Below are 72089 nucleotides of genomic sequence, written 5' to 3'. Positions count from 1 at the left end.
AGTGCGCAGTTATAAACCCAGGAGAATCCTCCTTCCTCTATCTGGCTGTTGTCTGATACATTTTTTGTGTTGTGCTGTTTTTCTTTCAACTTGAATAATTCTAATGATTGACAGCACAAAAGAGCTAGAAATTTTATTTATATTACTTTATAAGGGTTGCTATATTCATTTTTGTTACTGATGTCACTGGAGGTGAATCATGAATACAAGTAATATTCACCAAAATATTAACAAAGAAAAACTATGCAGAAAGTTTGTATAATATTATTACCTAAGCAAATTCAAACAGCAAAAGTCTCTGTGTCTGGAAGCTGGAACAAAGATGCATGATAAATGAGGAAATGTGGTGGGGTTTTTTTTAGCATTCCAGATAGTAAATGTCTGGAGGAAATTGTCAGGAACAGTGATACAATCAAATGAAATTRTGTACCCTGACAGTTCCCTGACTCAGTTTCCTTGCAGTAAGACAGGAATACTCGTCATGGACTTTCACATCCTATGTGACCCACTAGATCTTCCTGGCTCCTGACTGGGATGGCACAAGGGCAGCCTCTGCCCTGCTGTCAGTCTAGAGGCATGAGGGCAGCTGGTGATGCTGTATTTATAGGACAGKGCCACAAACTTGGCAAAGGATTCACCCAACTTGCTTGAAGCTACAGAATTTCTCATGTGTGTAAGAGACAGAATCAGATGGCAAATGGTAGAGGAGATGGGTGCCCTGGGGGGTTCTCAAAAGGAGCCACAGGCAGGGTTTAGAGCTGCTCAGGTGGCTGGACTGTGGCTGGGACATGGCCAGGCTGTGCTGGACTGCACAGGGTGTGCGACTGGACATGCCACATCCCCAGCATCASCCCATCCCGGGGCTTGCTTCTTTCCAAATCCAGGGAGAGCAGCATGGCCCCACAAACGGGCATTCAACTGAGCCCTGGCTGGGAATACCAAGGGAACTGCTTGAGAGCTGCCAGCAGCTTGGGAGACAGCTTGTGGTGGTTTGGCTAGATTCAGTATTTTAGTGATGGGGGAAAACCAGGGAAAACCACAAAAATCCTGGCCAGGGTACAAACCCCGACACAGCTCTAGCCCTTTCTGGTTGCAGCAGAAGGGCTTCTGGTCTTACCTGCTCAGTGGCAGAAATAGAGATAAATCTATCAGACATCAGCAATAGCAGATGCTGGGTTCATTGGGTCATAAATAGAGCAAAACTAAGAAGGATGCACAGGTTAATGTACCATGTGAACCAGATTTCCTTTCAGATTATATCTTCTTTGCATCGTCTGGGTTTTCAAGGTCTTTTCCATCTGGGACATGGGATAATTCAATTAGAAGATTCACTTCCACTCAAGACCCCATTTGTCTTTTGGAGGTAGCACAATAAATGACAGCCCCATGAGCCCAGCACAAGACACTGGCTCTGCCTTGCACCTTGCTCATTGATCAGACTGACAAGAGCACATCTGCCTCTGAAAKCTGGAGTCGGTTTTGTTCCCCTGGCAGCCTGGCTCCAGGAATGAGAGCAAGAGCCAAGCAACTGAAGCAGAAAGAACACCAAGCAGGAAAAAATTAATTTCCATGCCACTGGAAATGCATATGCAGAGAGCAATCATGTGCAGCATGCAACTGTGTTTGCGAATAAATATTTCAGCTCTCGTTCTTAATATGAGTTTATTGCTGGCAGAGGCCTYGTGCTGAACAGTTGTGTCACTGGAACTGAGCTTAGTGTTCAAGCTCAGCYGAAAAATGACAGCAAGGCATGTTTTCTGCCAATTTTAATACGAGCTCAGCAACTGAGCAAAGCATTCTTTACAGATACTGCATTTGGGTAGCAGAGACGTTGTTTTGCAGAGCAAGCCAGATAATTGGGATTAGCCAGCAGGCATCTCTATCAGCAAACACATTTTCTTTTATAGGGACTCCCCAAGGGAAAAACCACTTGAATTTATGTGTTTGTGATGTGTTTTCACTGTCTAGCCATTACAAGAATTACTTTCTTTGAGGGTGGCACACCCTCTAAATGCATTCAACATGCATTTAGACAAACAGTGCTATCCTATAAATAAGACCTTAACTATACTCAGATGGCTGAAAATACAGAAGAACTATATAGAGGGGGACTGGAAAGTGGCAAATGAGGAAAGATATGAAAAGCATTGATAAGATCATGRATGCTATGAAGAGACAGGATTATACTCTCTTCTTTTTCATTATCTCAGCAAAGTATTAGATTATTTAGTCATGCACTATAGGAACTTGCTTATGAAAAAAGTCACATATGTTTAAGGATCAACTAAACAAAATTGCAGCAGAGAAAACCACCATAGATATTAGGAGCACACTACCAAATATTATGTAYGCATCCTCTCTTGATTTACGTTTTGGGCAGGTATCCATCATTGTTCACTGGTGGACGCAGCACAATGGGGTAGATGGACCTTTGCACCAGTATGGTTCTTTAATTGCCACTGGAATTATCCCWGTCTTCATAGGTTTGTAAATCATGTGTGGATTTGGCACAGGACATCTTGAGAAATTGGTGATAACAGGGAAGAAACGGCGCTATTTTTTAAACTATCCGTGGGAACTACACCTCCAAATGTCCTAAAACTCTTACCCAAGTGAGAAATTTTTAAAACACGCTATGTCTCTGTCAYGTACAGCACATTTTTCTATAAATTAATCTGTTTACTCAGAAGTAAAGGCCTTGYGCTCTTTTATAAGAAAGGCCTTCTGAATCTTAGAAATAACCCGAGTTCAGGGGAAGATTAATGTTCAAATGGCACCTTCTGCTTCGTCAATTTGTGTAATGCTTGTAAGTCGATATGTCACTTTGTCTTGATAAAGGCTAAGTGCAGGTAATGGATTMATTGGATTATTGGGTGTAATGGAAATATCCCAGGAGAGCACAGATGTAAAGAGACACAAGCGAGATTGTGGACTGCCCAGCAACAGCTGAAAATACTTTTATTTCAGACACACAGATCATGACCTGACTTTTAACTGCAGTGATCCAGCATATGGTTTGCAGTGCAGGCTTGGAGGAATAATCACTATTGGTGGTGATTTTTTGGAATGTCAAGGAAGAGACACATTCAGGGTATGAATATTTCAGTCTTCCTGGACTAGCACCGTAGCTTTTCTGGGGACAAGCACTCTTTTACTCATTTTAAGTAACGCAGATATTAWATCCTACTGATGAAATGACAGAAGTAATTTTAAAGCATTTTACATTGCTCTGTCCTGGTTTGTCATTTTTAATTTATGATCTATGGACCATTTCTGTGAGGTTCACAAGCAGCAACAAAAAGGCAAGCCAATTGTCASCAGGCTTAAATTCCCTCTAAATGARCTGTATTTTTCCATGCAGYGGAAAATACYGGTGACATCTGCAGATGACAAAAATAAAATAGAAACAATTTGTGCTATTTCAGATAGAACTTTTTAAACACCTAATTTTCTCTGAAAGCAGCCCCAGTTTTTTAAAAGGCACCAAGGAAGCGATTTATCAATTAATTCAGTACTACCACACTTCTCTGCAGAGAAGCAGAAAAGGTTGCACTGTGCCTTTGTTAAACATTGCTCAATGTAGGCAACTGCACACGGAAATTGATGCCTTCCCTATGTTTTAACTGTTAATGCATAAACCAGCACAAACTCTCATGACCTAACGTCTGTATGAGGAACTTTCATGGTCTCTCACTTCTTTCTTTCACTTTGGAACTCACGGAGTATTTTTTGTTCGTGTAACCTTAAAATATCATCATATAAAAAAGGAAGAAAAATCAGTTGAGGCCATCAGTGTAATATAAAAGATTTTTTTTTTCATACCTTTTGAAATGCTGGATTCTAAGCCTTTTCAAAAGTGAAGACAGGATGAATAGTAATAATAATAATAATAATAATAATAATAACAACAACAACAACTATTTTTTAAATTATATATTATGTATATGCAGAGAAAGTTCTGTATCAGTCAGATTAATTATTCATAATCAATAATTCATTCGGCACCATTAAATAACTTAAAATCATTGAMGCCTCTACCTCAGGCTGTCCAGACACCTCTCCTAAGATCCCAGTCACATTWAAATGATGGGATTATCTGCAACACTAGTTCTGAATATTTAAAACATGTTTTTAAAATTCCTCCCCCATTTAAGGACTGAGTAGCCAGTACGGGATCAGGAATTGAATGTATATAATTCARCTTCCTTCCACCAAGGTGAAATAATCTGAATTCCCCAGAAGTGAAGGAYTGTCTGAGGTTCTTCATTTTTAATTGTGGGTCCTCATTTGTACAAGCAGAAGTACTAGATCATAGTACAGACATACTTGGTTATTCAGTTCAGTTGTGTGTGACTAAAAGATCAGCCTTTCCTTGTTTCTTCCAGGAGTCACCCTATTTATTCTCTTCTACCTGAGCAAAACTATCCCCCAAAAAAACCCAACGTTTTTAATGCTCAGTTTGGCAGATTAAAATTCACTTTCCTGAGAAACTGAATTTACTGTAGGCAGTCTCAGCAGCACTTGGGATGTGTGGTAATCATACAACCTTTCACAAGACAAACCCCAAGAATTTTGACGTTTCTTTAAATGTATCAGCTAAGCTGGTAGTTTAGTTAASGGTTCCTGTTTGCTGGCAAAGAAATCTTTTCAAACTTACTCAGCACTTTGTGTCAGATGCTGTATGTCTGTGGTCATGATCTCAAACTCCTCTTTGTTCTCAGTCAGCTGTTTTTTTCTTTTTTTCATTAAAAAAAAAACCCCAAAGTTTCACAGGAGTAAGTTTCCCCAGATGTCATAATTTTCACAAAGAGGGTGAAAGCCACTTCTTGTCTTCTTCAGTGCTGAGGTCATGAAAATCACTATGATCACTCGTTTCTCTCCTGTTTCCTTCACATACAACGTCCTTCTAAGTAGGCCTGCCTATTAAGGTCTTGCTTTGTAAACATAAAACGTGCAAAAGCCRTTCCCTTCATGTCCTGCAGAATGGTTCAGTGCAAAGAGAATTAGGAAACCAAACAATACAGGTGGGGCTGTTAGTCACATCAGTGCCAGAGCAGTGGAATACACAGCTGCAAGMCACAGGGCACTGCTGCACCTGTGCTGTCACTTCCCCCAGCTGAATCTTCCAGTGCACAAAGGAAAAATCTCTTTCCAAAGAGGCTAAGATTTTGGAACTCATGAATTTATTTCAACATCAGATCCAGCATCTGAACCATTGCCCAAAAAAGTGGTGTAAAGTGGAGCTACCCCAAGGTGCAGCACTGGGTACTGAGGATCAGCGCTGTCCTGGAGCACAGGGAATGCAGTTGAGCCAGGTAGGGCCGTGGTCAGGAATTGACAACGCTGTGGGATGTGCCCAGGCAGTGACACTGGATGGTGTCAGATCATTAGGATCACCCTCAGTAACGTTTTGGTCCAACAAAACAAATGGACCCCAGAACTTCCTTGACATTGTAATTTCCAGTTGTGGCCATCATGYTTAGAAATGTAAGTGGAATTAACAAACTGTGAGTTTAGAATTCCGAGAGGACTGGCCTCTCCGCCATTAAAAATCTCTGTTATGCTTGATTTACAAGCGCAGATGAAATCAACAAACAGAACTTGTTTCAGTGGTTCACTAATTGTGATCTCTGGATTTTATTATTACAATAGCTGGTATCTACAAAACATGCTACAGCCCCTAAATCTGCCCCAGARCATGACCAGCACAGCAGGGTAGAGTGCACAACTGCAATGCCTATCTATCTGCAGATCTCTTGATTTAATCTTGGGTTAAATCAAACTTTTCCACCTTTTATTTGAGGCTGACACAAATGATCTGAGACTTTGTYTCTCCATGAGCACCTTCCAGTGGAACTGATAACTGCACAGGCAGGACTGGGTAGCCCCACTACACATCTTTTTGGACAGCTAGCATGGGAAAATAGAACTTCTCTTTGGAAAAAAACACTAAGCACTGAAAAGTTCTTGTGCTTTTGGAATGAAATTCAAAAGTACTTTTTCCTGGATGGGAAGAGAGAACAAATACTGGCAATAGCMGCTCAATCCAAAGGAGCCAATGGAAGTGTTATTGTTGGTATTTTTATGAACAGACTACATATATGAAAATAACCACTCTTACAAAAATTGGATGCTTTTTTCTCAATTTTGCTTTTCAGATATAATTGCAACAACAGCTCTGCAACTGTTTGTAATCAACTTGTATCAGAATAAAGTGAGAGTGCAAGTTTCAGTAAAACTATTATCAAATAAATGGTCATCTTTAGTCAGTGCATTATCCACCTAAATCAGCAAGAGTCCTACAGAAATAAATACATCAGTAATAGAGCAGTGATGCCATGCTGATTTTTTTTCCTTTTTCTTTTGTACGTTCTCTGTATTCTTTACACGTGTTTGTAGCCTGTTATTATATCAGTGGCTCGTTTCCCTAGTAGCTCTCCCTACCCTTTACTCTAGGCAGAAACATAAAGCATGTTCCAGAGCCCCAGYCCTATYTTGGTTCTCTCTGGGAACTGAAGCTGAAAAACAGCTCYTCAAGACACATTTTCATAACAAKGTCTAGATTCCATCTGARGGGAGAGGGTTGAACCAGGGGCAAATTACCTCACYACCTATGTCTCTAATTGGTGTCTTTTTGTCAATTATGCTAACCTTATAAAACTGTCTTCATCCTGTGTGGAGGGTGGGCTTTTGTGGACATTTTGCCCCTGGAGGCCTCCAGTAAAGACCAGCTTTTGTATTACCTCCTATATGAATATTATCTGTAAAGTGTGTTGTCTCATTTCTAGGCTGTGTGAGGCATCATAAGGAGTACCTTATCCTTTGTGCCTTGTTATTTAAGTGCTTGGACAATTGCTTTTTCCACTATCGTTTTTTTTCTCCCTGTGTTTCCATTTTATTTGTCTCTTCATCAGACCGGTCAGAAATAAAGTTGGAAAGCAGKTGCCCATGGAACAAAGTGAAAACAAAGCACCATGGGAGTGGAGGACAGGGGGAGTCTGCAATGGTGGATTTAGTGTAGTTTGTACATCATCTTTCCAGACTGCCCAGCAAGAGGCCAATTGCTCAACTCATYACGTTTCAATAAAAGAGAAACCCATGACTATTGCAACCAGGAAATGTTGACATAACAGTATTACTAAGAAAACCTGCATCTTYGTCATTCTCCTTGTTAGACACGTTGCAAGTGGAGTCATGCAAGTTTTATGGACACTAGTACCACCACTTTTTTTTTTTTGTTTGTTTTGTCTTGGAAGGGCTTATGATAATCAGGCAAAATGCCCTTTTATCTCAGCACACAAAATTAGTGTTTTCACAAATACATGAAAAATAACACGTTGTATCTGTAGCATGGCTGTGTCCTGTGAATGGATTCATTGCAAGGAAGAAGCACTGCAGAGCTGCTAGTAGGACAGATTCAGACACATGTGGGTGCTCCTCCTCCAGTTGCTATCATTACTGCATTGTAATGCTCTTGAAGATATGTTTATCCTGTGTTCAAGAATTCTCTCTCAGGAGTGAAAATTCTGGACAATGAGCTGCCGGTGTGATTACACCAATACTCCACCACACTTTGAAAAGGTCACCACTGGAAGCAGCAGTAGCAGGATATAAGGAAGACTGAGCCAGTTAAATTCAGCTAAAAGGAGTTACTATTGTAGGCAAGGCCCTTGTGGCACAAAGCAAGAAGGAGAAAGGAGAGTCAGCTGTGTGATTTGAGCAGGACGGGCAAGGCAAGGAGAGGGATGGAAAATGACATGAGCGAGTGTGGGATCTTGTGCCCTTATGGTATTGCAGGTGGGTTATTCCCACTGTGATGGGAAAGGAGGGCATGGATGTCACTCCTGGGCACAGGACCATCTGCCTGCTGCCCACTGGGGCAATTTGCATGAGAGGAGCAGCAAARGGCAGAACAGCTGAGCTGTGCCTCTGTCTTGGCACCCAGACTGYTCCAAAGCCCTTGCAGGGACCTTTGCTTTCAGATCAGTTTCAGATCTCCCACTTCTATATTCTATCAGCAGCAATCCGCTTTCCATGCTTTCTCCCTTTTCTGAGACTGTAGTATGGGAATTCCATTGATTTAATCAAAATAAACATTAAAAATCCTTTTAAAAAAAACATTAATAGGTAAACTTCAGTGTCAAATCAGTGAAGATGATGATTATCACTCAAAATCAGGAAATATTTTTGGGACAAACAAATGATAAGGTGTAGGTTGTATTTAGCCATTGTTTTTTGATGATCTTCATTTTTAGGGCCTGGAGATGTGTGCCAGTGGTCTCCATACTAAAGAGCTTTGGCCAAAGACATTGACTAAAACAGTACCAGTTAGGATTAGAAGATAGGATTTCTAAACTCTTGACAGGCATTTTTAGCTATCTCTTATTACCTACTTCCTTCTACTCAGAGCAAGTGATCACAGATGAGTCACAGATCTACGCATTTTAAAAATTATGTAAAAAGTTGAATTAAAATATGAGTAGGGTATGGACAAAATTTGAATTGCTTGTCTTAATGCTCCTGCCTGCTGCTGTGTTTCAATCCTGGAATCCTCTGCTCTTCTAATAAATACAAGAATACAAAATGTGCCTTTTGTTTAAGAAGTCACTAGTATATCAACTTCAAAGGAAGTAAGCAGAAATGAAACAAAAGCTTATATTTTCCTGCAAAAGCAGGTGACCAGCAGTAAATTCTGGGTAACGAAAGAGGTATGTTTCATGACAGAGAGATCTCAGGCAGAACTAACCAGAAGTATGTGTCATTCTTTATTTACTGTGAAGTTRAGAGGGGAAAAGTTAGTTGACCTTTAACATTTGAAAGACAAAATTCACACATCAAATATTTCCAAGTTATTAGTAAAATTAAAGTTCTTACCTGCTATAATTCTCCAAATATATAAATACTCKGCTTTGAATATGCGCTTCATATAAGTTCTTGCCATTACCAGGATAACACTAATAATTTGGTACATTTTAAAACAACAACAAGGTGTCTTTCTAACTGATTGGCAAACAGGTTTCTGCTGGGATGGTATTGTCATCTAATGGCTCTAAAAATCATAAAACTATTGAATCATTGAATCTAATTTAAATTCCACTCACAGGTAGAAAAACCACAACAAATCTCTCCTTGTTCAAAATAATTTTTGCTGTTTGTTAGTGATTTAAATGTTTAAACAATTTTCTAACACCTGATTTTATTTATTTGGTTGACGTAYCATGCTTATAAGATACTCCATATTTTTCTACTGAGAAAGCTTCACATCATTTTCTTCTTGAGCTGCAATTAATAGTATCCTTGTTATTTCCCAATAATAAACAATAATTGTTGCTGTTTTCACCCTAACAGTTTAACTACTATAATTCAAAATAGCAGTGTTGAAAGAMATGTCAGGCTTTTGTTTAATAAATCCTCTTGCTTTATTTGTATTTTCCCTCATTTAATTTGACATGAATATTTATTTCCTGATTTAAATTGACATGAATATTTAGTTCCTGATTAAGAAGCTCAGGACAGGCATACAGCACCCATCACATGGGRCTCTGAGCAACTGGGTCCAGTGAAAGTTGTCCCAGCCCATGGCAGAGGCACTGGAACTAGGAAATCATTTAAGCCCCAGCCCAAGCCATTCTATGATTCTGTGATTAAAAACACAGCAATACCAAAAACTTGGCATCAAGGGGTTTCACAACATTTTTGTCTGAGAAAAAACAAAACCAAAAAAMCACAACTCCAACCAGAAACCTTATCTAGTTGAACAGTTTTAAAAAGTGCATCCATTACCCTGCATTTCTCCAGAGATTCTGGCCCTTTTATCAATAACTTTGGTAATTTCCACTGATATGGACCCTTGATTTTAATGCCTGATTTCATTGAGGACACTAAACAGCAGCTGGATGTTATATAATGAAAATGCCTTTTAGGAATTTAAACACAGAGTGAGAAACATATTTTCTTCATTTTTCCAAGAGTGTGAGCTGTACAGTTAGTGTGAAAATGCAGGACAAARCATGTAGAATATTTTCCTCCGGTGTTGTAGACATTTCCTTGCCTCGCTAATTGAGGCAGATAGGTTCATTTAGGAAAACATGCTGATGTAATTTCCTTTCAAAAAGGAGTAGTGATWTCTTCTCTTTAAACAGGGGAAGGACCTAAATGTGTCTGCATTGGTCAGCAGGAGAGGGAACACAGCACTGTGGGAACTGTCTTTGCTGGGCTTTGCACAGGCACCCAGCTGCAGCCAGATGGTTATCTGATTCTTAAAAAAAAAAAACCTATTAGTTAACAAATCCCTGAGGAAGTGCAAGTCAACCCTTACAGCTTTGCTCTTTCTTCCCAAGTGCTTAACTTCCCTCCCAAACCAAAACTTCACCAGTCTTTGAGAAAAACATATGCAATGACAGAGACTGAGTGCACTGGGGCTAACATTTAAATGTAAGGTGTCTTTGAATAGRCTCCAAAATGCCAAGCAGAATACTTACATTGTAGACTGATTCAAAGAGGTAAAGAGCATACTATGGCTCTGTCATTTCAGAAGATCTTTACATGCCAGCCTATTTGTCAGAGCAAAATGTGGAATAGTCAAGCCCCGAACGATCACCCCACCACTTCAGAAGTCCRTATGTTCATGCAGGCAGGATCCTCCTCCATGGGACCCAGAGACTGGAGATTGTTGGGATGGGACAAAGTAGAGGCCAGGAAGGGAGAATTCATATGCAGTGCCCATGAGGATGTACTCAGGCATCAGGATGGGCCAGCCATTCACTACTCCTTTCCTCAAGGAAATGAGGTGAGTGGATCCCTTTGCKTGGCTGCTAGCTTTCCTTTTATACCTCACTCTTTCTGCAGGGCATTTCCGCTTGTCAAGGCTTTGCTCTGTCCTTGAGTTTATAATTTTTCAGACTTTAAGTCCAGTTAAGCCTATGAAGGACTTCAGGTCTTCATATTTAAGACAGGCTTAATATAAAGGCTTAATTTGAAKACTGCAAATAAACAAAAGTATAATGATGTTCCCATATATGTTTTTTGAATACTTATGCTGCACACTAGAAATGTTTTCTATTCAATCTGCCTTTTTTGTTACCTCTGTTACTGGTTAACTTCCCACGGGCCATTATCAGGACATATCTTGGTCATTTTCTTGTAAAGCAAAACATTTGTGGTTTAGTCTCCTTACAAGAAGGAGAAATTTGATTTGCTCTGATTTTTCCCTCATCARTATAACACTGGTTTAGGTTCCTTTCCTACTTCCTACCTTTCCAAACATGGACATCAGCATGGAAAAATCTGTTTCATTTTGCTCCCATCAGTGCTGCACAAAGATAATCTTTCTTAAACTACTAAAACCAAGGATTATCCTCTTTGATCTAAAACACTGCAGATTAGGTTAAACTGGTAAGGTTTTCTATTGTCATCTGTGTTCTTGTGCAGCTCCTGTTTGGTGTCAATGATTTCTACGAAGAGGAAAAACTCTATTTTCTCTATTTTTTATTTTCCTCAGATATGGTTATGAGTGAATGTGGTTGGAGGTTTTTCAAAAGTCCAGTCTCCTCTTGCAACTGAAGCACAGAAAAGAAAAAATGGAGTCCGAAATGGGGGAAAAAATAATAACCCAATAACTAAGAGTACCACAGGAAGAAGAAAGGGAACGGGAACTGCATATTAATAACATTTATAACATTTATCTTTGACAATCACAGTTTTAAAATATTATTCCTCATCCTTCAATTATCTACAAAATGTCATTTTACTAGGTTCCTTCTCTATAGCTGTTTTACATTTCAGTCTTTCAATGTATGCAACACTGTAAAATTCGTTGAACTCTGAATTGTTTTTCATCSTTTCTAGCTTGTTTTCCCATAGGAACTACCCCTGAACAGCCATGCCATCTGCCTGTCTGCYCCCCAGCTTCAGTGCAACAGCCAACCTGTGCCAAGTTCAAGAGAGGGGCAACATTCTCAAAGATGCTGAGTTYTTACAAGTTCATTGGAAAATTAGCAGCCTAAAGGAAGAAAGAAGCTCAATTTAGTATCTCATGGTGAGTCAAAGWCAGATCCAATTCAATGTCTCTATTTGAAGAGGCAGCAGCCATCTGGCCAGTRTGTGGGCACATTTTGGCTGGTTTGTCAAGGCACAGAATCACAAAATCACTGAATTATTAAGGCTGGAAAAGATCTCCAAGAGCACCTTTGATCATGCCTTGGCAACTAAACCGTTGTGCTAAGTGCTGTGTTCTGTCGTTTCTTGAACACCTCCGGAGACAGTGATTCCATCACCTTCCTGTACAGTCCATTCCAGTGTTTAACAACTCTTTCCATGAAGGATTTTTCCATTATCAACCTAAACCTCTCCTGGCATAGATTGATGCTGTGTCCTCTCACCCTGTCACTGCTTCCCTGGAAGAAGAGGCCAATCCCGAGCTGGCCATGGCCTCCTCTTGGGCAGTTCAGAGAGCCATGAGGTCACTCTGAGCCTCCTTTTCTCCAGGCTGAACACCCCCAGCTCCCTCAGCTGCTCCTCACAGGATTTGTGCTCCAGACCCTTCCCCAGCTCCTTTGCCCTTCTCTGGACTCGCTGCAGCCCCTCAGTTCCTTCCTGCAGGGAGGGGCCCAGAACTGGACACAGCCCTSGAGGTGTGGCCTCAGCAGTGCCCAGGACAGGGGGACAATCCCTGCCCTGCTCCTGCTGGCCACACCATTGCTGATCCAGGCCWGGATGCCATTGGCCTTCTTGGCCACCTGGGCACACCCTGGCTCATGTTCAGCTGCTGTCACAGCACCCCCAGGTCCTTTCCAGCCCCTCTGTCCCAGCCTGTGGCACTGCCTGGGGTTGTTGTGAGCCAAGGGCAGGACCCGGCCCTTGGCCTTGTTGAACCTCACCCCATTGGCCTCAGCCCATGGATCCAGCCTGTCCAGAKCCCTCTGCAGAGCCTACACATGTTGCTCTCAATCAGCGACAGGAAGCACCGAACTTTTTCTGTGCAAGGCTTGGGGCAAGCAGCTGAAGGTATGGCTCACAGGTTTGGACTCTTCCAGAAGCACAAAGGGACATTTTCTAAGTCAGAAGCAGAAAGTTTAAATCTGGATTTCTCCAACACACTATATCAATGCCCATATCACCACCCTTATCTAACCCCACCAAGACATGCCCAGAGTATTTGGGATTTGCAAACCTAGTGGCAAGTTGTAGGCTAGAGCTGGATCATTTGATACCCTGAACTGCCAGCCTGGGCTCTCTATGCCATCACTCAGCAGAGTGTAAATCCAAGGCAAGCCCAGTGAAAGGTCACTCTGAGTTCAGCATCTCCCAGTGAAACCAGGCACTGCCAGAGCTCCTACTGGAGTGTTGAAGGTTTGGTGAATGCTGGTGTATGTCATCCACTATGAAGGTGATTCCAGGTCCTTGTTGTGCTCATATGTCAGAGGGAAAGGGCTCACYCGGTGTTCTTCCTCTTATCAGTGGCTATGGTCAACACATGAGATTTCACAGGCTGAGCAACACCCTCGTGCCAAAAATGCTTTCTCCCATGAGAGATTACACCATTACACTCCCATGACAGATCCCTTAGAGTTCAAGTTCGAAGGAGAAAATTGATATACAGAAGTCCAACCAGAGAGGCTATAGATTTGCTGAGTTAACTACCTGTGTTTCCAGCACCCATTTTATTTTCAAAGGGTGTAGGAGTCCTGTTTGTCTGCCCTAAAAGCAAAAGGCTGTGCCATTTCCTGTGCCTGTGGAATCTTACAAGGCAKTTTGCAGAGACTTTGAGTCAGGCATCTCCCTCTCTCCAAATCACATGCTTGTGCGGAAGCTATTAGTCACTTGTGTCATCTATTCTAGCATGAGACAAAAAGTTGAGCTCAGTGAAATACTTGGTAAATATAAATATCTCCTAACAGGAAAACAAYAACTTCCATTCCTCTATGGAAACTGCAAGCAAGAAAATAAAATACCTTCTTGAGGTACTTGCTGGATGCACCTTCAGTATTTCCCAAGCACATGCTGTCATTTTTATCAGTTGGATGATTTACCCACACAGCATCCAAAACGCATTTCCAGTTACAGCTGCTCTGCACTTACTAAAGAAAGGCAGTCAGTCTCAGTGGACTCTGCACTGGCTGCACAAACAACTGACTTAATCACTTTTGCTTTCTTTTATTGTATCAATAGCTAAGAAAGAAACAGGTCCATGTCTTGCATACCACAAAAGAGTATAGAGACAAAAYGCATTTTACAATTTATTTCAAACTATTCTACAGTTAGCTGTGTGTAGAAGGGCTGGTGTTCCCAAAGCAGAGTTGGACAAGTTGCCAACGGCAGCCATGTTATTCCTTGAAATACACTTACCAGATCCAAGAGGTTTGGAATTACAAAGACTTTTAATCATTTGGAGCACTAGAAACTTTGTGTTCCAAAATCTATGCACAGGAACATCTTTTCATTGAACTTTCCCATAAAATAGACACGTATTGGTGACTTGTGGTTRATGAACAATTAAGCCACATAACAGTTCTGTAAAGAGAAAAGTGCATTCCCAGGCAGTCAGACTTGCTAAAGAAAATTATAGCACCCACAATGGAGAATGACTTAAACTGTCAGAGGTAATGGGCAAAGCTGCATTTAGCTGTATACATCCATCCTATACAGATTCTAATTCTAGTGCCCGGGAGGAGATGCACTGTTTACAACCATTACAATTTCTGGCAAAGGGTGTGATTTATATATGTGTTTATATAYTCTTCCCTGTCTGTGTTTCTTTAAAAAGAAGGGTTTTTTTTCTAAAGGAAGTCAAAACTCTAAAGCAGAATATGTGCATATTAGTTTCTCAGCAAAGTACTGCCCTCTGCTCACACCTGCCAGCCTGAGAATTCCCCAGCATGGTGGCAKCAGGGAATCTGTGAAACTGGATCAGGGCTCCACTGTCTGACAGGCCCTGAAAGCAACTCCTTCTTTCTCCAGCTGCACCAAAAATGCAGGAGAGGACCGCTTTCTGATGGTAGCAGCAGTGCAGAGAGGCCAGGTAGTGAAGTTCTCGTCCTCTGCCTGTGCAGCAGCCCAGTGTGACATGGAATAGGCTGCTAAATGTCCCAGGTCTGCCAAGCACAGCACGAGCTGCAGCTGAGGTCAGTGTTGAAGGAACCAGATGCTGCTTCCTGAGCTGTGGAATCACCGAGGGACACTGTGAACCCACCATTTTACAATCTTTCAGGCTTTCTGAAGAACCAGCGAAATGGAAATGGGTTTAATGTGTCTTTAAGTGTAAACTGTGGGTTGAGATTAGGGTAGGCYGTTACAGAGATCAGGGGTGACCAACCAGTACCTTCCTCCTTGCTCTTGGATGGCACACACAGAAGAATTGGTCTTGTGAGGGCAGATCCCACACACTCAGAACCAAGGAGATTTCTCTGAATCCCAGAAATTAGCACCACAGGGAAGGCTGAATGAACATAAGTGCTGCCACCAGGAACAAGGCGATTTAGGGAAGGAAAATGGGCACTCACTGATGATAAGATTGTAGCATTCCTAGAAGCATATAGGACCTTAAATGGCTAATACAGATTGAGTGAGACAGCTTGTTTCATCCTACTGCTGTTTACTTCCACACCTGGTCTGATCTTATCCTAGTGCTACTTTCCAACAGTATTTTGTGCAGCCATGTGTAAATGAGATCAGCTCTCCAGCTACTTTCATTACTTTCAAAGACTAAGCTCAGCTCCATCTTTGCCTATGTTAGCTCAGTGCACAAAATCAAGACCTCTGTTGTCTTACTTATAAATACCTTTCAGTGTCAGCAGATAGCTAGATTTATCATTAATCATTAATTGCAATTACAATCTGTCAAAATCCAAAGCAAGTTCATCCTGTTCCTTTCTGCACTTTGACCAAGACACTGGGAACACTGGAGCTTTATTTTTAAGGTAATATTCCATGCCAGCAGAATTAACATCTGAGTTACACCYTAGGCAATTAAACTCAGCCAGTCTGGCTGATGGTTATATAAAGAAGGATTTTATTGTTCTGATCTTATGAATCCCACACGTGGATTCCTTGAAAGAACCTTCTTAAGTCAACATTCAAAWTGTTCATGCCATAGAAGATTTACATCTATTAGAGCTCTTGCCAGCTGCAGAGGGAAAGAAAAGGCAAACTGAGCCTCTAAGTCTTGACACCTCTCTCTAAGCAGGACCTTTCCCTCTAGTGGGAACAAAATTCAACTTGACACTTTTCCCAAGCAGTGTGGTGGATCACAGTCCGCTTGCCTAGGCACAGCCCAGCACATCACCTCTGCCTTTCATACAAACTCATGGGTATGCTTCCAAATTACCTTCTCATTTTTAGAAGCTCCATCTAATCACACAAAGCTTGTGTCTGTAATCCTCTGATTTTCCCCTGCCTCTCTTACCAACCCCTTCCTCAGCACTCACTGCCAGCAAAGCAGCTTCCCTGGTGACTTTGCATGTCTTGAAACAGCTTCCTACATGCCTCTCCCTTCAAGATTCAATTTCATTGACACATACTTGAATGTCCACACTTGTATACAAAATGCGAGCTCTTGATTACTCATTTTTTATTCTCTCMAGAATTTTCTCACCAGTGTGCTTTCATGCAGCACATATAAAAGTACCTATGCAAGATAAAATGTATGAGCTGGAACAAATCACTGTGATCAGTCAGATGTTWTACATTACACAAATTTATTCTGATTTGCCCACGTTCTTGCAAGAAGTTCTGACACTCCCATGACATATCAATGCTCAATCTGCTCCTCCTTTGTTTTCGCCCAACAAATTTATGTAAACTAATGCCCCTCTCACTGTGAAGCCATGCAAATGCTTTGCAGCTAAAACCTCACTCTGCAAATAACTTCATGTCTAGCAGTGCCTACCAGCATGTAGAAAGCATTCCCACAAAAATAACCAAGCAGCAAGACTGGAAATGAGGAAATGATCACGTAAAGCAAGCATTTCACCACACAGAATCTCTCTACAAACAGATGTGAAAATATATATTTCACCAGTTGCAATGAAAGAACATTTTGTTCTGGGACTGCATTTGGGATATGCAAGCTCTGGCAGGAATTATTTAGCTTGAAATAAGTAAAGATAAATTAATACAGTTTCCATTGAATATGCCAGGACAATTATTTTCAGCCTGTTTAAAAATATTCACAGAATGTACTTCAATATAGCATCACAAGGACTGACTTGAAAAAAGTGGTGCAAGCAGGATGGAGGCCACGTAAGTAAATTCTCTGCAGAATTCAGCATTGTAGAAACTAGCAAAGGCTGCTGCAGCGAAAGTTGTAGCTAGTCTTTACTAGAATTTCAATAAAGAAAACATAAAGGGTTTATAATAATTTCTGTCCTATTTTCTTCCCAAACCAATATTTTCYGAGCTGTTGGAGGTGGACACAACTTGTTCTGCTGACTGACTTCTGTGCTCAGGACACTGATTCATGGTGTAGGGGAAGCTGCTCCCCAGGGCCACCAGCATTTCTTGATGTCTCAAGAGGAAGATCCKTACCTCAAGCTACAGGAACAACTGTAAACCAGCTGAGTTCTCATTGAGAACAAAAATCAGGTTGAACAGTGCATTTGGAGTGAGTGAAACTGGAGTGATGGGGTACTTTTGATCAGGATGAAAATCAAAGATGAAACAGCATTAATGTATTTAAGAATTGGATATTTTAAAATCAGGTGCAGTTAAAGAACAGAAAATCTTCTTGCACATGTGCAATTCAAAAAAAAAAACATCAGAAAACTCAGAACAATGCTGTTATTGGCAATGGGATCCTCTTGTGTCTCTATTCTTCACAACTCTAAAGAAAACACAAAGACATTAAGTCCATGGACTATAAACAAAACAGTTTATTCATTTAATATGTATTTACAAGGCACTTTCATGCTGTAATTTAGAAYGCCATTTGGTAAAAAGGGGATTCCTTTCTAAACCTCACCTTCACTAAATAAAACAYACAACTTCAAGGTCAAGGAAACAACCGAAATATTCAAGCCAGATTCTGACCATAAAATATCTACGTTCCTAGAGTCACAGAAGAATCCATAAACACAAAATGGGGYGGTTTTCTTGCATTTTCTGTATTGAAATTTTTCAATTTTTCAAAGTATTTTTTGCATATTGTCTGTAATTTAGGAAAGCCAATATGAGATTCAACCTTAGTTTTTATCACCTCAAGGCTGGACTTTTAGCTAAGCCAGAGCAGACTTCTCTTATCTACATTAAATATCTGTGTACAAACAAGATAAACTGTCCYCTGCAAAAGACTATATTGTATTGTCCACAGGAAAGTTTACTTTAATATAATCAGATTTAACTTTTTTTTCAACTAGGGATTCAGGGTGGAATTTTAAAGCAAAATTTGTATGTAGTTATCAGTTACAATATTATCTCTGCATTTTGCATAAAACCAAGTAATCACTGATTAACAATAAACTTACATCCATATAAAGTTTCCATCAAAATGTTCCGTAATATGGCAGGCACTTTGGCACAGTTGTCTCACAGCAGCAAAAACTGAGGAAGAAAATTGAATGCTAGCAACTTCACTGATTAATTAGGTGTTTATGTTGATTTTAACTAACAAATTTTTAGAAAACCCTCAGTGCTTTAAAAATTGAGCCAAATGTTCCAGGTAAAATCCCATAATGGCTAATCTACTTGAAATGAACATCTGCTGTCAACCAAAGCCGTTTCAGAAACAGAGCAAGATTTCARCCCCTTAGGTTAAAGTCAAAAGAGCCAGCACATATTCTGCCACCTCTTTGGAGGTTGTCATTTTTTGGCTCATTGCATGCAAATGCTCAGACTCTATTTGTACTCCAGGTTTTCTGACTTTCACTATTATGTCATGGTCTTATTTTTTTACATCACCAGCACAACATCAGCCCTATGATACATCTCCATTGTGCACTGAGCATCACAAATTTGGGCACACTGGTCTTTACACCAATACATCTAGCAAAATCTCATGAAGCACACATTAAGTTTCTGTATTTTTGTTCAGCCTGTCACAAGCTGACAGTGTGGATTTTGTCAGTGGACTCCAGTTTTCAGCAATGCACTATTTCCCTACCGAACTGTAGGCATACTGCTTGGTACGTYTTGAAGTATGAGGTGTCTTTGGCTGTGGACAGGAAGGTCTCAAGGGTAGAAAAATGCAATGCAGGCTTCTTCATATGTCAGATCTGTGTTGGGATTAAAATTCTTTACTCCTCCTTGGAGTGTGGCCTGGAGAAGGTGTAAAGGGACCAGGTTGCTGCTGTGGAGGCAGGCTGCAGCTGACAGCTGGGATCTGGAGGAAGCTGGTGTCTGCTTGGTGTTAGTAGGAGTCTCAGGAAACRGCAAGAGACATTGAGCTGTACCTCCACAAAGGGTGCAGGGGTGTCTCTGTGGTGGCTGGCAACACCACCTCTMTGGCTAAGAGTCCCAGAGTCCTCCTTTGGGAAAGCAGGAAACGTCAACCATGCAGACCTACAGTGATCCATCTGAGACACCTGAATGCCCAGAGCCCTTTACACTGATTGCATACTTGAACTCACTCTGCTTCAGGGAAGATATGGTAATGRCAGACATAAAAACTGTGTCAAGGTTCTAATACATTTTAGCTAGAGCATAAAAAGAGTTTGTATCTTTAGCCTCTAGTGTTCTAAAAACATGACCGGCTGAATATGTCACTTGCATATTCTCCAGTGACATGCACTACTCTTCTTGAAGGGTGCTCTGAAAATGCACCACAATCATATCTGCCYATGGCAGAGGTGGTAAAGGTGAGAAGGACTATCCCCACTGCTCCTCTGCTCAGCTCCAAGAACACAGCAGTAAGCAGAATTTACATCTGGCCCTCCTTAAGGGTGGAAATCTCCCATAACTGCCATCTATAAATGACAGAAACACACTTAATCATCAAACAATTTWAAAAAACCATCCAAAACAAAGCAATGTGAAATGAATAGCACGGAGGATCTTGAGGCCCATAAAGCCATTCTATAAAAGTGAAAATGACATTACCTAGGTCTAAATAAAAATGGAATTCTAGCATTTACTGAGAGAGCGCAGTGGTGAGACTGCTGAGAACAGTGTTTTCACAAAGAGGCTGGCTGGAAGCTGTGACAATATAATGGTACAAAATAGATTGACAGTTCAGTGTTAATAAGAGGTTGGTTAATATCACAAGACTATTCCCTTGAACTCATTTCATTCTTTGAAGTCAACAGGAATTTTATTATTTGTTTTCAGTGGAAATAAAACTGGACCTTAACTGAAGACTGCACATCACTACTGATCTTGAATTTCCAAAAATACAAATATATTCCCTTTGCACARAAATTATTGCACATTTTATCAACAAATTTTTATCAGAACAAAGATGGAGTACATAATACTTGGTAGTAGTRTATAAGGCACATTGGTTCAGTGTTCTGGAAGGGTAAACTGTGAAACTTCTAAAGAGGATACAGACGTTGGAGGATTGCTTCAATCAGTAGCTCCAGGACACGTGACAATATGCAGCCCAGAACTTGATTCTACTGCCATCTGCTTGAATACATTGGCTCGAGAGAAAGACATTTGGGCTTCACTGAAAACAGATCWGGAGCCGGAAATTTTACACACATCCAGACATAAATCTAAGCCTAAAGGTAATTCAGCAGACAGGCTGACTGACAGATACAGAGTTTTTGCCATGTGGAGTAGAGGTAATGCATATATTTTACCAGTTTCCAGACTCTAAAGGCTAGAGCTCAGTACCAAATAAGGAAAAAAGAAACTAAGAGAACAAACAACTTCTCACAGTATTCCACCAAAATCCTTATTCACAGCTGCATTGTTGTTGCTRGGTTAAATTGTGGATGCCCAGTTCAGTGACCCGTAATAACAGTCACAGCTTTATTTCTTTAGTATTGGCCTCTAAACAGCCTTTAGGTCAAAACAACATTATTGAAATTAGCACCATGGAAATTAATTATAGAAACAATCGAAAGTTCTTCAAAAAGAAGCAGTGATTCAAGAAGAATACAAGAACTTTATAGCAAAGTTAATTTTTTTAAAAAAAAACTCCACCAATTCTATTAAAAATATATAATCCATGATAGAACATTCTATTTTACCTGTCATGAAATAAAAAATACTGCATATATAGAGTGCATTCAAAATCCATGAGGCCAAATTCCCCACTGAATTAAGTGAGAATTGTGCTGACATACCAACTAGAAATCTTCTTTTATGGCCACTGTAATCAGTAGGATTATTATTATTATTTCACAGGCATTTAGATTTCATCTAACACACAGTGTATCATTTGACCTATAATAAATGAGCGTAATAAAGAACAAATTATATGTCAACAATGTATATTCTCCTTTCCACACTACATCAATTAGCATGATCAGAACTGGCGTAACTATACCCAGTACTGATTGCGCTTCAAAGTTGGGTTTGTTTTTCGACAATATTGGATCATTTCGGGATCAAGATTTAAAAAGCTGTTTTYCAGATGCCTTTCTAGAGCTGGAGAAACCACTGTAGGAAGCAGCTGCTCATGTCTTACTGCCATGAATGTTGAGGGTGTCCTTCTCTCAGGCCCCTTCAGGACAGGAGTCACTGTGACACTGGGCACAGCYAAGCTCCGTTCCAGACATCGATCTGGACTACTGAGCACTGCCTCTGTTTGACTTTTGACAAGAGGTTTTGTCTTGTCTTTCTTCTGACACATCAACAAAATGCACACAGAAGTAACAGCAACAGTGAGCAGCACAGACACCAGGACCAGGGGGATAATGATGTACCAAGGATTGCTTTCACCAGCCTGTTCTCTGGGGCTCCTACCATTAACCTGGTTTGTAGTCTTCAACTCCTCAGATACACTTGTTCCCACTGCCAGATTTAGCAACGGGTCTTCCCCATGTAGATTTCCCCAGTGATTCTGCCCTGGCCACACAGTTGGTTCAGTCTTCTGTGGTGCTACTGCAGGCTCTTCATTCTGTGAGAAAAATGGTGCCTCATCCTTTGAGGTAGAGCAAGCTTTGAAAGTGGTCRTGCTGGTTCCAAAAGGCACTTCTGTTGTAAAACCCTGCACAAGTGGAGGACTGTGTGGCACAATGGAATACTGGAAACAGCCAACAGCAGGCTGCACAGCATCTGCCCTTAGTATAAATGTAAATGAGTCATTCAACACATCAATGCCCGTCATATTTRTGTCTATGTCTAGAAGCAAAACACCACTATCAATGTCAGCCTGGGTGAATGTCTGAGTATCTTCAAACACTGCATCACTCACAAATCTTTTCTTTACAATCCTTCCATGAGAGGGGGGCATTATCACTTCAAATCTAGGATTACTGTTTGTCAGACTGGCTAGCTCAGAAGCATYCAGGTCACTGCTTCCAAATTTATACGTTGCTTGATTTGAAATCTGCAGGTCAGGTACAATTTGCACTAAAGGCTTCACTGTGATGTTCAGCACTTGTCCTGTTAGATTGCTTTCTGCAGTGAAAAGCATAAACTCCAGCACTTCATTGGAAGCAGTGAGATTTGTCAGATGGTAAGAGAGCCTTCCTGAGTACAAATCTGCCTGCTCAAATTTAGTAACCTGCTCATTTCCAATCAGGAGGTGCCCRTATTTGAGTGGCTTAGTTATTTCATACATAATATTAGTGCTTTTTCCATTTGTGACAGCTGCAAGCTGAACATCAGTAATAGTGACAAATGTCTGGCCCTGTGGCAGTGCAACACTGGTAAGGTTGACAAGGACAAGAGTGATTGGTACAACTTCAAGACTGAACAGTTTGTATAAAGGGCGATGTTTACCATCAGTCACACTGAAATAAAACACCCCCGAAGACGAACTTCCATCCTGTACAAACCAAACTTCACCGTTGTCAACATCAGCTTGTGTGAAATCTTTTACAGAAACATTGAGATTGCTTTTCATTGCTAAGTACCCATTATTGGGGTTGCTAACTATTGTGTATTTCAGCTCAGCTGGAGCATTATCTAAGTCTTCAACTTTCAGATTCTCTGCCCCCAGCATTGACACATCTCCCTGCAGGACTTTCAAGTGCAGTCTTTTAGTCTTCAATTCTGGAGATTGGTCATTCACTGGGAAAACAGTGATATTAAACATCTCCTCTAAAACTTCATTATGAGGCTTTGTAGCAGGTTTGCTTCTTAGGYTTAACCAAACAGCAAAAGTGAAATTGTCACTTAGAGATTCAGAATCATCATGTATGTACATAATTCCAAATTTGTTCAGTATGTACTGGGAGAAGTTAGGTTTTTCTTTAGTAACATTTCGCTCTYCAACAACAATCATGCCGTGTTGGGGTAAAGATACGACCTGATACCAGACTTCATACATGGAGCGCTGTACATCAGGTAGCTTAATCAATAGGTTTGAAGCATCCAGATTTGTTTYGTTGATTAATACTCTACCTCCTTCCTGGACTATGGCACCTGGCAAAAACGAAAAAGGAATTTTAGAAACTGAACATTTTATAGTTCCAGTGTCAGAAATTACATATCAAACACTGATGATGGTCAGAAAATTTTCTTCTTTGAGGTATCCTTGATTTCTGCATGTCATGGCTAAAAATATATTACCACTACTTTTAAAATACAACCACATTTAAGAGACAAGATTTGTGTCTAATGCATACACTAAGATTAAARAATTATCAATATCACAAAGCTTCGGATAGTGTTTTCACTGCGCATTATAGAAAACAAAATACTTTCTACAGCAGTAGAAAGCATCATACATAGGTAATCTCATTTCTAAAGATGCACTGAAGCAGCTTTCCAAGCTATTATCTTGGAATAAGATAATAATTAGATAATAGATTACTCCATCTCTGGTCACTGCTTACTGAAGAAAAAAAAACCTTTGTTTTTCTTCAGTTCTTTGATGGAACACTGACAGATAAAAAGCAACTTGGAGCCCAAACAGTGAAGTCTTTTTACCTGTATTTGCTAGAAGACGACTATTCTGATCATGCTTGCCAATTTCATATGAAATGACAACATGGAACACTTGGATATCGAGAGCTGATGGTGGAGAAGAGACAGTAAATGTAAAGGAATCTTCTGCACGCCAGCCAGTTGACTCAGCGTGTAAGTGTTCATACATGATCACACCTTCATCAACCTGTTCCAGGTAAAGAAAAGACAAAAAAGTTCTAAGAGGAACTTTTTAAGAGGAAGAGGAAAAATGATTATAAACAGAGGAGTATTTCAACACCAAAAAAGTATCTTGAGAACTTTTTTCAAAAAGGCCTTTGTACCTTAGTTCATGCACAAYGTATACAGAATCATAGAATTGTTTCAGTTGCAAATAACCATTAAGATTAAATCCAACTGTTTAGTAGCACTGGACTCCTTGTCTTCAAAAAACATATGAAAGGCTGAAAGCTGGAAAAGGACTTTGATGCAGTTATTTCCTGCAAGCAACAAAGGGTACTCGGTAAGAGACAAAGAGAACCAGAAGTGTAAGTAAGGACCATTGATATTTACTCTCRCTTATAAGCAAAGAGTTGATGGAGCCACACAGTGGGAAATTTCTACTGCACAGCAACAAGGGGATTCCTAAGACAGGAAGGAATATGGTTTGTCCTATCCCTGCCTGCACTGGCCTTGCAGATCATCACACTCAAGAGAATCTAATCAGTCCAGTGTGAGTAATCAAGCTTTAAAATATTGCAAGACACAGCAATAAATCTCCAGAGAGAAAAATGCACATACAAGATAAAACCACTTYACTGTTTAGATTGAAAAACAGAAAAGAGGCAGTATTTTCAGATTATTCCTCATCAGCTGGAACTATACCTGAATTTTAAGATCAATACCATAATACACTAGAACTGCAATAGAATTCCTAATGACAGCACGACTAGAACACTTACTGAATCTCATCCAATAGATTCAGCATCTGGTCTGCTTGATAATTCATTGACTGGCCTGGAGAGATGAGAGCTACACCTATTAAATCCTTGGCAAGTTCCCAGGCAACCACTGACCTGACCAGCATATGTTAGTTTGTAATTGCCAGGGAGATCCTTGTCTGAGATGGTGCTGGTTCTATATTTAGTATTCTAACACACTCCTTACACCCTGCAAACACCTTGAAGGGGCTCATTAGCACATGTTTCCATCACATATGCTTGAAAGATGCAAAAAAAAAAMCACAACAAACCCCCCCTGCTGTTATCACAGATGATGCATTTTAGCAGTATAGAATCTGAGGTGTGAATAGAGAGAGATTGAATCCTGAAATTAATGCAACAGCCCCCAGTGAGATCACTAGGGAAGCTGGGCTTTCAACAATAGTTTTTTCAGCAGCCTCAAAATCATCCTATTTTTTTCTCTAAAAAACTCAGACTAATGTGATAAAATCCTATCTGTACATCTCCAGCATTCTGATTTCCCTATACTAAATTTATTCTTAATTATAGGACAAACAAAAAAAAAATTAATAGTAAAAGGGTGTGTTAGTTCAGAGTAACTTTCCAAAGCCTCTAGGACTTCAAGCTGTGGACAGCAAATTTTTGTAACAAGTACATGCACAATATATGTCATTTAAATTCAATGGTGCTTAGTATCAGTCTTAATTGGTTGGTTGTCTGGATGTTTTTGTTGKTTTTTTTTGCAAATCCATGCTAATTTCTGGGCTGAGAACAGAACAGAATTGGTGAGGATTTCTGTGTTTACCTCTGCAATGACTCTAAATATAATGAAGAAGCTGTGGCTTGCTGCAAGATGAAAGTATTTCTAAGATACCATAGAGAGTACTGCACAGAAAAACAAAAAGCAAACATCAAGTTGAAACACTCCTGTGTTACTCAAGAGTGTTTAATGTGCAAATAATTTTCTTACATTAGTTCTTTATTAGAACTACATCTGTTCAAGAAAAAATATCTTGGAATGCAATAGTAATTTCAGTTCTTTTTTTTTTGCTTTTTCTTTGGAATGAAAGCAATAAACCTCAGGGCACAGGGAAGAGTTCAGCACCCCAGCAAAAGCGATAACWACTTTTATAAGCTTGCAGAATAGTTCTTTTCCTAAAGTGAAATTTAAAGTTTCTCCACACAGAATTAGGTCAATGAAAACCCAAAGACCTACACCAATGCAAGATTTTTTTTCAATTCAAATCAGATTTACAAGCTCACAACCAAACTAAATGCCTTAGTCTCCATAAAAATGTAAAATGTTTGTAACATAAATGCAATTTTCTCACTCATATTTAACTCAACCTTCCAATCAGGAGGTGATTACAACACAATGGACTGAAAGTTTATTTAGGATCCCTTTTTTACCCCTCATATRTCATTCTCTACCAGAATAAACAGCAAGCTAGTTTTGATACCTTAATTCCACCTGCAAGAAATCACTTAGCCCTACTTGTTTGAAATTACAATGGCCAATTGAAACATCTCCAACAGACASAAAAAACATACATATTATTACAGGCCAAATCTTTACACAATTCACAAAGTTCAAAGATAAGTTATACAGTAGTAAAAACTAAAGCAATGGAGACTAAGTGGCATGGTCTGACCTGGTACTGTCTGATAAACACACATTTTGATCATACCCACATGCAAAAAAAGTGGCACTTCAAAACCTTAGCAGGAAGGTTTTMGATTATCATGCTCAACTGTTTCATCTAATAGTCATAAAAATCACACATTTTAGGATCTAAGTGGAACAGTGTCATTGTACAGTTCATCTTTTTCATAAAAGAAGACAAAAGACAGCAACTTTTTAAACAAGACCAATACCATAATGGAATTAGAACATGTTTTTTAGAGAGAATGAGAAGCATTCTGTGTTCATCTTGATTTACAGTGTCCAAGAGATTCATTCCACAACAGTCCTTGKTCAGGTTGTTTCAAAGACTGCTGACAATGCATAAAAATATCAACMTTTTTCCCAGGTTTTACTGGCCAAGTTTCAAATTCTGGCCAACAGATTTTCTTATTCTTTCACCTGCTAAATTAAACAGCTATATTTAAAATCTATAAACATGTTTTTCCACAAGCAAAGTCAGAAGACTGATGCCCTTTTGTCTCCCTCACTTCAGTTTTCTGAGAATAGCTTAATGCATGCTGAAGATACCCTTATATTCAGATTCTGCACACAGACAAGTAATTCCTTTTGCAACAGTTTTTCTTCACCAAGTTGCATAAGCTGCCACGTTTCAGTCACTCAGCATGAGMACCTGTATCACTTAGTACTTCAAACACGTAAGTACCACAACCAATCCAGTCAATAAAAGTCWTCTTGGGGACACGCATGAGAACTGTGTACAGCTGAAATGAATCTGATACTTGGACTTTTTGTAGAGAAAAAGGCTGTTTCTTTTGCCAAAAACTAAAGGCTTCCAACCTCTGACTGCTGGTTAGTGGCACCAGGACAGCTCTTCTTGACAAATAGTATTACAAGCAAAACAGTGGGAATTGCCAAGATCCTGCTAGTATCCAAGCAGAGGGGAACAAAGGCTCCTCTTGTGTTCATTACTAGATGCCAGATATTTAATGACATAGCAAATCTGGGTGATTGCACTGATGGGTCACATATGCCTGGTTACTTAACAGATATAAATGGATCACACAAAGAATAAGCAACTGAGAGGCCCTTTGAACTAAGAATCTACCCCTCAACTAGTTTTTATAAAGTAAAAGCTTACCATAGACTGCGTAAAACTGAAGATTTCCTGAGTGGTATCATCAGAATCTACTCTGATCAGCCTTCCAAGTTTTGGGGAAGTTACAATCATAAAAGTTATAGTTCTGTTTCCTGCACTGGTCACATCATTGGTTACAGCTTTCAGATCATGTTGTGAAATAGGTTTCCTGGAACCTAAAAAATGTCCATTATAGGAAGAAGATTTWCAACAGCATTTTTTTCCAAAATATGAAGTTTTGTATGCACAACTCACACTCCCTCCCAGGTATTCTACTTAGCACTCYCTCCCAGGTATTCTACKTAGCATTTTAATAAGGTAAGATCAGCAGGATTACTCTTTTTCTAGTTACTTTCTGGTTACARCCCTTCCACAGCTTTTTCAATCAAAAAACTCATTAGTAGGATGAACCCTAGTTTCAAAAATGCAAAAAATGCTGTTTTCTTCAGCACATGTAGTTGCTAAATATTGGCTTCTGCAAACACCACACAAAGTACGGAATAGAGCATGTATAAGAAGTTTTGTTTCTACACCACATATCTAGAACTGAACTCAAACTCCAGCGTTTTTGGTATTCCCTGTTGCCACAGAAGACATAGGTGATTTGATTGAGAGAAGCCTCAACACAGCAAAGTTTCTAGTGAACACATAAACCAAAATCAATCATTAACAGAAGTATGTTTTAACAACATGAAATAGGATTGTCATTAAATGAAATCAAAACATAAGTACTGAATTAACAAATTAGGAAGAAGACTCTATAACAGAAATAACAGCCTGAAATGAAATAATGTATTATTTACTAAGTCAGATGAAGATTGAATGGTAACAACATTCTTCTAATACATAGCACCATACTAACCTAATTGAGGTTATCTTCTGGCTTAAAGATTATAATAACCTTTCTGGCATTAGTAAACCAAGACAATTTTCAAGAGTGCTGTGACAAAACCAAACCTATTTCCTAAAAGAAAAGAAGTTTTATCTAGCTTCCTTTTGATGCAGTTTAAAAGGTACACAATCASCAAACTAAAATTCATATGATAATTTTGGAGGAGTAACAAAACCCTATTACCCCCAAATTTCTAGCTGTGCCTCCATTTTCACATTTTCTTTTTTCCTTAAGCAACAAGCTTTTATAAGTTTCAATACATAATTTAAAAGACTATTAACAGTACATATCCTTGAAGTCTGAATTATAAATTCATCTTCAATAAAGCATAATGTTCATGCAAGAATAACACAATAAAGTAACATGTATATATACATACAATATCATTCAGAAGAAAAAACATGGTAAAGACACTGAAGAATAGGAATACCTTGCAGGCCATTATTAACACCAGCAGTCTGCTTGTGCTCTGGTTCAAAGAACAATTATTTTGAAACAGAGGTGTTATAGTAAGAACTTCTGCTTCTACCTGTTTTCCCATTTTTACCTTCCCATGTGTCTCTGTGTCCCTACTGTTTTGAAAAGTAAAGGAGTTCCTCAAGTTGAGAAAAATTCTCCTACACAATATTTAATTCAAGAAGTCTTCCTACTCTGCCTCTCCCTTCTTTTCCCTTTTTTGTGCAACAGGCAGGGAGGGAAGCATGACCTTGTGTGCACAGTAGATGTGGTCAAAAATGTACAACTGAGCACAACAGTTAATCAGACCATATAAATCTGCAAATGCAGTTATTTATCAWTAACCTGCTATTTATGCAAATCAGGCCTTATTGCCTTAACAGAGTAACTTTAAAACATGCTCACACTGTAGTAATGGAAGTTACTGCTCCAATTTTTCATAACCTTACCAGGGTATCACACAACGGCCACCACGGAGCAGGGTCATGGAGAATAAGGACGTCTGCCAAAAACCGCCGTTGATTCCTAACAGACCTAACCTCACTCACTGCACAGCACAGTGTGTCTCTACACCCTGGAGACGCAGACAACAAGTCTATCAAGCTCTCCTGTAAAATGACATCCTCTCCCTAACAGAAGCTTCTCCTTAATCCACTTCTGACCTAAAAGTTGAGAACCTTCTCCRGCACCCACAGTAGTTCTCTGATCTGACACCACAACAGGGAGAGGAAGGTTATTTGCCAGCCAACAGACTGGGTAAAGGAAAATGAAGTGTCAACACTGACTTTGCACTCCCAATTACAGAAAAAGAGGTCACAAAAATAACCCCCCAAACACAGGGGACAGGAGTAGAGATAGAAGGAGGAAGACACTCCTCACAACACTCCCACCACGAAGACACTCCTCACACAGCTCACAAGAACAGGTGATGCCAAGTATACTAATCAGTTCAAGCAGAGTGCAACAGCATAAGGTTAGTGCCTAAAGATTTTATTCAGCATTTTTACTTCATACATTTAAGATTTTGAAAACACTTTGGCATAAGCATTCTGCCTACCACTGCTAAAAAGTTATAAATCATCTCATCTACAGACTGATTAGAMAGCTCTGCTTCCAATTAACTCAAAGTCAGGCTTCTTCTCCTTCTCAGAGAAACTCAGCTCCTTCCTTGTTTGATTGCCTTCCTGAAGAAGCAAATCCTCACACTGCACATATCTAGCAGAAAAAGCTAATATATCTAGCAGTCAATTTTCTGAGCATGCTGAATAAAACAAGCTTCTGTTAAACAGAAAAAGAATCTATAAATTACATGAAYTGATCTGGTGTACCCAACACAATAGAAGACAGAAGTACATGCTCTTACAAAATTGCAGAACAATATGCTTTAGAGAATAGTTTACACCCAGTCATGAAGACATGGTAAATTCTTCACAGTAAATTCAATTTTTACCACCCCAGAGAGAAGACTTCTCAAGCTGGCTCAAAATTGACTTTTTTTTTTATAGCGCTGTAAAATATAACAGGACACTGGCTGTTGTTTTTATATACATTAACCATAACCATAACATTTGGCACCATCACTGTTGTAAGTCATTTCATGATGGCAAAGTACAGCTGAAAGCCATACAGCTCCATATGTCCTTAAAAAATATTATAAAGAAAACATCTGAAAAAGCTAGTAATACTTTTTAATATCTAAAAGGAATTTTGCTAACCCAAAGTGAGAATTCAGGAAAAAAACCTGCAATTTTAGATTAACACATTTTTCAGTGCTGAAAGAAATACTGTATTTCGTGAACTGATTGACAGTCTAGAAACTTTGCCTTCTATAGAAGTATGAGGCCTACTTTTCTTACAATTATCACTGGTTTAGGATAGAATTCCAGTAAATCCCTGTGCCCAAGGTAACACTACACTCCAAAATTGCAGGTTAATAAGCTTTGTAAGTGGATTTATGTGAATCCCATTTATATTGACGGAATTAGGAGATAATGCTGCTACAATCTCATTTTTTGTTGCCTGCATTTAAGTGGCTTTTGTTGCAAACCTTTGCTTATGCAACTTATATTCAGGAAGTTTAAGAAGATAAAGTGCTCCCCTTCCATATCCAATTATTAAATCAAGGTATAGATTAATACCTCTAGAACTCAGCCAATTCTTAATTCCTCTCTGATTCTATAGATCACATTCACCGACCAAAAAAAGAAGGCAGAACAAACAAAAGTGTGATGCAAATACTCCTGAGACAAAACTAATCTTTATTTCCTCTTTAATGCTGCAATAAATGTTAGATTCCTAAGTCAATGAGGAATTACTCTTGCCAGTGCAAAGGACTAAATGGCTCTGGTGAGATCTCTTAGCACATCAACTCCTTCAATGGCATGACTTCATTAAAAAAATACTAGCTGCTGAACCAACTAGCTACAAATCCACAAATATGAATCAAAGTTTTCAGTCTTTCTGATTCATCRGTGAGTCTGTGCTGATCTCCGTAACTCAGTTTAAACAAAAGTGAATAGCAATCTGGTAAATTTACAAGTGCTATTCAGAATCTCATGGACACTAGCATCACTCTTCTATCACTCTTACCAGGCAGTATCACAACCATCTAAGACATCTCTAAATATTTGAATACAATATAGATCTTTTAAACACACMTAAATGGGAATTCTCCAGAGCTTAGGCAGACAGTGTTGAACAGTGTACTTGAACATTTCAATTCCAGTTTCTTTGACTCCCAGCATGCACATATCAAAAAGTTGAAGACTACAAAGCAAAAAAGCAGTATGCTGTTTGAGAAAACATTAACCCTTTTTTAAAAAATACAGATAAATGCTCCCAGGTACAGTTTTCCACAGTTTAGTCAGTTAACGTTCTGACAAATAACTCTGCATTATGCAGTATTTTCACGTGAAAAAAACATGGTAATCTTAAAAAACAGACCTGGAAAAACTCCAAGTCCTTTGTTCACTTCAAGGCTAATGACCAGCATCCGAGCTGTGATGCTAAAATTCTGTTGGGGTGCAAAGTTCAAACCATCTGTCACCTGAAAGTTGAAGCCTCCATACATCGCTCCTGTAAAAATCAAAATAATAAATTAGTTCTTGTATTACTCTCTCATACAGAACACAAACATACAGTGGACACTTTTCACTCTTGGCTACAGTGGCCTATTATTGAGGAATACATTCACTGCAGGTAGCACTGGGTGCAGCTGCGGTGGAACTGTAGGTTGAGCTCAGGGTGGCAGGAGCCTGAGGCAAGAGGCCCTGAACTGCCAACTCTTTGCTCAACAAAGGGCACAGGGACCTGCAGCCCGGGGACTGGAACTCAGGGACACAGCAGGAGCCAGGGGCTCCAGACTTTCATGGCATAGACTGTGAGGTCTTTTAGTCAGGATGCCACCTCMAAGGCTCCCAGCTTGAACTGTTATTCTGTTGTTGCATGGTGATTATTTTAAGGATACATGCAYCAGGGATTCTGCTAAGGGAAGCCTGAGGTCAAGTCAATGAGGAAACCTTGTCTCACTGTGTGAGTATAGAGCATGCAGAGTCAAGCAGGGCTCCTATTAGCTCACTGGAGCCACCAGATGCAAAGGGCGTTTTGTCTTAACAATTAAAGTCTTGGGTGGTGTCAGTGTGACTGACAAAGTCACACTGGATGGGCACACAGGAAAGTTTCCTTAGCATTATATCCAAAATCATCCTGAAAGCAATTTTTCATTCAAACCYTTTTATTTTAATTAGAATGAAACAAACTGATAATGCAATTAACCCATTCCCCAGGAAGATCTGTTGTTTTCAGTGAAGGCTAGATCCCTTACATCCCTTAGATGTAAATCAGCAAGAGCGCCCCCTTTTTCTCTTTCTTCACTCTGCGGAGCTGAAATAAAGTTAAACTTGGGGAAACYGACTCCCGGATTCCCAACTCGATTGATGTCCTATGAAGGTCCAAAGTACTTAAGCAGTCAAAGAGGCAAAGAAGGAATTTGGGGAGTAAAGTATCTAGAATGTTCCTTCATTCTGTTTTACATGTAAAGGTTCAAATCAACTCTTGGATTGTTTCTTTAGCCTCTTTGCTTCATTTCAGCTTTGCTGAAGAAGGTATGTTGTGACAGCTTAAACTGTTTCAGAGGTTATGTGCACTCATAATAAATGCACATTTTTCCCTTTAATCTTAGGACCTATATGTACTTTGGCACAAGAAATATTAAAATACCTCCAGGAGTCTGAGTGGATTCCTGTAAAAATACGTATCTCAGAACTGACAGGCTGCTTTTAAGCAGAGGCTCCCCAGGTTGTTCAATTAGGTAGAAAAATAGAATGAAAAAGTGAAACATTAACTGTTGCAAGCAGTTATCACAGTCTTCTATTTGCTTTGCCCTATTTAGTAACAAGATATTGCTACAAGAATATGGATACTGAAAGCCAGAAGGTACTTTCATGTAAAGATCAGCACACCTTGCCTAACTGTAATTAATATATCAGAAGAACCAAATGTGGGTTCTGAGATTATAGTTAACAACACCTTTAAGAAATGCTTACATTCAGCCAGGCACTGAAGCAGCTCTGGAAGATCAGGTCATACTGTTTTTATTCTAAAAGTTTTTATTTTCTGATGTATTCTCCCAATAAAAATGAACCAACTTATTTAAGAAAGCATCGTGGAGTCTACTAATTGCACTAAGTTGAAAAAAACCCAAGTGAACCTGCTTATATAGCCTYGCTTGTTTTATTGGCTAAGGCAGGTCAACTGCTTGATTGACACAGACACGTTGACATCAGCAGTCAGGAACAGAACTACATCTCAAAGTTCTGCTTGGGTGAAGCATTTATTATTTTATCACAGTTATTTTTTTAAGATGTTTCTGATCAGAGGTGATTAAAAGGAAACCAGGAAGAAGGTTTGTAAAAGCTGCCTTGAGAAGACACTTGGGCTTCAGGACCAACAAGAGTTCAATCCATTATTGTCCTAAGAAAAACACTGGCAGGGTTTAAAGGGGAGGCCCCATATTGCAAAAGAGGGAGGGGAGCACCTTGGAGTGAAGTGAGAATGAAAAAGCAAAGRAGTTCTCATGCTGAAAGAGGGGTACAGAAAAGGGGTGTTCTAGTTCTGCATTTACTCTTGTGATAGAACCATCAGGGATTATGGAGGAAACAAATTCAAGAGGAAAGCATGAGAGCAAAGAGGAAGATTTGCAACTCACAGCACAGAATAAGCCAAATAATCTAACTGACAAGGCTGAGCAATATGAAGGGAAAATTCTGAGGTTTAATTTAGAGGTATAAAAGCAAAGTATGGTAGTACTTTCACCTGCAATACAAAAGACACTGAGGATGGAGAGTCACTGCCACACACAGGTGTAAAAAATGTGTAGTGCCATGAGAATAGCCAGAGGATGGAAGAGTTGCCTCAGCCAAGAAAATGCTGCTCTTCCCCTTGGAAAGGGCTCAAGTGAGTAGGAAGAGTAGATGAGGGTACTTCCAAGAGGAGACAAAGAGGCTAGTACACACTGTAGGACTGATGACAAGGAACAGAGAAAATGCAGAGAAAAGGGATAAAAAGCTGAATGACAGCAAGAAGATAAAGAAAGGCCCCAGGACAAGGCTGGGGGCAACAAGATGTGAGTACCATTACATTTCCAGCAACAGGTCAAGATGAAGGAGGAAAGAAAATCATTGAGCAAGTAACAAAATTAAATTACCAGAGTATGTTGTGAACCACTGGAGACCACAAGGAAGAACATATCGCAGAGCCAGAGCAGCCACAAGACCTGACACACAACCTGGGCAATTTTGTTACAAATTTACTGTACATTCCCACTCACTGGAAAACAAAATTTTCTGTTCTTTTCACTTCTGTTAATCAAAATTCACTCCCTAATACTGCAGATGTGCATCTGCCCTTTCTGGAACACAGAATGGATTCATTTCCACTCACTCAAACTTACCACTGTCTTAACATCATAGGGATTTTTACATGTAAAAGTCTCCCTTGGAACAACTTAAACAGCTTGGCTCACTTTTGTCATGCTGTTGACCTTTCATTTCATGACCATATTATCTGAGCAGGATACCTACAGCTCACCAGCAGCTGCTTCTAAAGCAATTTCAGCAACACATAATGCACTCTGCTGGACAGGGCATTGTAAGGCAGGGCACTTTAAACTCATGAAGMCACAGCACAAATCTGGAGTGACTGCTGCACCCAAGGGAGCACTCAAATTCCAGCCTGCCCCTGGGCTGGCAGGACAGCAATGTACCTCTTCTATCTCTAACCCAAAACAATAATTTATTCCTTCTGTAGCAACTTTTTTTTTCTTTCAGTTGAGATAATAAGGTAATAGAGCTGGGGCAGGAAACAAGTAGCTATCACCCTGTGAAAGCCCTAGTCTTCTGGCTGGAACCCCACTGGGATTGTTCATTCCTGTGGCTTTTCAGCACTGCCACTCAAGGATGCATAAAGCTGCCCTGACTTCTTTTATTCCCCACACATTCTCTCAAATGCACAAAAAACCCAAACTCTAGCACTGGGTACTGGGAGAAAAAGTCAATGTTTAAGGCTTAATTCTTTCACAGCCTGAAAAGGATGCCAATATCACACAGAAAAATCATAACTTCAGCATCCAACACTACACTGTGGCAGTTATCTGTGAGACTTTTCGTTCATGAACAGCTCTGCATAGTAACAAGACAGAAAGGCTTCAGGAAATTTTCATACACAATAGTAAAAAAAATGGATTTYGTATCTCTGACTGGTGCATGGAAATGTTCCCCTACTATAAGAAAGAAGGCTGCTATTAAACGAGTCATAAGAACACCAAGACTTCTCAGTGAGCACATATTTAAGTAGACATCAGACACTTTCTTGTTTAGTTTTTGAGATAATGTATCACATAACTAGTGCTCTGAAATCTTTGTGACATTACAATGGGATCTTTAATGGATTACAAACACAAATATCCAGGAGCAGTATTTTGGTAGCTAATGTGGTATTTCGAAATCACATACCATTGTGTACAAATACCAGCTGCCCTTTAATTATATGAGCCTGGGTAAAATCAAAAACGCTCTTGTTTGGAGAAGACTTCAGAGCCAAGTGCCCATTGCTAGGTGGAGTAATGGAATACACCAGTTCTGATGGTGAGGAGTCCTTGTCTTCTGCACAGAGGTCATCAACAGTTATTTCTGTGATGGAACCCACCCAGACCTAGAAAAATAAAAATATTTGTTAAATAAAGAAAGAAAATGCATACAAATGAAAATTGGGACTACAGGAGAAGTGGGGAGGGAATGGATGACACATGACTCCAAGAAARAGAAAGAATAGAGATTTGTGCTGTGGAACAGTAGAAGCTATGACAAGTTTTCTTACTGTCCTCTGATCACGGACTAGCATAGCTCATGATGGCAAACAATTTTCAAAACACAAGACTTTGAAATAATACAAGCAAACACACCAGTTAAGAGTTTCAGACAGAGCACAAGTGCTCTATTTGTCAAGCATTATACAAACTCTAAGAAACATAACAAAAATTGTATTATGATGACTGAATCAAGGAGCTGCTTTCCAACACATACACGTGAATATTAGTATCATGTATTTCGCAACAGGCAAGGCATTCACTATGCTCTACTTGCACCAGCAGAAAAGATAAAAGAAAAACAGCCTGGGGACAGCACAAACACTAATACAAATGGAACATTTCTTGTAGCTGCATTATTTTCTTCTAACAAAACACACTTAAGGCCCTTTTCTAGATCTAAAAAACCCAGAGATGCTCAGTCCAGTGGGAGATGAAAGAATCAAAGTCTCCARCAGCTGCCTACCATTTTGCAGGGTCACGATAGACAAACAAGTTAAATAGTTTTCAGAAAGATGGTATAAAAACCATTACTTAATTCTATAAAATCTAAATCTGGAGSAGATTCTAAGTCTAATTCCAGAGGAAGGCCACAATGTTGATAAGAGGTCTGGAACACCTCTTCTATGAGGTCAAGCTGAGATATTTGGGGCTGTTAAGCCTAAAGAAGAGAAGGTTGTGTGRAGAYCTCATAGCAACCCTACAGTATCAGAAGGAGCCTGCAGGGAAGCTGGAAAGGGATTCCTTGACAGGAACTGGAGTGAYAGGAYGAGGAGTAATKGGTATGAACTGAAAGAGGGGAAATTTATTTAGATATTAGGAAGAAATTSTTTAGTGTGAGAGTGGCAAGGCACTGGAACAGGTTGCCCAGGGAAGTTGTGGATTCCCCAATCCTGGCAGTGTTCAAGGCCATGTTGCATAAGGCCTTGAGCAGCYTGGTCTAGTGGGAGGTGGCCCCACCCATGGCAGGGGAATTTGGGACTAGACAACCTTTAARGTCCCTTCTTTCAAGCRGAAAGGACTGCTCTCTGAGTTTCATCCCTGCTCTACTAGGTAATTTCTTGTTTGGAAAGGATAAACAATGGCCCATTTCACTCTTCATCTCTGCTGTATTTATTTGTAATTATAGACAAAATTACAAACATAGAACAATACATATTTATCTCAACATGAAGTAAAATTCCTAAAATATTCATTACATCAATATCAATTACTTCCATGCAGAATTTATATCATAGCATTCCTCAGCTTGAGCTTCAAAACACACACTGCATCATACCTTCCTGTCTTCCTAGGGTTTTAATACACTTAAGAAATATCTAGCAGAAACATCATACCAAATGTTTGAAGAGGGAAAATAATCCYTAACAAAGGACACTTTACTTCTGCCAAAGCCAAAAATCAGCAATCACAATTCACTAAGAATTAATCTTACTTTTTAACAASAACTATGAGAGAAAACCTTTCAAAACCACCAAAAATTGTGCCACAACACTTCAACAGAGGAAGGACTTCAATCTTCTTTTTGTGTGACAAAACAGGTGCCATGGAAAAAGAGATGAAGTTAGACTTTTTTCCTAATYAGAAAAAAAGGTTGAAAAATAAGTATACGGTAGTAAATGCCTTGCAATTAGCAAATAGTTATTTTCTCCCCTGAAACATGCATTTTGCTGTAATGCAATTATTCGTATCAAAATTTAATAAAGAATGAGACAACAAAGGATGACAAATGACTCACTAAGTTTCAAATTATTTTCCTTACTAAAGGAAAAAATAATTAAAATTTCTAATTATAGAAAAAAGCTTTTTTTTCTATAATGTCAGTATTTAACTCTGTTGTTCCAGCACACTGCCACACAATGCTTTTCAAGTACTACAAATGGCCCACAGTATGATACTTGAGGTATGAAAGGAGATATAAGAGCTGAAAAAAACTGTAGGGAAGCAAACATTGAGAACACAGCAACAATAGTAAAAGCATTTTCAATTTCGTATCTGGAATCAAGATCTCCTTGAAGAAGTCCATGAAAACTATCTAAACGTCCTGGATGTAGCATGACACTAATTTTTCATGAGCCTAATATATCCCGCAGACATGTTCCAAAAAAAAGGTTCATGACCCTGTTGATGGGTAATAATTTATTCTGCTCYACTTACAGAATCAGCTCACCAGTATCTCCTTGCACGCTACATATCCTACCAGACACTGTGTATGCATATTTTAACACTAGTGAGTGACTTAGAGAAAACAACAAAAATCATCAGTTTCAATTTTTGGTTTTTTTAAAAAAAACCTAATTCTAGGAAAATATAGCCCTCTTGTGGCAACAGAAGGATACAGTCATTTCACAGCATTGCTACCCATATATTTAAACACATACAATACCAGGATAGTGATTTTCTTCAAAACATTCTATTTCCCTTACCCATTCCCACTCCATAAAAAATGTCCATAGAACCTGTGGAAATTTTAAGAAATTATATCTAAAATGCTGATAATACAAGTTTCTAAATAAAAATGCCCTATAGTTTCCTGCATTTGGCCAGAAGCCCATGACAAAAGCCAAAATTWACTTTCCTATACCCACTGGCCACAACATCACTGGCCACATAATGCACCTCTTCACTTAAGCTGATGCTATATGCTAGCCTATTTTTTAACCTTTCAGTGGTTCCTTCTGACTCTTTATATTCTGAGCTGCAAAATTTATGAGCTCCTAAACTTCAGTCAAATCAATCAGTTCTAGTGGACCTCAGCTTTCACAGTACTGGYCTGTGATTTCATACTTTCGTACATTTCCAAAGTTACAAAATATACAAAAGAGCTACTTTAAAACTGAAGAGTTTTTAAAAGCAACATAGTCTATTACTTAGCTTCTACCACTAGCAATGCCCTTGARGAGCACAAACTGTGTAGAACATGGAGCCAGCCACTATTACCCTACACAGGAATGCCTGTCTCATCTCTTTTATTTATCAAGACTACAAAAAAACCATTTTCTTCTACCTACTGAGGATGTGCACATTTGATTTGAGGAAGAATCATCTGAGTGTATTCCCCCCAGCAGATAACCTGACTGCTTTGTTTCAGACTGCATATGAATCCACCATATATGTACCTACTCGCATATTGGTACCCACTYACAAAAAAAACAAACCTGATTTCTCAAAATTAGCTTGCGCATGACTACCAAAACCCCAGGCATAAAGGCAACATCCTAGTTCTAGCATGCAGACTGCCTCCAGTGAAGAGGACCAGCTCTGGGGAGGCGAAGCATTGTTATCCTTGCTCCTGGAAAGAGTAGATTCAGATATTTTTGGAAAATCCATAAGCTGCATTGCAGTACAGCCTTAGTCCTGTTAATAGACTGCAATTCCAGCAGTTCAATGCCAACAGTTCAATACCAGCAATGCACAAGAACAGAGACACAGAAAAATTTGACTGGGCATAGTRTCCTCTGTGGCTAGACAAATATTACGGCATGCTGATGTCTGTGGAGTATCACTGCAATTATTTCAGCCAGAGAAGGCTTTGCTCTTTACCACCCAAATGCTGGTGAAGGCAGTCCACCCTTCTGCCAGCAGTCTCTGCACAGGGCAGGATGTCGTCTATTGTGGGTATCTGCAGATTATCTGCTGTCACTGCAAAGCTGCACAATACTGCCACTGTGGCTATTTAAAAACTGTATTTTTTCATGTGAAAAGGCTAAATACACAACACAGGGTTCGATCACCCTTACAGTAATYTTTACATTCTCCCTCTACAACACACAACTAACTACATAAAATTATATGCATGTTTTCGTACCACCAATTTATAAACTGCTTCACAGAGCACTGGGRATGATGGCAGCCTCAAAATATCCTGCTTAGCTTCTTTCAAACCAATTCCCAATTCCTAAATATCTTCTCTGCCTTAATATCTTCCAGTTGATTTACGGTGACCACAGGTTCATTAGCTGACCCATATTCATTTCATTCTGCTTTTTGGAGTCACCTAATTTGTTTTTACTCATCAGATGTGAGATTGGAAGTCTTTATATGGGGGGGCTTTTTGGGCACAGTGTCTTTACTAAATTGGCTTKGGTTACTGAGTGCCACCATAACAAAAACAAATACTATACACATATGTCCTGTTTTAAATACTATAAATAAACCAATTAATTAATTAATCAAGTTGAAAATGCACTGAAACTGAAATGACAGTATTCACTTCTGTAGTGATGGGTACCTTTTCAAAGATCAGTAGATTAAAAGATCACCTATGGTTATTAAGAGCTAAAGATAACATCAGTCAACAACTTAAAAATTTTCTTCAAAATTCTTTGGGGAGAAACAGAAAAAAGTTAACACGTATTTTTCTTAGCTCAGTATCACACAGCAATAGCTTCAGTGACTGCACTAATAATTGGACAATCCTAGATTTTTACCGATTGCATTGCCTTATTTGCAACTTCTAAAGAAGGAACAGTCCTGTTTTGTATAAGAAATACCCAATAGATAATCAATTCTCTCTTGTCCCATTCCACTGGGATATCTAGACAGAAGYAGGCAGCAGAATCTACCTCAGCAGGTCTGACCATTTAGTGCACTTCATGGCAAGATGCATATGGACAGAAAACTGTGCAAAGACAATAGTCAAAACTTGGCTTTCTTATCATCACTGTTCTTGGTACTTAGTTCTAAGTTACATGTTCATTAACAGCTCTCAAGGCACTGCAACAACACTAAAGTGTAACAACCATCCAGTTGGAAGCCATCTACCACACAAGCCCTACAGCAGTCCAAGGGACTTCATGTAAMTTTAAGATTATAAGAATGCTAATTCAGCCTTCTAGATAAAATTTACAACAGCCGAAAGTGTTCTCCATGATGTCTAAAATCTTCCTAAATACTGATGATCTATGTACTGCCTCCTTCCATTAGCATTAATTTCTCTAAATCCAAGGACTACTATGTATTATATTGACTATCCTACCAGAGACAAAGGCAATATTCTGTAATGAAGGTGCATTACATGGCAACAGAATTAATAGAATTAATTTTAACAATTCAAAATGTTGACAAACATACCTGAAGAATTCTGTTTACTTTTACAACAGGAGCTTCATCATTTACTGCAGTAACAGTTACAAACACAGTTTGGGGCAAACTTTGTTTCCACAACTCTGTGTTATTTACTAWCACAGTAAAATTGTCCATCAGCTCTTCACTGTCATCATGAACATAGTAGATTAATTCTTGTTCCACCTAAAAAAYACAACAAGCTGAAAAACTAAAGGGGCTAGAAGAAAATAAATGTCACATTGAAAAATATCCTAGTCATGAATTTCTGTAGTTACTGCATGAGCATTTTATGCCTTCTAAGCCTTCATTTATGCTGTAATATCATATCTGTACCTCTATCTTTGCTCCATTCACAATATTAGACTTTACTGCTCATCTGTCCATTTCTCTAGACAGAGTATCTTGCCAGTCTTKGCACTCTCCCTTCCTCCTGAAGGAAAAATGGAAATCCAATCCCACTACATTTAACAATGCTTATTGCAATCTACAAACATAGTGTTAGCAAATGGTGACTTATGACACRATTTTGCTCCTTGGAGCTAATAGACTCAAAACTAGCAAATTGTGCATATACTGGCTGTCTGTGAGCAAAGAARTTACCTTAAAAATCACTTTTTTCCCACTTTCCTCTTTGTTCCATCTGCATACCACTTGCACTGGTCTTTTCAAAATGCACTCACAGTCTCACATTTCCAGAGTATCTACCTGAATAGAAAGTAACTGCCTGAATGTGAATGGCCCATCAGTCTACTGGGATTATAGCACACCTGTATGTGCCAACAGTGCCATCAAGGAAGTGATGTGGTTCAACACAACAAGATAGTCTCCCTGCCCTCTCCAAATGGCCAGCTAGAAACTGCAGAAAGATCTTCAGCTCATGGTGAGAATRAAGCTCAAACTCATGTATCTCATCACCTCCCACAAAATCCCATAGCTTTCAGCARTACAAAGAATGAATCAAGACTACATCTAAGAAGATCTAAAAGCATTACCTGTTTTCKGGTAAACGTGGTCAACTTTATCCCAGGAGCACGAGAGTTTTCAACATACCCATGCTTTGGCTGCTCAGTTAAAATGAATTCACAGCTGAGTCCCGCAAAGTGTCCACTAGAAATTTTTAGATAATCTTCCACCAGGGCTTTTGCRCCCCCTTCAATTACTGTGAAGTTCTGTACTTCCAGTGGAATCATTCTGGGGATGATGTCTACACAGATCTSTATTCCACTCACTGTTTGGACACCATTTGTCACATCCAGAAAAAAATGGTCATCTAGTTGGTCAGAAACTGTCTGAACATACTGAACTTTGCCCTCGTCGATATCTTGCTGTGTGAAGCTCAAAACTGGCCTTTGGTCAGAACGGAGATAACTTTCTTCTGAGAAGAACTTCCGAATGTATCCATTTACTGGAAACTGTCTTATTGTGAACACAATCTCCGATGGAGAACTCTTTTCATGAACAGCCTTAGATTTAAGAGCATAYCACAAAATTATTCAAAAGGAAGTGGGAGAAATTCGATAATTCTCTTTTGTTTTTTTCACTTTTAATCCTGGGATTGCCTRCCTAACTAAACTGGCACTCCTTATCTGGATTACACTGTTTCCAAAACAATGCAAGGCTTTAACAACACACATGTTAAATAAAGGTATCATGAAAGCCACTCTGTAACCTGTAACTCTGTAACCTGTAACCACTCTGTAACTAAATACGTTCTGTAAGTTTTGAAAATTAATTTATTGCATAATTAACTAACGGCCTCACAGCTATCCCAGCCTGAAACAACGATTTCGGGATTTCAGTAACATGMGGCTGGAGCCCTCTCGCGGTGGTTACTGGAAAGCTACACACAAACAACAGGCAGGGAAGAATTAATCAAACAGAATTGGCCTCAGGTTCATGACTTGACACTTCTTAAAATTTTGGATGTTATCAAGAAATGATTTTAAGTGGGCTAGCTCCAAATTAAATCAAGCTTGTCTTTCTTCCTTAGCATTCCTCACCAAGTAAAAGCACATTACATGGAGTATGCATAATTGTTACAGCTAAAACAAATATAYATGCAGCATGTCCAAATTCTAATTTTCTTAAGCACCAATATGTAATAAAGTCAGAGAATATGGGCAGGTTTTAATATAATCAGCTTTCCTTCATAAAAATGGAAGCTTGCTAAGTATCAGTCTCTCCGGAATCAAGCACTCAGAAAGCAGTCATATTAGTTGTAATCAAAAGGAATTAAAGAAGACACAAACTGAAGACACTGCAATGGTTGAAAAAACAGTGAGAAGAACTTGCCACAAGATTGGAGAAATGGACAACATGGTTAACCTACTTGCAGCTTTCCTTTACTGATTTTAACTGGTTTTCCTTCTTCAACCAAGAGATTGTTTTTGTTCACAATCCTTGGGGGCTGCTGATGACTTTCCAAATATATGCGAACCTGCAGTTCAGCATCCAGGTGAACATCTCCAGCATGGACTGTAAAGTTAAATGTGTCAATAAGGTTGCTGCTGTTATCATGTCTGTAGGTTACATGCCCCTTTATGAGATCAAGYTGAGTAAAGGAATCCATTAATAGATTATTCACATATATTCTCCCATATTTTGGGAAGGAGTGTATCTCATAGGAAAAGTCACGATAATTTCTTATGTCTTGGTTTGTAGTAGCACTTAGGTTAGCTGTTGAAACAGTTTCTTCTTTCCCTTTTTGAACCAACAATCCTGTATTATTTGCCAACCTAACATAAGGATCAGTGGCATTAACTTCTAGAAGCAAAGAAGTAGAGTGCTTGCCATCTGTTACAAAAAGGACAAAACGCCCAAAATCTGCACCATGGTGTATAAACAGGACTTGCTTTTGCTCCAGGTCTACTTGTTTGAATTGGTAGAGTCTATGCAAAGTATCATTTGTTAGCACCAAGTCCCCATTGGAAATACCACGTCTAGTATATAGCAACTGYCCATCATCAAAATCAGAATCAGGATCATGATAGCAAAGATCTGCCAAAGTTAATAATCGCTGCCCATTTCTCACTATGTCAAATATCTTATCAATTATGCGTACTGGTTTTTCATCATTCTTCAGATGGACAGAAATGTAGAATCTAATTTCTACTGACAAGGGTTCTACTTCCGGATTGAATTCTGTTCCCTTTCCTGACTCTTCGCTGGAAGCTCTGACAAGAAATTCATCAAACACAGTCTCAGAATCATCATGCACATACATGAGGCTCTTATCAGTTATATCTTTATTAGTGAAAGTTGTAAGATTGCAATTGTTCTTGAATGGTCCAGAAAAATTAGTAAGTTTTAATTTTCCATGCTTAGGAAACTGTATAACCTCATATTGGAAAGTTTTATTATCGGGTGTTTGCACAAACAATTTTGTGCTTGTTATTAATTCTCCTTCCCCTTCAGTAACATTAAGGCCATTGTTAGTCAAAATAATGTTTCTGAAATCTGATTTGATGAAGACTTCAAAGTCATAGAAATTTGATTCCAGATATTTTGTAGAAATGAGAAATCTAAATGAATCATAGTTGTCTTCATGGTACCTGCTGATTAATTCATATGCCACTTTTTGATCAGTAATGTCTTTCTGGCTAAAGACKGAATCTTTTTTCAAARGCTGGTCATTAAGCAGTATCTGTCCCTTCTTTGGTAGGGACAGAAGTTTAAAATGAAGGTCATCTTCAGGTATTTCTAGACCTGCAATCACAGCAAAAAGATTATCAGAATTCAAATACTTCTTTTTTGATTTTTCAATTTCTAGAGGAGCATGTTTCAGTAGACTGTATCTTAGCCATTTCACTTTGATTGGAAATGTGTGCTCTTCAGTGATTCTGTTTCCTATGCTAACTTTGAATTTAAATTGGTCRGTAACATTTTCCAGCTGAATGTCTTTAAAAGTGCTACAGTATCTCACACGGCTGCGCTGAAGAGAGCGTTGAGAAAAARAGCTGACTTGCTTCCATTCACCCCTTGAATGCTGCCTTTGGACCTGACCAAAGCGAGGGGCCTCTGTGATCTCGTACCGTATCTCCAGATCCCGGAGAACAGCATTTGTTTCAACTGCCAGATGCCTAGGTTTTATAAGAGCTGTAACACCTTGGAGTAGATTTATTCCTGAGTTGTTGACAACTCTGTAATCCAAAGAAACTGCCATGACACGTAACACAACAGTGTTGCTCACCTTGTCACCATCACTTGCCCTGAGAACAATCCTTGAGTTCTTGACACCTGTGTGGACAAAGRAAATAGAGCCTTTGCTTAAGTCCTCATTAGAAAAAGTAGTGATAGCTTTTCCAGGATGCTTTGAATTTTCTAAAAATCCTGCATCTGCATTCAGATTACCAAGCACCGAAAGACTGAGACGCACAGAATCCGTATCTTYATCTAGAACTTTTATCAGGTCAGTAGTCAAACGTTTCTTTGAGTTCTCTAGCAGAAGCAGTAGATTTCCCTCAGGAAGTATGATCTCTGGTGCATCATTTACKGGAGTGACAGTAATGCTAAACATATGCTGTTCATTTCCTTGCAAGTATGGAGATGATAGAATCTTCTCACTGCTGGTAAAAATGGAGAAATTAAAATAATCGTAAGTATTCTCGGAGCCATCATGGACATAAAGGATCTTCCCTTGCCATATATCCTGCACAGTAAATGTATTTACCTCCTGCAATGGTTCAACATTCAGTTTCAAGCTTCCATGGGAGGGTGGTGCCTTTATATCAAAAAGAATTTGTGACTGATGAATTCCTAATTCCTGAAAGTCTAAGTTAACTTCAATATGCTTAGAGTCAAGTGAAGCTTGTCCACCCTCCAGCACAATCAAATTACTTAGAACTAAAAAGTGGCTTTTGTAGTCCTTGCCYAGAGAAATTGAGCTTTCATGGGAAATGGCAAATACAGGAGCTGCTTTTACAGGAGGGCTCTTTACAGCTAAAGAAAGATTTGTATTAAAAGCACTCTGCATTTCACATCCAGCCGAAATGTCCTTAGTTACCAGAACATTCTTCAGTGATTTCTTTTCTGAGTTGGCTTTCAGGTTTCTTAAGCAGCCTTTGAAGGATCCTCCTCTGGCATACTTCCCAGATACTGAGATTAATTTAATCACTTCTGATCTTATACTGTCATCTACACCACCTACAAAGAAGGATCCCTCCAGAAGTGGCAACTTACTGGGGGGAGGTAATGTTTTTTTCACAGTTTCTTCATCCAATGTTAGCTGTAAATATTCTGCAGTAAATTTCAGTTTGACGTAGTGCCAACAATTATCATTGACTGACCTATGAGACAAAAGATGGGTTCTACTTTTATGTTTTCCAACATARGCTTTTATTAAACCATCTTCTATTTCCATAGCAATGAAATCTCCTGCTTGCCCAGGATGGTAAAGTAGCAAGCCACGAGCAGCTAATGTTTGTAAAGTATACTCAAAGATTCCCTCATTGTCCACATTCCATGATGGGAAAGAAATATAGGACCTGGAACTGAAGAAACTAATGGGCTCTTCTTCACCTGCAAAGAACTCATCACTGCACCCCACTGAAACTTCATGGATGGTTTTGAAGCCAGGAGAAGGTCTCAGAGGCATCAGAATGTCTAACTGATTGAACAGCASATCATCAATACATCCTCGGAAACCAGGCAGTGCTCCAGCAAGGTAGGGAACATCAAGTTTACCAGTACCACCTATGTAGAATCCATAATCGATGTTTAATTCATAAAGAGTTCCAGGCATTTTCACATTGGTTCTATCAAGTTTATCAACTACAAATGTGACATTATCTTGTACATGATGTAGTTCAAGGAGGTGCCAAGCTAAATCGTTTAGCTGAGATCTCTGCTGAGGATGCAGTACTCGTTCGCCCGCACCAAAGTTAATTCTCAACTGCAACAGAACAAAATTTTAACTATCAAAATCCATAGTGGTATTTTTCACAATCATCTGTTAATATATAGTTAATATATTGATTTTCAAACATTTTCATAATGAGCATTTAATTAACAAAATATAATTGAAAAAATAAAATTCCACTAAAATTCTGTGTAGGTTTACCTGCCATCACAAATATAACTTGAATAACTGCAGAAGCAGGAATGGACCCCTCTGCCACTCTGCTAGGAACAGCTCCTGAGAACCCAACTGAGAGTGGCCTTTCAGGACCTTACTTTGCAGCAAAACAGTTATTCAGATTCAAGTATTTTCTCTAATGCTAACATCATCAAATTTGAAATTTTGCCTTTACTGAATGCTTTGAAGACAATGATCTGGATTTCAATATCCAGAGATAGCAAAGGCTATAGAGATAGAACTATAATTGTAAGATATAAAAGCCATGCTTTGAAATTATTAATTATATTGTGTGATTTTTCCATTTCTTTAAACAGAAACTTTTTTAGATACTTTGTTATAGATTACAGCCTAAAGAAAAACTCTGAGCAATACAGGCTACATGCATTTTTTGGCWACAATTACAATGCATACTTGTACATATCCTGAGCGTAGTTCTATTAAACAATAATCTGTCTTCCCAGCTGCAAGAAGAAGCAGTCCCTGTGGCTTGCTTGTTCGAAACTGCAGCTGTAAGGATGTCTGAGTAGATGCTTCTGCCATGTTCAGCTCCACAAAGCTATCCCCATAAAATGATACTGAAAGAAATAAAGGAAAATAAACAGGAAATTTAATAACACACAAAAAAATCTTTCTCTTATCCATACCTAAACATATGTAAAAACTTATTATTTTCTATATACTTACATTCAAATGAAAATAAAATCTCAGATATCAAATTCACCAGTCCAAGCAACTTAATAAGAGCCCAATGGCCATACCAGATTGGACAAAGCATGAATACAGTCCAKTGTTCTTATCTCCAACAAAGATGACTGGGAATTATAAGAATTAGAAGTGCAGTGCAATTGTATGGAATAATTTCTTCCAAATACTCCTTTTTTTCTTTCTTTTGTTCGTTTGTTGCAGGTGTTTTCGTGAGCTTATCACACCCAGTCTATTTTGGAGCTGCCAAAAAATTTCTCTCTGAAGTATTCCTCTAGTTTCTCTTTGGAAACATCTTCATCTACAACATGCTCTTACATCTCCATTGGAGACATCATATGACATCTCTGCAGAGAAGACCCACAAGCCTCCTGCCACCAGCATCATTTACAGATGWTTTCATCCCTCTATTCCAGGCAAAACTGCCCTCTTATTTCCTACATGCAACCTCCAACCACTCCTGTTGGCCAAACACTCAGTTCTGTACAAGTCTTCTTCACTGTCGTCTCCCCTCTTTTCTGCCCTGAAGAACTGTAACACCAGGAAGATTTCCAGTTTGACTACTCACTACATTTACCATTCCCATTATTACTAATCTGAACAGCACAGATCCTAAGACCAAACTCTAAAAACTCTGCTGGTAACTTCCCTCTGACACATGAAAAAAAATAAATCAATCATTTACCACCCCTCCGATTTAATCAATTACTTAATATGCAAAGCCCTGCACTCCAATGACTGCTCAAAAGCCTTTAGCAGCAAACTTCATCAAAAGACTTTCGAAACTCTAAAACTTAGACATCTTGCCCACCSCCATCAAGGCAACTCTAGGGGGTTTGTAAAGCAGAACTTTTCTCTGAAAAAATCTTACAGACTCTTCTAAATTTGATCCTTYTCACTTGTGCATATTTTACACTTTATTACACTACATATAAATTTGTGTTATGGATGTCAGGTTTACAGTTCCCTGGTAATTATTTTTTTTTAATACTGGGATAAAATCTGCCACCATCCAGCCTTCAGCTACCAAGAAGTACCTTTAAGCATAAGATCAAATATTATCCTTAGCAAGAAAGTTATTTCATCCTCAAGTTTTTTTAGGTCAACTCGTCTCTTGCCCTGCCTCCACCCCAAAAAAGGAATTTCAGTTCGGGAATCTTCCCAATTAGTAGTAAATGCCATTTAGTTTAGCTTCCCTAGAGTAGACATGCCCTTTCTGAGTGCTTCTTTTATACTAGTAACTTAATCAACTGGGAGAACAGACCCTCTGCAGATTTTTTGTTCTTTTGCACTTAAGGAGGATTTAGTAAAAGCTTTGATTCCTTCAAGCTGATCTTTGACCTTTTTTTTTTTTTTCCCAGACATGTCTGTTTTCAAATTCCATCTGCCAAAGTTTATGATGCTTTCAGCTGTGTTTGGATATAGCTTCTAATAACATCACCAGTTAAATATTTATTTTGCAATTTTTATCTTCRTTCTAAAATAAATTTCTCCTTTTAACACAGTTCTTTTTAAAATCAAGCGTAACTGCAGAGTACTTTTGAGGTTTAATTGTTCCAGTCCCTATAGTAGTTGTCCCTTTGCTTAATCTAATRCACCCTGACAACTCTTACAAAGTGTGGCTTTAACTCTGACTCTGAACTGGATTCTGCACAGAGAACCAAATCAAAGATCTCATTTAGCAGCTCATTCATGAAATAAYCAATAATAGCATCCAAAAATTTTATGTAGGATGTATAAAAATTCTAGGTAGCTTCCTCAAGAACAAAGATTTCAGCAAATCCCAGCCAAAAACTATGTAATATCAAGTTACATTAAGTACCCTGAGAAACACAGGAAAGAATTTTACATTATTGAAATGCAATAATTTTTCCAAAGGAAGAAGCACCACTGTGCATAGAAAAATGGAATCAAGTGGAACAAAAAGGAATTCCTCCCCAGCCATTTGCTTCTAGTTCAAAAGAAGTCTTTATTAAATAGCTTAAATATATCTTACAGGTTTTACATTAAATTTATACACTGAGAGGACCTATGCCATTTGTTATATGTAGAAATGTTATTCTGTGGGGTAAATAAAGGAAGACCTCTGTGTCCTGTGCTCTGCAGCAATCAGGTCCACAAGAGGCTGGGGGAGCATGGCCAGGAGAGCTGACCCGAACTGGCCAAAGGGATGTTCCAACATGCCCAGGATACGCACTGGGGGAGTGGCTATCAGTCAGCAGATGGCAAGCAACTGTACTATAAATCACTGGTCCATTTTGGGTTTTATTTTTCTCTCTCTTTTTGTTGTCTCCTGTTTCATTACTATTATATTTTACTTTGTGTCAATTATTAAACTAGTCTTATCTCATGGGGTGGGGGACTCAGCAAGTGACTGCATGGTACTTAGTTATCAGCTGGGTTTAAGCCATGACAATTTCCAAACGTCACAGGAAGCATAACCTTGCTGTCTGAACCTGTCTTAATCAAAAAAAACTCCATTTCCTTCAGCACTGTTTATCAGTRTACCCGTAGGTACAGAAAGGTTTCACCCTGAGCAGACAGACCCTTTGTCTCACCCTACTGAGATGCCAAGAAGCAGTTACATTAAGTTTGCTACGTTACATCCTGGTACCCCTATAGAACTGGCAAGTAGAAGATTTACTTTTATTTTATCAGTGGACTTCCTCARAAATTAAGAAGTGAAATTAAAATATTTCACAGATGTCAATGTCCTGAAAGTTTTATTACAATCACTGTGGCACAACTTCTAGATTTAGTTGAATTTCTCAAWCAAAAGTAACGGCTGCTGTTGGAAATCAAAAATTACTTTTCAATAGACCTGAGCATGAAAAAACATTGGATTTTGGGGGAAGCAATTAAGCAGAAAGATTAACTGCCAGTGGATTACTAGGTGAGATTTAGACTAACTAGAATTAAGCTGTGAAGTCACTATTTTGCACTGTACCCCTGGGCAACAGTTTGATATTTAGACTATAAATTAATTTCCTGGAAAGAAAAAAGAAAGCTAAGTTAAAGCTTCTGCTTTCCATAAAATCCTTCAGCATCAGAATCCATCACTGAAGGTGAGGTAGGTAGGCACTGATCCAGCACTAAACAAGATTTTGGACCACCTACAATGCCTTGGCATGATTTCTCCTTCATTACCTAACGAAGTAAGAAGTATGTTATTATACTGTAGAAATCAAGTTCCTCTAGAACAGACACTTCTAGAATTTCTGATTGAAACCAAGTTATGACTGACCTTTAAATTAATCTGGTGCTTTTGAACAGGGGACATTTTGTCATGGACCATTGTGATGTTAATCACACCATTACAGAAAATAAGCAGAGCTCAGCCAGCAATACCAGTCTTGGAAGTCTCTTGCTACTTGAACAGGTGAATTAAACATATCATACACGGAATGATTTCTTTGGAGTGCCTGGCAGACAACGTATTCTGTAATATCTCTGTGCCTCTAAAGGAAAAGACAGTGAAAGCAGTTGAGAATAATAATCAGATCTATGTTAGCTATTAATGTCCATTTATGGACATGGAAATAGAACACAAAGGCTCACAAAAATAGAGGCATGATCATTTGGTATGCAAAGTTAAAGATCTGTTCAACCTGAGTTACTGGCTAATTTGTAGTCCCTATATTTCTTCCATTTCCCTTACAGTCAACCCTCAGGTCTGGGGCTGGGGCTATAAATTTCTCCCTSTATTTCCATCATAACAGGCATTTATATGGAAAGTATAAGTTTTGAAAATTTCATTTCAAGTAATTTTACTGAAGATTCTTGACCAYTTCTGTCCACAATAGCCTTCTTTGACGTAACCATTAGAAATCAGGCATAGCAAAAGTCTCCACATGGTAACAAAGTAAAAGATTTTTCACTCATCCCCTAGTAATGGTATTAGGTTGATATTAAATAATTTTGTTCAGCTTTCATTCTTTTTGTTAAAACATCAAATTCCACAAACAGCTACCCTCTGAATAATATTTCCCTTCTTCCTTTACACAAAGCACAAAGAAATAAAAGCCTCATCTCTTCTCCACTGCCAGAACTAGTAATCCCACTAATGTATCTACAAGAAACCAAATTCATACTTACCAGTTTTCACAAGCTATAAAATCAACAAAAACAACAAAAACAACAAAAACAACAAAAACAACAAAAACAACATCAACACTAAAGAGCTAACTGAAAAAAAAGGATTTCTTTCCTCTTTCTTTGTGTCCATGTTTTCTTTTTCAGCTGAGATCAAGTGTATTCTCAAAAATGCCATTACAACAGTGACCTTGGAGTCACCATTCCACATTCAGTTCTTATTTGGAAGTAATTTAATAAAGCCTYATATCTGTTCAATTCCTTTTGGTCTCCACTGTGGACAGGAAACAGCCAAATCTATAGAAATGATTGCTATCCACAATTTACAGGTATCTAGGTGGCATAGAGAAGCTCCTTTTTGGCTAGATGCTTGATGCACGCCACTCCCAAGTTACTCCAAATGTACAGTGTCCCTTCAGGAAAATAAAGGTACTTAACTTTCTAAACACCAAGAGAACCAAGATTAAAGGTTAATTCATCCATTCTAAGAGCACTGATAAACTGGAAAAAGCAAGCACATCAACTGCAACTGGTGAGGTATGGCTTCAGCAACCCCCTAGTGTATCTAAAGGCAACTCCTTTTTAAGTAATTTGAGTGAATAAGCTTCCCATTGTCCAGCTGAGATCTGCACCTTGAAGTTTGTCCCCTGCAGGTCATTCACAAAGCTGTAACAGTAACAGAAATCAACTCACACAAGTGAGTGATATTTACTCAGATAAATATCATTTTTTCAGATGACAGTGGTMTTCTATCAGTCTGTTGACAAACTTGCGCATATTTTTGACTCTGCTATTTGGGATGTTCAAAYAGAAGCCCTTCCTAAGTGCATCAAGCATTTCTCCTGTGGTTCGTGTAACTATTCCTTTTGTAAAGCATACTTTTTCACACCAATARCAGACTACTAAATACAATCTGGGAGAACTCGCTTCAGGGCTGCAGAGAAATCAAAGTGATATAATTTTGCATCCCTCCCTGCCTTTGTCCCTCTATTCTTAAAACAGAGCAGTTGTTTCTCATACTTCTAAACTTCTTCTGTAATAATAAGTTATTTATGGTGCTCCAGTAAGAGACAGAACTAGGCTGTACAACCTACAAAATGAAGGCAGGCTTCCAAATAGTAAAAATCCTTTCAGCTATATAAAAGTASAACCTGAAGCCTCAGTTAGGAGTCCATAAGCACTGAATGGTAGGTTAACTAAGACAGACACTTTAAGTCCCAATAGTTTCTGCTGTAACTGAGATAAAATATGCAGATCCCGGCTGATGAAGACGTAAGGCTGAACTGTTTCCCAAAACCTCAGGAAAAACAGCTCACAAGAGCCAACATAAATAAAATAGGAAGACTCTCCCTAGAGATAGGATTTGAGTGATGGAAAGGAGTGTTCAGAGCCTTTTAATACCAAATAAAAATATGTTTTTSTGATATTAATAACTTCTAAAAGCCTTGTTTAGTCTGACTGTACAGCACAAGTAGAGACAGATTAAAAAGCGAGAAAAAAATTAGTGAAAGAGCACCGAATTCCAGGTATCCAATATAATAAGCTTTAAGAAAAAAGACTGAGTGATTAAAGAATACGTTTGCAATTACTGCATGGACTCATAATTTGCACTATCAACATGCTAGAGCTTGCCTAAAGAACCAAATAATTTCTCTAACTCCTTCCCAATACAATATCTTGCCACCCAGATCCAAGATTTCAATCACTGCACCAACTGAAGAGTAGCCAGTCGTCTCCAAAGAGTATGCCCTGGTRTTCAGACACTCCTACAAAAATTTGTAGCTTTAGAGTGTTTCAGTTCTGTGCTGAGTAATTTACCTGGAACAGAGATCATCTGAAGCGGTGCTTCTCACATGCTGCAAGTATCTGTTCCAAAATTTTGTGATTGTACAATTATTTACTAAGCTAGTTGTATTTCTTCCTTTCATCTTGAATCTGACATTAACATGCTTGAAACCACTACAACCACAAAAGAATCTCAACCTCAGATTTTGAAGAATTACACATTGAATTCTAGCACTTACTTACAGTTACTTTGAATGTAATTAATTTATGCAAAAGTTTCTGAAAAAAAACTTGTCCAAGAGGTATGACAAAGATGCTACAATGACAGGAGAAAGAGAAAAATTCTTTAACTTACTTAAAATTAAAGATAACTTCCAGGAAAAGTATCTTACATGGCTAACACTTCGCTGGAATTTTAGAAAGGTCTGTTTAATTGTCCTGGGTTTGGCTGGGATACAGTTAATTTTCTTCTTACTAGCAGGTACAGTGCTGTGGTTTGGATTTACAACACATCAATGATAAAAATCACTGTTTTTTTTAAATGTAGAGCCATTAACAAAAGAAATTGCTAGAGACTTCATGGSACTGTCAGGAGTGTTATATCCTAGAAATTAAGATGATCAGTTCCACTGATTTAAAGCTCAATAAACTAGTGGCAAAAAATCAAATTTGACCACAATCACTTCCTTAAAGTAATTTCATAATTGTTTTTTTTTTTGCTTTGAACAACAGTGAAGAATCAGATCCGTAGCTAACTTGTCCCAGGTTTCTGACTGAAACATGACCCCATGCTAGGAACCCTTACAGCTAGTTACAGTGACTGCTCACTAAAACTTGACTGAATTAATTTTAAAGTCCTGATCAGAACTTCATGAGCATGATGAACTTAAAACTGTCCTTGCACTGATATAATCCTATGCTGATGATAGTCCAGTCTCTSACAGTGAATCTCAATGTTACTTACTTTTGTAGGAGGAAAACGTGAACCTCCTTTCAACAGTTACTATTTATCAATTGCGGGAAAAAAAGCTCCAGAAAATACACCCTTAGAAAAAAAAAGGCACTCATGACTTCTTTTCTTTTACAGCTAGATGAAACCATATTTTGAATATTCTGTTTTTAATAAGTATTTGCTGCATCACAGATAAGATCAAAATCAACTTTTGAGAGGGCAAAACACCACAGAAAACATAACATGGTTTGCTTGCAACTCTTACACTCTCCAAAACACTGTGCTGATACTTCAGTAACAGGAGTTTGTTAATGAAGCTTTGCTACAAGGAAAAAAGCAAAAGTCATGCAGCAGAATGAGAGGGGAGCAAGAAAGCTCCAAAGAATCAAAACAGCACAATTTATAATGAAATAATATTCTTCCATTTTTGTTGGCTTATCTAAGATGCTAGCAGACAATATCAATGGCACGTAAGAGACACAGAACAACTGGAAGTGGAAAAGGAAGCAGCCAGATTCACTGGAAATGCCCTTTAGGGCAAAATACAACCATTATCCAAAAGGGAATTCTAAAAGTTGATTCTTTACACTTTCTCAGTGTAAAATTTAGTGAGATTTCATGGGTGAATCAAACACTACCAGAGCATGTAAGCCTACTACACACACCTAAAACATACTCAATGAGGAATATCCTCATGTCGCATCTACAAATGCTTTACACACCCGACGTGATGTTAAAGGTTCTTTCCAAACCAAAGCATTCTATGATCTCCAGATAAAAGATGGTCCTATAGGTAAAACACTGAACATGAAATGAAGAGAGCTGACACTATTTTCTGGTTCTATAACAGAAACTCACCAAAAACTGGAACTGAGAAAGACACTTAAAACCTATTTCAGTTCACTGCCTATGAGAAGCTAGTGCTTTTTTTTCCTTCCCAGCCTTTGACTGTTTTCTTCCCTTTCACTACATTATCTAAGGTTATAGCCATAACAGTACCTGGAATAAATGAAGAGAGCTAGAATTTAACAAGCTCTCCTGGTGGTGATGTCAGTCCACACAGCCCAGCAAAGCTCAGCTTGAAGGCAGCTCAACCAGAACATCACAGGTTGGCACATCTCAAGGCAGCAGRCTTGTGTCCCTACCAGGTGATTTGGAAATCTATCCTTTGACTTTACCTCGCACTGCCTGTAACGCAAGGGACAGAGGACACTGCTGCAACAGCAAGCCACAAAGCACTGGCTGGCCTAACACCACTATCAGTGATATCCACAAAACTCTTYGTCATATCATTCAAGACAATGCTACTACTACTAGAGATTGCGATCTCAGTGCCACTCAGATCTCCCTGGCATCCCTGATATGCCTGAGACATCTCTACAAGGAATAAAAAATTTCTTCCACCCACCCTGGCTGCAGGGTCTTCACTCACAAAACTGGTGAGAACATCACTTAGAGCTCCACACACTGAAATTCTCTTCATGGGAAGACAAGATAGGTGTATTTCATTTATAGTATCTGAATTTAATCCTTTCATTAATCCCTTCACTGATTTCCAMAGTAAGTTTGGGTTTTTTAAGTTACTATTCAATATTAGCTCATTTCTAACCGGTCTTCTTAGCTAGTGAAAGAGATGCCACAGTAACCAACCATTCAATATTTCTAAAGAAAGTTATGGCGATTGTCTCACAAGGGATTGCAATGAGGGATAGAAGGTGGATGAAAGAGCACACTTCCTCAACTGCATGTTGATCCAATAATCTTAAAAAGATATTTCAAAAGTAAACTTCATTGCCAGTCTTTGATGCTCAAATTGCAATGTACTTCAAGTTACATCTCAAGCAGAAATAGAATTTGCAGTTCATGTTTTTGGCTGTTTCAGTGGTTTTCATGATTGCCCAAGACCTGCACTCTAAAGTGCATCACCACTGGCGAGGTGACTGCTATGTCTTGGCACGTGAAAAAACAGGCACAAGACAGCTGAAGGTGTATGCTAAAGCCCAGATCCCTGCAGATGCTGCGTGTTATTAATCATCGGAACTGCTAGCTCACATGCATGCCACAGCAGGGGATGGTATTGCAGGGAATAACTGATCGTGCCCCAGCACTTTCCTCGTGATATATCACAGTTATGATACCGGTTGCGTGGAAAGCATCCCTGTTGTTATTATGAAGTCTAGTTATGTCAAGTCTCAGCTTCTCTGCAGTAAGAGAGACACCATGGCGGGCTCACACCCGAGGGGGCAGCTCGGCCTTCACTTTAAGGCCAGGGGAGCCCACGCTTTCACAAAATGACCGCTGTCCCACCACCTGTGCGACCGCCTGCGCCGCCCGCCCGGCCCCGCTCCGCTCCCGGCCCAGGGGCTGCGGCGGCTGCCGGCCCGGGCACCGGGACAGGAGCACTCCCCGTCGGGCTGCTGCCTTCAAGGAATCACCGCCGACAAGCCGCTTCAGCGCTCTGAGAAGCCCCGCGCCGCCCGGGCCGCCCCTTCCCCCGCGGGCGCAGGTGCCTTCCGGCGCCGCCACAGCCCTACCTGCGACAGCGGGCCGGCCGGCGGCCAGCACCAGCAGCAGGGCCGACCGCAGCACGGCGGGTGCGCCAGCCATGCCGGAGCCGGGGCTCGGCCGGGCTCCCCCTCGCTCGCCGGCGCTGTCCCGGGACGGCCTCCGCCCCCCTTGGCTCCTTCCCGCCCTCCGCAGTGCGCGGCCCCTCTGCCGGCCCGCCCCCGCCCCCGCCCCAGCAGCGCCGGCCTGCAAGGGGAGACAAGGAAGAGTGCCTTTCCTCAGCGCCGGCCGCCCTTCACCCCTGTGGGTTAGGCTGTGCCTCGGCTGGGACCTGCCCAGACGTGAGTACAGCTGTTACCAGTGTTCGCCCACCTTAAACCCTCTCTCCCTATGGCCCGCCTGCCGCAGGCCATAGGTATCCCCAAATTTGAGGTATCCCCAAACCTTCCCCTCTCCTGGATGGACACCYCTCGAAGTAATTGCATGCTGTCCATGAAGAAACACATCACACTGCTTTTGGGAAGAAACATGTTACAGGCAGACCAAACAATAGCTTCAGAAACTGAGATTATTACAGAATCACAGAATCAATTAGGTTGGGAAAGACCTCTGAAAGTGAGTCCAGCCTATGACCAAACACCACTATTTCAACTCGACCATGGCACTGAGCGCCACATCCAGCCTTTCCTTAAACACCTCCAGAGATGGTAACTCCGTCACCTGGGCACCCCATTTCAATGTCTAATCACCCTTTCTGTGAAGAAATTATTCCTAATGTCCATCCTGAACCTCACTCATATAGCTTAAGGCCATGTTCCTCTCATCCTGTTTCCTGGGAGAAGAGGCTGACCCTCACCTGGCTACAACCTCCTCCAAGCTAGTTATAGAGAAAGATATAGTCTATAATAAGTACAGGTCCTAAATTAGAATAAAATGTGCATTTCATACGTTTGCACTTCTGTCCTGTGCTTAAAAGGACAAAGTGTCAGCTCAGAAAATGTTTTGAAAGAGCATGTATAAGTCCTTACCAGACTTAATTCAAATATGCAGACATGCACTGAGTTACATAAATCATCCGTGCCAGGAACAGCCTTGCGGTCATAAAATTTTCTGTGATTTTATCAACTGGTAGGGTGCATTGCAATATGTCTCAACAGGTTGGTTTTTTTTTTTGTTTTTTTTTTAATTTATTACTCCCTTACTCACAGGACTGGAATTTGTGACCTGAAATCTGACACTAAACGAGCAAGATACACCAAARCTGAAAAAAAGGAGAAAATTGGTGATGACACAAATACCTTTTCTGGGTCAGCTGTCTGATCCTGCTCTTCCTTTTTGTTTGCAATCATCATTTAGTCTAGATTTTCCTTAGAAATTTTTGGCAGGCTTTGCTGTCTTTACATTTAGAATCATGTATGYGACAACAGGGGGGATCTGTGCCCAGAGGGAAATCATGGGGAGTGATCTCCCCATAAATATCACTTAAAAACTTTGTTGAAGATCTCAAAGACAGAGACCTAATGAACTTCATTCACTTTAGACTGGCACTCAAAGAAGATTTGTGAAAACCTGGAGAAAATAATGCAAAAAGGCATCTATTTAAGATGTAGACAAGGTCAAAAAGAGGATTTAATGTGGGATARCAATTTATAGCATGACTGAGACTGGAACAGCAGATCTCCAGGTGTACATCAACAAACCTCTGTGCTGTGTCAGGGAAGCCTGGGGAAAAGTTTTGCCTTTACATCATTCATGAATTATACAAGTCTGACTTAACTAATCCCTACCCTGTGCAGAGAAGTTGCAGGTAGAGTCCTTGGATTTTACCTCAGAAGGAACAGCATCACTTGCACTGTAGGTCTTGAGAAGTAGTAGTCAAAACTACACCAGGAAAAGAGTACTGCAGCAARGTGCTTGAGTGAGGGGCACAAGGTAGGTAAAGGAGTTCCCATACACAATAGGGCCTTTGGGGCTAAACACAGAGACAGGGAGATGATGGGGAGTACGAGCACCCTGGCATCACATGTTCACCTGGTGAGGCACATGCAGGACACTGTGCAAGCAGGGGGCACTTCTGGGCTGGACCAAGTCACCACTGGAGGTCTGATTTCAGAGAAGGGAAAAGAAATAAGGATTGTGGATGGAGGTATCACTGGATGCTGAGCTATCAAACCATTTTGAAAAAGAATGAGTCATGTTTTTTAWAATACCTGATGATTCACAATATAGGATGAAGTTTTGGCATAYGATGCAGTTATTTTAGGTAATCTATTTCATATTGTAGCTATACTAATATAGTCACAAAAATGTAATCAGTTAGTCTAGCAAGTAACGGCAGGAAGCATTTCACTAATATTTTCCTGAAACAATTTTTTTTTTGTTGCTGGGAGCGGGGAATGTTAATTTCAAAATTGCCTTTTGTCCAAAGGAAGGCAATTAACTGAGGCAGGAGAAAGGACTGAGAGAGCTGGGAGTGTTCAGCCTAGGGAAGAGGAGGTTCAGGGAAATGTTACTACTGTCCATGAAGAGGTGATGGGTGCATGTGAGAAAGAGGGAGTAGGGACTTGTTACCAGTGTCCTAGTGAAAGGACAAGCACAATTATCCCAAACTGAAAAAARGGAAAATTCATTTAAATACAAAAAATCTTGCTTGCACTTGGGATCAAGTACTAGAACAGATTCCTCATACAGGATCTCCATCTTTGTTCATATTCAAAACTTGAGAGGGTGCAGCCCTCTTTGAACAAAGGAGGGTGGCCCTACTTTGAACAGAGGGGTTTGTTTGGACTGGCTCCAGAGGTACCTTCCCACCTCAATTGTTCTGTGGTGCTGTGACTCAAAAATCTTCTTGAATGTTTAAAACAAACATTGAGACTTCTGAAAAGAGAAAGGCCTTATCTTGATAAAGGTTTGCATGACTATAACTTCAAGCCATATATTCTTAAGTAATTCAGGATTTTTCAACCATGTGTCCTACTTGCTTTTAGTGTAACGTAGGTTTCTAAAGAAATGTAGATTTGAACTTTTCTTTATTTCTGCATTTCTCATATTTCTATGATGGGGGCATTATTTTCCTTTTTATAATCTCTGGCTTGTATTACTCAAGAATTTATTGTGTCTTGAAAGCACAGCAGGATTTGTTTCCTACAAAAAAATTCCAGTCATGCAGCCRGGGAGACACAAATGTAGCACATAAAATGTCCAGGTTTGTGTTCTTTCTTCCTCTGTAGGATGGTTCCTGTATGCCAGCTGCATATGCAGTAGTTGATCTCAATGCTGAATACTTCTGTGCAAATGTGAAAAACATGCCACTGGTTGACAGATTCTTTCCTAAGAATGATGGAGATCTGCTAGCTTGCATCTGACAACCTATCAATATAGCAATTTCTTCTTATTGAATTTGGTTGGGAAAAGGTTCCACTGAGAAGACAGGATTTTTGTGTGATACTAGAAACTGCATTAAAGATTAGTTCCTATTTAATTTTCAACCAGCAATAATCTTTGCAAATTGCTGCTGCAGACAATATTTGGATAAATCTAATGGAAAAGATCGAGCACTGGCTACACTGTGTCAGATGGCAAATACTCAAATTTGATTTCCTGAATGAAGATGCAGGGTAGTGACCTTTCTATCTCAGATAGAAAGAAGTCATGGATATATGCTTTGTTGTCACATCAAAAGCGACCACAAAATTTCAGTGATCCATACAGATTCCCAAAGATTCTGGCTGTAATGACACTAGAGGGAGTCCTGATGCTGCAAGAAAATATTTTTSCTGTAACAATTCCGTAAGTTAATAGTGCCTAATAAATGAAAATGTTGAAATAGAGCTTCTGGGAAAAATGAAGGAGCCATTCCTTCAGATGGAGTCAAACAGTATTCAAATTCTAAATTCCAAGATTGTTATGATTCATTAATACAAGTGAATTTTAAACAGGKCATTTTTAATAAGGACTTTATTTTTCTTTCAGTAAATAGCGTATTTAARTCAGCATCAAAATTAATCTCTTACATTATTGTTCTGGCAATTTAAATTACTAGGGACCTATTCTACAAAAGCTATGCTCTTATTGTGAYACCTAACTGAAGACTTAAGATAGATAAGCTCTAAATTTTCTAGTTAGRCAAAAGAATTTTACTGAAGTCTCAGCACCACATTTGCAATAAAAAATAGATTTCCTAAAAGTGCAGTAGTGGATCCTGTAGGTTACTGAGGTATAGTGGTCCATGCATGTTCCTAAACTGCATTAACAATTTTGAAAATTCTAGGTATCCAAAAGATAAATTCACATGCACACAGGACTGGAAGTCCTCAGTAGCCCAGAATCATAGTTTATCCCGTGCCACTGCAATTTGCAATGCTCACTGTGCTGTGGGAGATCCTAAGTTGTAAGCCTAAAGCAAGGCAAAGCTCTATACTCTTGAATGAAGCAGGAGGAAGACAGGCATTCGCTAGGGATCAAAATGCTTCCTTTCTTCCCTCAAACCAATACCTCTTAGCCTGCTTCGAGTATTCACCATATTCTTGTCCCTACCAGGATCTCACAGAATGAGTGCTCACCTCTTGCTCCTCTCCTGATGTTGAGTGAGCAATACTGAGAACCTCTGAGATTGCACTAAGGGTATGTTATCTAGGAAATTAAAGTCATATTTTTTCTGCTACAGTGGCATAGTCTGAGAAACTCARCACAGGAGTCAGTGCAGGAGGATGCAGCTATTACTGGGATGAAGAGGTTTGGAGAGCCCAGAGAATAAATTGATGGAATGACCCTGGTGGTTGTGGTGCCCTTTACCTGCATGGCAATAGTGTGCCCTTGAGATCAAGCTGTGAAGTGGACAACCCAATGGAGATTCCCAGTGCAATAACGTTACCAGTGCAAGAGAAAAATCACAGCCATGTAAGCAGGCCAGGTAGCAGACTTTWCTCCCTTAAGCTATTCATGGAATAAAGATTAGCTTGTACTTTTTCCCTCTGTGGATGGTATGGCTCAATCACATCAGTTTGCAACTGCACACATCTTCAGGCTGTGCAGTGGAGGATCTGCTGTCCCCACTTGCTGTCCTCATATTCATGCCTGAATTGTCATGGCTGGTCAATTGCACTAGAAAAGSCTGCTCTTTCTGCTAAAGCAATAGAGTTTTAGAAAAGAAGTGCCACAAAGAAGCATGAGTACATTATCATGATGCTGCCATGGCATGGAGTCTGCCTAATCTCCTGTTGGGTAAGTGCTAGCAAACACAGAACACCCACCCTGTGATCTCTCATAGTCACAGATCAAACTGTCWTTATTTTCTATTTTGTAACACAGTTCCTTAATTTACAGAATAAAATGACTAGTGTATTGGCTTGCATATTCGGTGTTATTGAAATCAATCTTATTTTTCAAACAGATTGGAGAAGTGCAACAAACAATGCAGAAGCCTTAGCTTGTATTATTTTTGCTTGTTCTGCTTGTTCTGTATGTGGAAATGTGGTTCTTCATCCCAGGTGTTTACTGGTTTGCATATATGAAAAAGTATGAATTTTCACACTAGCTTTAAAAAGATTCTTCCTTTGCCCAAAGTTCAGTGTTAARTGTTGCAGTTTAGTGTCCTCTCTTCCAAAATTGTGTACAGAAGTCTCAGGTCATTTCTTTCAAGAGTACCTATTTAAAACATCCAACTCCCAAAGCTTCCTCCGAAATAATCTTTCAGAACTGAGAGTCTTGAAACAGATCTTTACTCCTCACTGCCAAAACAAAGCCGCTGTCAGTCAGCCAAAAATCCAGCAAAGAAAAAACAGAAACAACTGCAGCAAAACTATGCAAGTTATCTTTGCACAGGGAGGAGACTAAAATTCAGCTTTTGTACAGGTCAAAGGAGGYGGAGGAACTCAAAGAGGTGCTGCTAAAGAAAATGCTTTCATGCCCCTTACTTCAGTACACTGAAAAAGATAAAGCAACTCCCTGGAGAGGGCTTCACTTCCAGGGCAGTCGTGTATSGTCTTTCTCAAGACATTTGCAGAAYTTAATTTCTTAGGTTTTAGTGAAAATTGCAATCTCATTCCATAAAATGGCTGAGTTAGAGATTGTGTGGGGATCGACAGTGAAGCAGAYAATTTACAAACAATATGTCAGAATGCTGAATAAAAGTAGTTAAATAGGAAAAAAAAAACGCTTTCATACAGTTTTGAGTTTGGGGGCTTTTTTGCTGCACTTTATTTCTCTGATTTGTGCAGTTTCATTAATTCCTTTCTGCTTTGGCAGTTTTTTTATGCCACTCCTGCTGATCAGAACCTTCATGAGTGTTGTGCACAACTCAGTCTCCTTTGGTTAGACCATTTTTCTTTAGGAAAACCACTTGTATTTCTCCACACAAACCTGTTTTTCTCAATTGCCAGTGCAAGTGGTTTGGATTCTTCCAATAAAGTTAATTCATCTTTCTTTCACCCAGTGAATCCTGGATCAGTGAGAACTGTTCTCAGTGTCACTGTTTCTGTTCTGGTGGAGAACCGTGTACTTTTTCATGTTCTTTAACATCACTAGAAGTGGGTGGTGCCTTTATAGCTCCCCTACACTGATACTCACATGGCCCTCATTCCTGCTGCCTATATTAAAAGGTGCATTTGCAAATGTATTTTATATGGCTTTGCATTTTGGATTACTGACTGAATTTCAGCTGTAAGTTCATTGTTATGAAGAAGGCTAAATCAATACCCTCTGTGGATATCTGGATGGGATTCCTGTCTTGCATCAATCTTACAGCAATGCTGCTGTCCTGGCTAAATTACCTCTGGCTCATGCTAGCTATTTTCACAGTCTTCACGATTTTGACTGCTTTGCTCTTACTTAAGCACTTGAATTAGAAGTAATGTAATCCTGCCTTTTTCTTCTGTTAGCCATGGTTACAGAACAATATTGGCTGTGGGTGCKTAACAACATAGTATGGAAGGAGCCACCTGTATCATTAAATGACAACTTCCAGCTATTCCTAACATTACRTCATATAATAATCACTTCTATTCATTTAAGCATTCAGATGGCTTGTACTCACCCCTGTATTTTACCTAATTCCCTTCTTGCAAAAACTGTCCCTGAACATTTCCTGATTGGAAACTACTGGTTTTCAGCTAAACTTCTTTATGCGCAGCTGATATCACATTTGAGCCAATGTTACTTTTTAATCTAAACAGTTAGCAAACTCTGTTTGCTGAGCATTTTCCCCTMTGTATTTGTAGCTGGCACTTTTTTTTCCCATCAGCCCTGGCTGAACAAGCCTGGTTTATCTATCTAGGCTCTTCTCACAAATTAAGATCTCAACACCGTCACTGTTTTCAGCCTTCTCATCCTCCTTTGCTGTTTTGATACCACCTTTCAGAAACACAGGTGAACAGARTAAAACATAGCCACTCAGACTTGGTCACAGAAAGGCTTTGTGTCACACTTTCCTCTCATTGCTTCAGATGGTCTTTCTCTGCCTTAGACCATGGACCAGATGGGGACCCAGGAGAGATCCATTCACCTCAAACCTGGCAAAGGAGAGAACAGCTACATCAGGCTCGGGAGTGGCTGTMACCATGCGGCATTGCAGAGACTCCAGATTTCTCTGGTTTTGCTGTCTGTTTGCAGCCTCTCACTGGTGGATCAGACCAGTAGAAACACTGGATTAACGGTTATACTCCCTATGCCACATGTTTGGARCACAACTGGGATTGGCACAGGCCTTGTGTCACAACAGGGTTTGCCACACTTATCCCAACCCGGACCCTGTGTATACCATGTACTAGATTCATTATTGTGGCTCTTTAATCTCTATAATTTGAATATTATTCATTTCATGCACCTTTTAGAAGTTGYGTTTTTTCTCATATCTAAACAAGTTGCCTCATTGCAACTTTTCTTGAAAACTCTCTCTCAATTCTCTGTTGCTCCATTATTGTCATTTATTTGTCTGGGGTAATAGAAGTGCCTTGCTGTTCCCTGCATGGACAGTTTATAAAACAGCCACAGCCCAATAGTTTAGGAAATGATCATGAGGAAAAAGTGCAGTRGTAGACCTAGATGCGATGTGATGATCTGGGCTGCAAAGGCTGCCTGTAGGTTTTGAATACTTTATAATGGGGTTAATATTTTATATATTGTTTAAGTTTTGCCACAGGATTTGGAAGAATGGGATTTGAAGGCTGGTCTGTTGGCTTGGTGCTCAGATGCTTGGGAGCATTGCATCAGATAAAAGGATCTGAAAAAGAACAGGAAAGATTTTGATTGAAGAGAGTATCAAAGAGACCATCAAAGCTAATGTCCTTGATGAAGCAAATGACACAAATTCAGTAATGTATGGCCTTGAATGGAAAGACAAATAACATTGCTGACCTAAAGGCCCACTACCACTATCAAAAACATTTTCATTGAGCTTMACAGGGTTGGGACTTAATCAGAGATTTTTAATTTAGTACACATAGAAACATGGAGACATAGCAGCTCTCGAGGTGACTTGGTCACCAGTAAAAGTGGGTTCCTAATGGCGATAATTTTTGCAGGCAGCAGGAACAGCAAGGTCTTACATATCTTCAGTTTCTGTTGCTCTGTGGCTAGCTTGTCCTCCAGCCAAGTTTCCTTRTGTCTCCCAGCCAGAACAGTTTCTTATACAAAGAAGAGGAAGACTGTTTTAATTTTTAATCCATTAATTTCCTTAAAGACAGTGTGGATTTGAAAAGTGACATCTTAACACTTTCAGCATATTTGACTCATCCCGTCTGACTGATCTCTTGTAACAAACCTGGTATGAACACTTTGTTCTGGTGTRTGGTATTTCAGCTCTGAGATTACATTTTGGAAGCAGGCCGGTATCCCACTGCATTGTCCAGACCAGCTGAACTGGAGCCAGTTCACTCTGTGCTATTACTACCGAGGAATGTTTCAGTGGTTTGGGTGGCCCTGTGGCAGCTGGGAGAGAGAAAGATGTACTCTGAAACCAGCATGAGCTACAGACTTCCCAAGCTGTAAATGGTGTCAATGGTACCTACTCCATTTTATCTAGTGTCTTCACTACCCGAGGTCATATGCCTTAGACTACAGTATGGGAAGACTGGACTGGACTTCTGAGCCCCTCCCTGCCTTGTGTAATAGTCCATAAAACTGACCACTCACTAGCACATAGTCCCACACTTCATTGCACATCTATCCATACACCCATTCAGACAGGGGATGCAATATCAGTAACCCAGTTACCCTGTGTTTTATTCCAGCTATCAGACCATGTGTTAATTCTGTATACCTTTCTTATATGGATCACTGTTGAAAGTTTGTTTTTTCTGTTATTTAGATAGGAGAACTCAGTGTGAAAACCACAGGTGGCAATAAACATCTAAAGACACCTTTGACAGCTTGTGTTCACCAAGGACTGCTTGTAGGACAAGAAATATGCATTTAGGCCCAGAGGAATCACAGGTGATAGCAGGGTTTACCTGCAATGTCTTTCAGTGCAGAATTTTAAGGAAATGTGAGAGCTATTTACTCCTTCCAGAGAAGCTTTACTGGTCATCTCAGATCTGTGTAGTGCTGTTGTTCTTCACCTGGCTTCTGGAACAAGAATTACTTTTGACTTCAGCAGTTTTAAAATGGCAGACCTCATCTGAGTAGGCCATGCTTTCCCATTGCCCCAGCCCGGGGTACTATGAGCACTAGCAAAACTTGTGCTCTTGTTTAAGATTGGGGCTAGTGATATGGTGGTCAAAAGCAGTGGCTGGGGCTGGAGACCCACCTTCGTCAAACCATGGTAGTGTATGTATGTATGTGTCTGAGTTAGCTCTGAGAGCAAAGATAGGGCCAGGTATGTGGAGTAACATAATTACTTTCCAAACTATATCCAGGCTGCCCAGGCTTCTTTAAAGATTCATCCACTCCTCAGGCAGTTTCAAAATAGAAGTTCTTCACTGCAGCATCACTGGAGTCAAAAGTAAACAGAGATGAGTTTCTTCAAAASAGAGGGAACCCGGATTCTGGTGATCAGTCCAACTTCTATCAGGAAGACCTAGGAAGGATTGTGGGAGGTGGTTAACAAGAGAGAGGAAGGAAAAGAAAAAATATGTAAAGGAAAGAGAAAGGAAAGTCTGCCTTGCTTTCAGCCCTGCAGGTGGTAGGTGTGTGACTGCRATAGAGATATTAGAAAAAAGAGAATCCTAATGAATCACAGGAGAGGCTTCACTGACCATTTGTTTTTACAGTCTGTTTACCCTAAAGCTGGGATAATCTAGAGATTTTATAATTACTTCATAGGCAGACCCTCACGCTTCTGATTACAGTCCTATTCCCCTTCAAAATAGAGCTTCTGTTCCCTCTTTTTTATGCTCATAATGAAGTGTGATCTTCCAGGGCTCTTAATCTGTATTCTTTGCACAGAACAATATGTTTTATTGTTACATACTCTGGCCATGCTTCTTCTGTAAACACTTTAGCTGTTAAACACAGCATGTCTGGTTTATTTTGGCTTCTATTCTCTTTCTACCCAACATATTAGAAAACAGACATGCATCTCCATTGCACTCTGCATTCACAGCACACTGATCTGTATCATTTTGCATCTTTTGCCAGGGCTCTCGCAGTCTTGTGCAAGAGAACCATTTGAGGCAGACATTGACCAAATCACTCTAAAACCACAAAAAGCTTTGTTTTCGCAGTATTGTCCYAATTTTGTCATTAAGAGTAGCAGATCCATATCTAATACAATTCTTCTGATAAGATCTCAAGCCGAAGCACTTACATGGGTGTTTTCTGAGGAGAACCTTCTTTTTTTTCATGAGTATTTGTCTGCAGAGACTCCTGTTCCATCCTCAGTTGTACTGATGTGGCACCTCTGAATCCAGTGGAACTCCAGTGTTTAAAAACTGTTKACAGTTATGAGACCAGCTTCAGTCCCACCAAACTGTGCTTTACATGTCTCCATATTTTTTTCTATCCCATTCTTGACTCTGTTTTCAGGTCTGTAATACTGATGCTCATGAAGTGTAATGCTTGATAGACCAGGAGAGTTTTTGGTGTGTTTTTTTTTACTTCGAAAGAGTATAACGTTTTGAAAGAAAGCAGTCAGTTGCCTTCCTTTGTGTGACTGCATTTTTTTGTATGTAAAAAACAGTGTTAGTCACTTGACAGCTGACATTTGAGTTGTGTTATGTTGCAGTCTTTTTCCCTGAAATACAATGCTACACAAATACCTGCTACTCTGACAATCAAAATCCATCTATTGTAAAAATGCCTTTAACATTTGGGTTTGCTTGATGAGGTAGATTTAATGATCTATCTGACAGTCAAACAGGAATTTTTCTGGTGTGAGTAGCCTAGGAACTGTATTTCACAGCTGCTTAGCATTCTCTGAATGCAGCATGACTTCAGAAATAGATCCATTGAGAGCACTACTTTCCCTGATATTTAATCTTTTTAATAGGATATTCCCCCATCTGTGTAGCATTCATCAAAAGGGAAGTAATAACAAAGGGAGAAATTTACTTCTTCTGTTGTGGTCCTCCTTTGATACAATCACAATACAGGGAGTACATGGCTGAGTTCTCCATCCTCCAGCAGAAAGAATTCCCTTTGTGCTTTTTCTTACCTGAAAGTGTTGGGCATTCAGCACCTCCTTCTTGTTCCAAGACAAACTGCTGCATGGCCAGTTGTTTTCAAAAAGCTGGCATYACCTGTCTAGAAAACAAAGTTAGGAGTTGTACACCTCTTAACCARTGAGCTTAACTTCTTGTCCCTGTCTTGAAATGTAATACTCCCCAGTTGCTGCTGTTTTGGACTATCAGACTAAATGTTTAACACTTCCTTCATTATGTTCATTTTCASTGGAAAGACTTACAATTAAACATCAGAGTTTGCCAAAGAAACCACAAAGTCACTGGTTAWTTCTATTTGTGGAATCACAGAGTAACCATTGAATCTTGCCTATGCTGGCTAGTGAGGATAGGCACATGCCAGCTCCGATGTGACAGACACCATGGCAGTATCAGGCAGAGAAAACATCTGAATTGTGAAAGGAGATGCCTTGGAGGCCATTGAGACTTAGGAATAAATGTCCATTAATTAATCACTGGAATTTRGACATTACAATAATTTGCTTTTCCATAGAGAACTTGTGAAAACTTTTAACAGACTAACCAGATCCCAGGTCCAGCTGAGATAGAAATTGCCTCAGTTCTGCTTCAGTRAGTGTAGCAATGATGATTTATACCATCTGAGCATTTGAGTTCATGYTGTTTGTAACCATGGTGAGAAAGGTGTATTCCAGTGATCTGAGTAATAGCRTGCTGGAATTTAATTATTTTTCTCTTTCTAGTTCCTCACTTTCTTTTTGTCTTACTAATGTTATAAGCAACAGCAAAGGTGATGTGAAAAAGATACAAATAATCAGATACAATATTTTATAAGTAGCTTTTACAGACTTAMCTTGCTGAAATGGGGACATGTTTATTTGTCTGCAAATATTTTGTTAAGTTTGGAAATATTACCTATTCTTCTTGTCAAGAGATCAAAATCTTAGATTARTTTTCCACTGGAAATGTGATTAATTCCTGATGTTTCTGATGACTCATCATCTGTTATCTTGTCTTGTTCAAATGTAAATCAAAAAGTATATGCARCCTCTGTCTAATTCTCAGAGCTATTTTTGGTATATAGGTAAGGTGCACTATGTGTTTTAAGTAATTCTTAGAAAGCATGCAAARCACTGCCATTTTTCTTGCAACAGTGGAGAATAATGCTTTGATTAAACTTAAAGCATCTTTTTTATCAATTTTCTGGATACATTGAGAACAGTAAAGCAAGAAGTTAACCSTTAAGTATCTGAATCTTAGTTATATTCTTGTACAATGGTGAGAATGATTTTATCTTTCATTTAGGGAGCTAACTCATGCAGAATATTTTGGATCTACTTTGGGAAGAAAAGTGCTTAAAATATGGTGAAATTAAGTATTTTATTAGATCCATTAACATAATGTATATTTCATTTTCATCAGTGTTGGAAAGCAAGCACAGTGAAACAGAGTTTGTTTGCTTATAGGCATGTGCAAATGAGTTTGCCCATTTTATTACAACAGAAYTGAGCATCCTTACAACTCTTCTGCCTGCACTTAGCTGACCTTAATTTTAAGCACCTCTTCTAACCTCAATTTTCAATCCTACTTATTAATTGAAATAGTGTCTTTAAGAGATTGTCAGCCAAAAATAGAAGCCCTATTGCCAACACCACCTCCCCTTCCCATCCAACTCTGGAAAATGTCTTCCTTCCTCTCTTTCTCTTCTTATCCAGCCATGTCATCCAACAGGACCAGAGGCTGGGATCTGAAAGTATACAGGAAAATAGATTGGGATACAGGAGGTAAAAGCTTGGGGAGGACAGACATGTTTTCTCTTGTTTCTTATTTACTTTCTAAGCAACCTGTCTGCCTTACAGGGAAAAGACCATGTATCTTTGCCAACCAGCAAAGTGTCTTTTAAAGTGATATCTTTTTCCTAATCAAAGGAGTATTTATTTGGAAACTTTAGAATTACTCATCTTGAATTTTCTAGAAATAAATAAATGGTCTACTTTTTCTTACTCTGGAACTGTTTACAGAATCAACATGATCTGTACCGCTATCTCCATGCAACTCCAGAARTGCTTTCTTTTGACAAGCTCAATGCCCGTGGCCTGCTCTAATGTTTTGACAGATCCCAAATGTCATCTTCCACTTGTCAGCCATTGGCATACATCTTGATAAACAGTGTTTTTCTTTTCATGTGAACTGGGTTGTTCTTGTTTACACCCRGCAGTATGGAACAGCTCCTATTGTCCATTGTTCCCTTATGTACTCTCAGAAAACCTATTTGTTTCTGGCAGCATTCTCTTCAAGGAATGTGATGCAAAGTGCAGATAAAAGTGCAAGCATCTGTTGAGATGACTGGCATTATCCTGACAACAGAAATCATCTGCTTGGGAAGGCAGGCACAGCCAAACACAATTAACTCTAGCTTCAGTCTGCAGTTTGTATGAAGAATATGCTCTAATTCCAGGAGACTGCAAAGCTTTCTGCTTCTTTCCTAAGCTTCCTAGCCACAGCAGGTGTGCACACACTGATTCCTTCAGCAGGAGCTGATACTTACATAGGTGCTCAGCTCCAACATGCTTTTGAGGAAAATAATATGGATAAAGACAAAGAAAACCCCAGAGTTCTTCAAATATTTGTTAGTTCTTGGGAGCTTTAAGGAATGTTTGCAATCCTAGGAGCTGGTACCAGGCTTCAAGCATCAATGCTTTATTTCAGCCCTGAGTGATAGAGGAAAGTCTTCCCAGTCATCAATGCTATTTCAGGCAGCACTAAGAAAATTCTTGATGTTTTTCAATTCAAGCTTTGACCTGACCTGACCCTGTTTAACTTTAAAATCTGACCAGCAGGGTCTGGAATTATTTCTCCTGTATCYAAGAGCTGAATGCGTATGCGAATGCTTTAGGTCTTTACCACCAATGTTGGTTCTCTGTTCAAAGATAAA

At 39.4% G+C, this 72089-nt stretch overlaps 1 protein-coding gene across 1 annotated transcript; it reads right to left on the bottom strand.

Annotated features, from left to right (window-relative positions):
* Positions 1-17769: 17769 nt before the first annotated feature.
* On the bottom strand, positions 17770-57724 carry LOC130588772 (chondroitin sulfate proteoglycan 4-like). The gene is made up of 10 exons (XM_057389691.1): positions 57614-57724; positions 47960-48123; positions 43802-47362; positions 42465-42935; positions 41479-41655; positions 36053-36251; positions 31986-32117; positions 27698-27870; positions 23977-24160; positions 17770-23469 (listed from the first exon to the last, which is right to left on the bottom strand). Exons 1-10 carry the CDS (start codon positions 57684-57686, stop codon positions 21419-21421), a joined length of 7185 nt encoding a protein of 2394 aa, XP_057245674.1. The 5' UTR covers positions 57687-57724; the 3' UTR covers positions 17770-21418.
* Between the last annotated feature and the right edge of the window lie 14365 nt (positions 57725-72089).

This window comes from Malurus melanocephalus, unplaced genomic scaffold (assembly GCF_030028575.1).
Source record: "Malurus melanocephalus ecotype Western Australia unplaced genomic scaffold, MMel_1.1 scaffold_18, whole genome shotgun sequence".
NCBI lineage: Eukaryota > Metazoa > Chordata > Aves > Passeriformes > Maluridae > Malurus > Malurus melanocephalus.
This window is presented reverse-complemented; position numbering and strand designations above follow the sequence as displayed.